We start from the raw sequence: 72,089 nt of genomic DNA on the forward strand, positions 1-72,089 counted from the left end.
AAAAATACCTGACGTTTTCGAGCGAGTAAAGCAAACCCTCAAACGCAAACAGAGCCTATGCTTTTCCACTGGGATGGGGGTAATCCCTGGACATCTGTTGGTGAGGCATCCTCAGAGATGGGCCCGTGGAGAAGAAAGTATGGCCGTTTATTTTGGGATTTTGAGATGATGACGGGCAACATCCTGCACAGATCACAAAGAGCTGGCTGGGCAAATGGAAGTGAAAGCAATTACAGAGAACAAGGAGACCCTGTAGGCATGGAAACTCTGATGATACGGCGACTTAAAACAGAAGTACTGTAAATATGTGAATCCAGGAAAGGGGACTTCTTCCTCCCTCACGTGTGCATGTTTGCAATAGCTAAACAGACACACAGGAGAAGACTGAAGAAAGGCAGATAGGTATGGGATCTGTGCTTTGTACGTGACACAATGTTCTTTCACATGTTGTGACACCGGGCTCTATTTACATGGCAGGTAATGTGACAAAAACCAAAACTTCAAGTCCAGACCGGACGGGAGGAAATCTTCTATTTACACTTGAGTCATTCTTACACTTGATGTTTTGCTCTGATTATATGTTACACTGTACAGTTTCATTCTGAGGCCCTGTACAGTTTCATTCTGAGCTTCAGAGTTAAGATGAGATGTAGGACTTCCTCAGTTGCACAGCCTTGCTTGAGGGTAATTTGATCAAATTATAAAATATGGTAATTGTAATACGGTGTAAAACAATCATGAAGTGACGATTGCTTTTAAAGAGGTAACTACTTGATGGAAAAGTGATAGCATATGAATTAACATTTCTGCATATATTGAAATAATCACATTTTGTCAGCTGAAGACTTTCTGTTTCCATTTCATTAGTAAGATGATTGCAAGGAACATAAGTTAACACCACTCAGTGGGTCAGTATGACCTTTCCATTGGATGACACCAGTAATTATGTTTTTGATCAGATATCCAGCAGTCTGTAGCAAATCATATTTTTGTAATGATCTTTACAACCTCGACATTAACCCTGTCTACATTCTCCAATTGCCAATTAACACGGATTTGCCATCTGCTTACACCTCCAGTCATATTGCTGTTTAATTGAAGTTGCGAGCCAAGTTATACATTTATCATGGAGCTGGGCCAGGTTTTTGAGGCTATGTTATATACAATGCACAATAGTTGTAAGAAAGACTATTATAACTAAATTAAGGTAAAAAAAACCCCAAAAAAACATAATACAGCATTTCCCCTTTAGAAAAAATGGATCTATTTAAAATAATGGTAATTTGAGTATAGCATACCAAAAATAGCGATTAAAGGATTAGAAAAAAGTGCAGAGACAACACCTTGATGAAAGAATGGGTAAATATGTTACGCCTTCTAACATAAATAGGAAGTACTATGTCTAATCAAACATTAAAGCAGTGAACTTTAATATCATATATTACTATTTTTCTGTACTAAAATGTTTTCCATGAGTTAAGCTGAGCCAGTTGCGACTGCTTCCAAAAAGCATCTTATAAAATATGGTAAAACTGCATTTTGTATTCAATTTGAAAAAACCATAGGTCAACAAGAAAAGTGAAATGAATTGAAAATCATACGTGTCTTGTTACAATGTAATATAAATGGAATATACTATGTATGTATAATGTATGTGTAAGGTTAGGAGATCATGCATCATTCAACTCATGTCTCAGTGAGGGGACTTGAGGTGAGAATGGAAGTTTGCACCAAGTCGTGAGGCAGCAGAGATTTCTAATACTGGCAGGATATCATGGGGCCTGTTGGATGAGCGAGCTTCGGCATAAATAAATGCAAATGTTGGCTAAGTGCCCACAGAAGGAGCAAGCATCACACCGCCGGGGCAGCTCTGACAACGTGCCCAGGTACAGAGAATATTCTCTCTTTTTCTGAATCATATGCCAGGAAATCATTAATATGAGTCATGCTGACTCATGCATTTGAGAAGGGTGCGTTTGTTTAGTTCTGACACAACACTGACCCCACCCCCCACCCTCAATATCTCTCTATTTTCTAACAATCCTTTCTTTTTTTAGTTGTTCTTACTATCTTTCTTTGGTGCAATTCAGTTCACATCCAGGCATTTCCTTTTCAATGAGGGCTTATAATTGAGCCAGTTACCTTATGGCACCAAACAAGCGAAAACTCAAGCAGGCTAACACACTCCAGATAGCAAATTGAATCATAATTGGAGTAGACACTCACGTTGGGCTGGTGGGCACACAGATCGCACACTGTTACGCTACATGCCTCGCTCTGATAGGATTCCTGCCCGTTTACATTTAGTGAGAGGCATCAGCAGGGATAAGTAGAGGATCAGTAGTTTCCCCTTACAGATAGTCACCACTTAGTTCGGCCAGAAGCTGGTTACAAACCACAATTCCACTGCTGCACCACCTATTTGCACTACTCGTTTAGTGCAAGTGAGTTCTCTTGCCTTTTAGCACCCACACAAGTGAGAAAATAACATCATTACTCACAGCTTAAATGTACTTGTGAACCACCACCATTATACATCATCCTTTATTAAATGGCACTATATAGGCCTTGCCATCTTCAATCAAATAGTCTGTAATTTTTTTAAGAATATAGTCACAAATACAAACATGGACAGCATGGTGCATGTGTCTCACATGAATAACTCTCGACTGAATACCTAACAGAAGTCTAAATAAAACCAATGTCATTTCCAAAAAGATGATCTGATGCAACCCCATGAAAGGTGACAGTAAAGAAGACGGGACTCACCTTATCTCAGTACTATGACCTTCCAGATTCTTTCTAACTGAATACTTCTCACAAAGCTCCCTGTTATTTACTGTTCGTCTGTCTCATGTGTATCAAAGTGCATGCACAAAGAGCTGCTAAGAGACCTTTGCAGGCATAGTCTTTCCTTCATTGTCTCACTGCCTCTCTCCATCCATACCACAGCCAGCCTCTGAGGGGTGACTGAAGAGGTGTTTCAGACAAGGTGTCCAGGATTTTCAGGATATTGTCAGGACTGGGGCACGGGGGGCGTTGAGACTACACTTGTCAACAGAGGTGTCAGCCATCATCAGGTTAGGGGAAATACAATATGATAGGCGCATTGCCTAATATTGGGTGGTTTTCCCATAGGGGGTGCTGTTTGGGGAGGATGTCCAGACGGTTACTAATGACCCTGGTCTGCCACCAGCTCTGCCTGGGGGAACTAAAGAATGGTTTGGCCGGATGTGCCATCAGGAAAGAATGGAGAAAAAGTAAAGAGTTGCCCTCCCCTGCAGCAATTAGTATCCTGCATCTTCACACTGTTAAGAAAAAAAATCTGGTAACTGACAACCTGTCTTTTTCTTATTGTCTGACCATGAATTATTAATGGGTACACTAGTTCCCTTGAGCCTTGGCACAGGCATATTCTGCTATTTTAAAAGGTCCATCTTTTTCTCTGAGCTTTACATGGTCAAGTAGTAGCAACGACAAAAAACTGTGGAATTTCACAATATTTTTAGCAAGGCCAATAACCTTGGATTGGATCCATTCTGACTTTGCTGTGCCTTCTCTCCCTCCCTCCCTCTGTCTCTCTCTCTCTCTCTCTCTCTCTCTCTCTCTCTCTCTCTCTCTCTCTCTCTCTGTGTGTGTGTGTGTGTGTGCGTGCACGCGTGTGTGTCTGTCTGGCCCATTAGCCAGGGACTTACAGGACCAGTGGTTTTCATTAGGCCTACTGATCAGCTCTCTCTGTTTTCACTGTTGATTTGCCGTGGCTGACTTGCATGCAGTTGTCACTCATTACACCAAAGCCCATCCACTAGAGCGTGTCTGGATGACTCCAGAACATCAGCCTGTCATTTCTCTCCTACTGACACTGATAAGGAAACGACAGAGAAGAGGGTGGGTGGGGGCTGGTAGAGGATGGGGGTATAGAGTATTCTGTTGTGAACTCAAATGCAGTTGTGACCAAATCTCTACAAACGAGATGACAATGTGCTTAATGCTTAGCTGCAGCTGTAAGAACAAAACTAGGATCTACATCTGGATCTCTGCAGTGAATTAAATGGCAAAGATGAGTGGATGTGACAGGGCTATCATGAGAAAGAAAGAACAACAGAGCATCAGGCATATATCTGATTTAATCAGAAGTGATATGAAAGTAATCCCTATGTTAGGTCTAAGAAATAGAAATTCAGATGCCAAGAACAGCACAACCAAGTCATCAGTTGTGGTCATCAACTGTAGACCCAGCCCTGAGGAGGGTGCTAAGGCAGTAACAACGTTGAAGCTCTGACTCAGCAATCCAAGCCTAATTCAAAGGGCAAATGCCATATTATAATAGTAAATTACTCCTTACTCCGTTAAACAGGCCATTAATTAATGATTCTACAAGGGGATTATTAGGAGACATTTTTATGCTGGACCATTTCTTATAGTGCAACTCTATCCTAAGGCACCATTCGTCATATAGGGCCGAAGGCTATCAAAAATAGTTTAGCTTTGATTAAGATCTTGTGTTGCTGCTCTTCATTTTTACTTTTTGTAAAAAAAAATTAAAAACTCCGACAATAACTTTTTGTCTGTGTAGGTAAAAATGCCATGCAGTCAGTCCAACAAGTATATTAAGGCATCTTTATGCAACGAGAAAGGAGATGATTGCTATATTATCCCCTCTACAGTTTACATACACTCCTCTTCAGAAGTTAAATTAGGCGCTTGGCCTATTGCACTATAGCAGCATCTTGATTTTCAATAATTTTATGTCCTTGTAAGTGATGTACCATATTTAATCAAAGACAGTAGCCAGGTCTCTGATAATGACCAGTGGTGTGGTCGGTATTAACAAATACAGGTCAGCCCCAAAAATGGGCCAAGGAAAAATCATGGGTGGATAAACTCTCGGTGCCTCTTATATACAGTATAGTGCATTCCATTTAAGCATATATTTTACTTACCTGGATGTAACAACAGTTCTTTAATACATGCATAGTGCTCTAGCTGACCATCACAAAGAAGGGAAGGAGGTGGAGGAGATGCAATATTGTTAAAATAAAGGGATAACAGCACATATTTAAATAATAATGACAGCAGCAACATTTTGTTAGTATGGGTAACCAGGGTTAGTGAGTATATATCAATTAGCATGCTATCGGCATGCTACAGCTAAGTGGCGCACTGCCAAAACATTTTGGGTGGAACTCAAGTGCTAGAATTATTGTTCCACACATCATAGTAAGTGGATTATCACCAATGCAGTAACAAACATTTAACAGAGCCAACAGAAGCAGATCAGCAGATAAGCTAATGTTGCCTCTTCTAGAAAGAAAAAGGTGAAACAAGAAGTGGCACCAAAACTACTGTGACAAACCACAAAAACATGCAAGCCATCATGCTATTGTTTAGAATAGGTAAACTAACATTGGATTAACATGGGCTGCGGATGTTGATATAACTTTCACCCAGCAATATTTTGGGTATGTGGGCTACTAGGGCTAATGATCGGAATGAGTGCATGAAGGCTGTCAATCATCTAGTCAACACGGATATGTACCATATGTGTTTCTTATATAGTTTCCAGTGTATATTTTGACAAAGTTAAGTCAAGTCTTTTAAGTAATGATCAAAATGATCAGTCTGCAAGTAGATCGATTTATGTGTGGAGGTGCACTCTGTCTGCAGCGTCTCCATTTCCCCCTCTTGCATCAATCATGCTTATGTCCCATAATGCAATCAAAAGCCTAATGGCAAACACAGCCCAGCGGCACAATGCTGATGCAGGACATTTTTCTTGCTGGCATAAGTGGACACGCAAATAAGTGAGTTAGGGTAATCAGGGAGTAGAGATAGTTGTGGCTTAGGGTATGCGTGTGGTGGTGGTGTGTGTGTATCTGTCTACAACGTCAGCCCAATATTGATCACATTCGCAGTTGCAAGCCCATGTTGGGCAACCTGCCTGCTAGTCTGACAGGTGTCCTTGTCGGCCTAATTCCTCTTGCACCACTTTGTTTCTCCTTCTCTTTTCTTTAACGGCGGAATACCCTAGAGGGCTGTTCATGTGACAGGTGTCCCAGCCGATATGGAAGGCACAGACAAAGACAAAAGCGAGACAGAAAGACACCTGCTTTTGTGGCTTCCTCTTTAATATGTCGCCAGTGACCTGTACACAATGTCACGTTCACGCTCCACAAATGCTAGTTTAGCACATAAGCAAACATACAGATGTGCAGGCAAACAAACATCAAGGTGTCCTCATATGACTGGATTGAGGTCAGGTGTGAACTGCCGCTGTATGTGAAGAGTCCTTGGAGTAGATGCTTGATGAGCAGCTGTGTAGCACACTGAAGGAGGAGAGGTAATCACTATTCAGAACGCAAAGGCTCTTTATTATAGGGATACACTGCAATGATGCAAGGCAGTCTTGCATGAAATTGAAGAACTGACATACTGTGTTTTCATCTCCTTTTTTATTTGTCAGCTTTACGTAGTTCAATAACAAGTTCAGTCACTCACTCACTCAAGTCGGGTGACAGTGTGTTATTGTTTCACCTCTTCTCTTATGTTCAACTTTTTTCCTCATCATTGCGCTGAAGGGGGCAGGTGGTTGAAGCAACATTCTTTCATGACACCTGAAAACTTGCATGTCTGCATCTGGAAGGTTGAATCCCTGTGACTGAAGGAGAGAGACCTTCGTTTGACATGCGACAAAAATATGTCCGGGAGAATGGGTGATAAAGGGGTTTTAGGAAAGGACTGTCAGCAAAACTGAATATCATCACAAGAGGACACAACACAGACAATGGTTCAGTGGTTCACCATGTCCTCGCAGTTATTCACAACGACAACCTTTCAAACACTGCTTTGCATGACTTTATCTCTCAAACAATGTGTTCGTCTAAAGCACCAGAATAGACCTGGATTATGAAGAGTGTATTCCAGCCCTCCGTCTGTTTTAAATAATGGATGGACCATCTGACCAAAACGTTTTGCACCACTAATGAGAGAGTGTATCATGTTTAATAACTTGATGGTTGAGGTTCAACTCCTTTGCTCACATGACTTGTAGCGAAGTTTCCCAAGCTGTCTGAAACTGGACATTAATGCAGTCATTGGAGCGTATTTGGCAGAGATGCACATGGTGGTGTTATCGATTTGACAGACTCCAACCCAAATGTGTCTGAAGTCTCTCCATCCTACGGTCCAGCAGTGCTGTCTCTCTGGTACTGTAATGGCAGATTTACTGCCAAAAAATTCCTTACTTGCAGTGTACCTGTCTAGTCTGCTTACAGTATAAACAATTTAATTGAGAACAGGTGACATCACTGTTATTAATTATTGATTACCATATTGACATTACGCTGTTAATTTTTATTGTTGTTGTTGTTGAGTATTTAGCAGTGAGTTGATTTTAGTTTTTACATGTTACATTTTAGCCATAAAATTCAAACTAATGATTTGTTTCCTGTTTATGAGGTTGAAATGTAATTGTTACTCAGATAAGGTTTGCATTGCTTTGTCCTGCCGTGGTTGTGCACGCAATGCAATATACCAAAAACAATTTCCGGAACACTGATCATTATTTTATCTTGTCATGCCATAGACCGTCTCTTCAAAAACAAAACCAAGTATATGGCTGCGTCATGTATAGTAAGTGTGTTTAATGTTGTCCACAGTAGTGTCTATAATGGAAGGTCAGTGGTAGTGTCTATAATGTGAATACCTGGATATTAAATGTTCATCTGCAATTATCTGTAGTGGTCCCAGTTATATTTGTTGTGAAAGTGTAATGAAGTAGCATATAACATGGTTACCTGGTAAGTTAAAAGAGCACACAAAAACAGTAAACACATCTGTCACCTGCCCAACACTGTGCTGTTGAACTGGAAACACTGCAGCTTCACCTCATTTTTATACACTCTATGGGCTACATACAGCATGGCACGGCTAGTCTAATGATGCTAGCAATGCTAACTAGCTGCTAGCTACTGTGCAGTCTGGTAAAATTGATCTGTCACATCTCCTTGTATCTGCGGGGTGGTGCTCCTGTCAGTTTTGAAACCTCTGTGGGAAATGCTTCAGTCAGTAAATGTGTGTTTTTAAAACTTCTTTCAGGACTGCGCTCACTCTCAGTCCTGCAGAGAGCGAGCTATGCTTGGGGCTCTGCTGTAAACGCTCTCCCTGAGGACGTAATTGAATTGAATGGATTCATTTTGAAAGAGCAACAGCCAATGGGGAAATTCCAACACTGGGCCAGCTGACCAATGGTGCACCTTCATCCCTCACTGACTCAGTGAGTCAGTCAGTGACAGACATTTAGGGTTATAGGGCTGGTTTGTGTCCAGTCCAGCTGGAAAAAATGAAGAGTAAAATTGAATTCTAAGTGATTATTTTTTCTGTCTTGTCTATGGTACTGTTCAGCAGTACACTTTAAACAAACATTTCTTGTTTTGCTTCATCTTCCACTTTGGCATATCCTTCTCCTCTTGTCCCGACACTGCACTCCCCAAAATGCATTTGACCAGCTTTCACAAAACATTTTCTTTCCCCTATCAAAGCTCATTCTCCTGTATCCTGCCCTAAATTCTACCTTCCATTAAAACACAGATCTTCATGGTTTATGATTAAGTTCTTTTGATGATGTTATTTCACTTTTTTTTTTTTTTTTTTAAATCTCGTTTGTGTGACCACATAGTACAAAATAGGACATTAATAGGACTTTTAAGAAACTGATGATACAAAAGAGAGAATTTGAATTAGTTAAATATTGTATAATGTCCTGATTTTGGAGGAATGGGCATTCTGGAAAATAAGTTGATGACATGGGGTACAAAGTTCTGTGTATTTGTGAGTACAATAGAACAATTTGCTTTCCAAAATGACCCCATTTGCCACCCCTGTTTCTACTTGGGCTGCTTCTTGACTTAAAAAATGGCAGTAGGTAAAATTCTCAGTCATACTCAGCAGGCATCGCTCAGATGTCACACGTGTTTGGCAAGAGTGACACAATCAGCGAGGCAGTATCAAATACCAACCATGTTTGATAATGATGGGGACAGTGTGGGGCCCAACTTCTTCCAGCATAGTGGTGATGAGACCCTGCCAACATGTGAACATTCTCTGGAACTCATTTGGCATTTAACGGGAACTCATCTCATGTGTAAGTGATCACTGGTGTTAAGCTGTCTTTATTTCTGGACCCAAACAAAGCTGCACATATTCAAAGGGTCTTATGAACTGTAAACAGGACTTCAAAAATGTGGTACGCTTTGTTTAGCGACTGGCCCTGTGCCTCACAGTGTTTTTATTTCTGCTGTCCAAACATAAAAGAACAGAGCAAAACTTCTAAACATAAAAATATGGTTTCACATGATGCACAAACTGAGTTTAAAATTCCACTGTACTTGAAAACTGTGTTACAGCAAATGTTTGGTGCACAGCAGCACAGCAGCAAAGTTGAATGTTGCACTTTCAAGTACACACCACTTATGAATGAATGAAATGCAGTAATTTGCCTCTTTAACATCCATATAAAGGGAGTCAATAGTCACTTTTAACACAGCAATGAAAACACTTTCACATATTATGTAGAAATGGAACTCTGACCTTGAAATATCAACCTCTGACATGTTTTCATTACAATTTCTTTGGATGTTTGTGTGTGTGTGTGTGTGTGTGTGTGCCTGCGCGTGTGTGGGTGTTTATAATATAGCAGCTAGCTCTGTGGCTTCCATGGTGTTTTAGCCCTCCTAGATTTGCTATTTTAAGATGATTCATTCAATATTCCTTGTAATTATTTTTTAAGAAGCTGTACTGAAAGCAGTGTAAATTAAAAAAAACTGTTTCTCATGGAGTTAAAGGCCATCACTGCTAAGATCCCAGTGAAAGAAACATCCAAGACATTTTAGAAAAAAATAACCTAAACTGAAAGAAACATCAGGGAAGAGCTGAAGTCTTTGCTGCCAAGCCACAGCAGTGTGTTGGTGGGTGAAGCGAGACTGGGGTAATAGTAGAGACTGTGGGTAACATTGCATATCGGTATAGTGGGAGGTGGAAAATGGGTGTATGGAATATGAAAAGCCCTAACACTGTTATCGTTGACTGTCTACGCGTGCGAGATGCGATGTGACAGCTGAGCAGGGCTGTGAGGGCAGAGATGAATTCACAAATGGTAGCCCCAGGGACCAGTGGGTTAGGGGGAAGGAGGTGGGAAGGGGTGAGTGGGGTGACGGTGCATGATGGGGAGGGAAGGAGGGCTGGGAGGTTATTAAGGTCTATTGAGGTTAAACTATCTACAGTGCAGCCAGAACTCACCCCTCTACCTCTCTGCCCTTTCTTGTGATGTGCAAATACAATTATTAATTATTAATCCTACATAGACACACTAAGAAAAATGCTGTATAGATATATTGATTGTTGTGTCAAGCCATCATGGCATTCAAGGTTAACAAACTTTGGTCCCTTCAGGCTACTAGAGCTTAACGCAGTAGTTCCACAGTTTGGGAAATGTGCTTATTCAAGTGTTAGATGAGGATGTTGATGCTACTACTACTACTACTAATGGCAAGCTATATCTTATTAATATCATAAAAACCTCCTTAGGACTTTAAGGGGACACATTCCAAGACTATTGAAGGAATACATATATATGTCATGTCATATGTATATGTAAGAATGTGTCTGTTATTGTCCTGCTCTGGTTTATAAATAAAGTTGTTTGAAAAAAGCACTCTATAGCAAAGCTAACCAACTGCTGGAATGGACCCAAGCGGGGAGTTCCGGTCCTCTGAAATGATGCCAACACAGAAGAAACTTAAAACTGCATTCTATCAAAAGGCCACCAGGGGGCGACCGTTTTGGTGTCAAAAGGACTTCCGTCTCTATACAAGTCAATGGAGAATTCACCAACTTCTCACTTGATTTATAACCTCAGTAAACGTTTTCAAAATGTGTTTATGGTCTCAATCGCTAGTTTAAAGCCTTCTTCAATGCAGTATGATGTTCATTTGTGAAATTTTGGCCGCCCTGATTTTATATTTGACAATAAAGCAGGGTATGCATTAGGGCGTGGCTACGTCGTGATTGACAGGTTGATTGGTTCACAGGTTCAGGAGGGCGCGTCTTGCTCCTCTTGATGTCCATATAAGTACAATCCGTGTTTTTTTTTTACCTGGCATGCACCGGAAATTTTCAAGATGGCGCTGCCCAGATCCGAAACTATTCGCGTCCAAGCAGCAGTCCACAAACCAATGGGTGAGGTCACGGATGTTACGTCCATTTCTTATATACAGTCTATAGCTGGACCCTCGTATTCAGTGGACACGGTATAAGAGTAAAATTGATCTTCTCATCTAAGTCTCAACAGGAAAATGAAATTTAGTTTTTCCCAAAATGCACCCTTTCAAAGACTAATATACACACACTGTATATAAGAAGAAAATATAAACATTTAGTCTATTTGAAGGCAGCAGCACAAACTGATTCCAACTGCTAGTACTTTAGTAAAACAGCCAAATTCATTTGCCACTCTGTAAAACAGAAATGTATGATGTCCTGATGCACTAATGGAGAATTATTACTTCTCCTTTGTCATCCTGATGATTCAAATAAGCTTTCAGTTTATCCAGAGGGAATCCCTCTGAACACGTATGCCAAATAGCTTCCTTTTTGTGCTATTCTAACAACTGGATATTTTAGGTTCAAGGATTCAGAAACATAATGACCCTTTAATAATGCAATGTTTCTGGTCTTTCATAGCTATGAACTGAAATTGTTTCTCATGTATTTTTTGCTACTACATTCATGTCACTAGCCCACTTTTCTAACGGCTTATCTGCTGCTGCCCTACATATGGGTCTGTCCTTTCCTTTTAATTAAATTCCTCTAGGACAAAATTCAGGAGATGCCAGGTTAGTGTGGATGCTACGTCCTGCTGTGCTCTGGCTTCCAATGCTCTTTGCACAACATAACGCTCTGTTTGCAGATGACATTAGGCATCAGTATATCAACCCATCACTGCTCTGTGCCTTCTTCCACCTCTACCCACGCACACACACACACTTCACACCTTCCTCGAGAAACCAAGCACTGCTCTGACCACAGGCAAAATTAATCACAGATGCCACCAAAAGTGAGGGTGACAGCACTGAGAGAGAGGTAATGTGTGTGTGTGTGTGTGTGTGTGTGTGTGTGTGTGTGTGTGTGTGTTGAGGGGAAGGAGGACTTAAGTCACTTTCAAGGAAGCGCCCAGATGTAAAACGCTGATTTTGTGTGAGCAGTTAAGATTATGGTTAAGATTCGGGTAAGAGTTAGAGTTAGGCATATAGTGGTTATGGTTAAGATAAGTCTCCAGGAAATGAAGGTAAGTCTATGTTAATACTGCAAAAGTGACTTAAATAAACCTATGTGTGTATGGGTGTCTGTGTCTGTTGAGCGAAAAAGTCTGAAAAACCATTTAGCATTTTAAATAGCTGGACCATCACCAACTCTGCCGAGTCCCATTAATTAAAAGGACATGCCCCGTTGAAGCTCAAATTAAATCTCACTCTTATTCACTGTAAGAGACGCCTGTAAGAAAGATCCTTTCCCTGCCCCACGGTAAAACCATGTAATCTGGGCTACAGACTTTATCATAATTGGATGAGGATGATTTATGCCAGGTAGAAAGAAATGATGAGGGGAAGAAACCTACTCCACCACTTCACCCCAGCCCCTCTCCTCCTTACACACACACACACACACGCTCCGACTCTTACTCTCTTTCACACACTGTCTTTTAGTTGAAGAGGATGTCATATAATATACACTTACAGCTCCTTGCAGCCAACACGCTGAGTAAGTTCTAAATTATCTTGACTGACGTTCTCATCTCATTGGGAGATTTGCCGTCACTGTTTTGACATGTTTGTGTAATGTAGGCGGGCTTAATTTGCACTTGATTTGTCAAGTTGGGACTGAACTCAGAAGCCAGTGTGAAGTGTAAATGTGATGACTGCACATCCAAAGACCATTTGCTATACCCAGTGACAGAATACGCTATTATTTTTTTATGTGGAGTATTTCTACCCTCAACATGTGTCGCCTAAGGTCTTAAAAGCCCCTGAATCCAAAGTTATGAATCCATGGAGGGCAAAATCTGTGTGTGCATTGATGTCTATTGCTGATGTCACATTCACAACTTGCTGAGCAGATGGGCTTTAATATGTCTTCGTGCAGGATAAATGTGGGGGGGATTTCTGCCTCTTATAACTAAAGATGCCAGTGCAAGATGTTGGTGGTGATGGAGATGATGGAGCTGTTCAGTTTGCCTTATGATCGGATCTTATTGCTCATAAATCATCACTAATAAACCTGGATCAAGTTTGACATTAAAAAAGACAAATTTCAAGTAGAGTCGGAATTCTCTTCTTTTTTTTTCGAATTGAGTGTGACTTAGGTTTGAGTAAATAACTCTTGTGCCTATGTTTTGCCATGTGTCTCTGTCCCAGCTGAATACTTTTATCAGTGCCCTTCCCAACTTAGATGCAACCAGAACTTTTGTGTGTTTGTCTACGTGTGTGGGTAAGAGTGTACATATGCAGGCACATCTGCATTTACATTTATGTTTTTATTCATGCATTAGTACTTTCCTCTGCTTTTGGATTTTGCTTGCGGCTATCCAGCCTGCTCAAATTTCAGGTAGCTGCACTTCTTACCCCAGAAGAGGGTCCTTGGGGAGGGCTTGCTGTTTGAACAAAAAATTCCACCATGCCTTACTGTAAAAAGTTCAAGTGGCTGTTTGCCACATAGCACACAGTATGTGTGGCATAGGTACCCATGTGATATCAACTCCCCCAATACAAAACACATTCAAACTTTTTTCAAAACCTTTGATAACTTTCCAATATTCTTCATCCTCAGCTTGTTAACTCTTATCAGAAATGGAATAGTGAATGAAAAGAAAGGAGGAGAGATGGTAATGATGCTCCCCCACCATATATTGGGAGCAGTAGCGTAGCTTAATAAATGGACGACACAGACGACATGTTGCTGATACAGTGATAATTACAAACTGCTGCCTCTGAAGTACCTATACTGCCTCAGTCACATGCTCATAGCCCTGAGCATGACTTCGGCAAATGCTCAGAGCGACTCTTCTCTCACTACTGTACTCCCAGTCCTGCCTGTCACTGCTCCGGTAAATCTATGCCTCTCTCTACCTGTACTTCACTTCTTTATCTTTCCCAACACGTTCAAGCTTCCATTGCACTGCCATTCATTTTTTTTGACTCTGCCAAGTAACAGAGCAGTTAATGGGTTACTTCTATAAATGTATAAATAGAACAAAAATGAAAAATAATAACATGATTTTTCTTAATAAAATATACTGTAGGTTGTCTTTTCTTCCAAAAGCATTAATTCATTGATCCTACTTACAAATATTGTCCGTGTAGCCAAAACCTGAAAGTAATTTACCTTAGTGCCAAGACTACATTTTTCACTTTAACTATACTACAGTAAAAAGGTCTAAGAAAGGAAAGAGATTCAATTCAGTCATCAACATCCATGCTATTTTCAGTTGCAGTTTCCATGAATGAAATGAAACTCTGTCCTTCTCCATTCACTTGTTTATGCAGCTGACAGCTGCAGTGGCTTTAAGCTTCTGACTGCCCTCTCTGAAGCGTCCATTAACCCAGTGATTTAGTATGTGAATATGAAAACTAGATGATGTATGTTTACTTTAGGTCCAATAGCTAATTGATTGCTGCCCCTAAAGCAACAACTGTTATCTTAATGAAACATGTAGTCAATCTGAGGCTCCTGTTGTCTCGGGTTTGGAATAATGAATAGTGAAAGAGTTAGCCTTCTATCTAAAGCACTCTCACAGTAGGGTGGAAAAAATAGTTTCACGATGACATGTTGTGGTTTTACAGTGGGTTATGTGTCTGACTTTTATTCGGCTCTAAGCGGTTGCCAGGCAACCAGTGGAGACTCCAGGAAGTTACACTTCTGGTTTTGTGTGTATCAAAAAAAATGAGATACAACATGTTAATTAGTGAACTTTAGAACTGGACAGAGCCTGGATAGCTGTGTGCTCCCTCCCTTCATGTACAGATGCAAGACTGGTCTTAAATCTTCTCCTCTAAGTCTCAACAAGGCAGCAAAATGTATTTCCCAAAATATGAAACTTTTGTTTAAAGTGAGACATTCCTCCAAAGAATCGTTTGTTTTAACAAATGCTCAAATATTAAATGTTTTATGTGCCTGTGACAAAGCGCTCTAGCAGCCATAGTAATTATCATTCTTGTCTGTCGGGAGCAAAGGGAGCAGTAGTGTGCCAATGTTGTAGAGCCACAAAATCCACAGGGGGAAGAGGCTGTGGTGGCTGAATAGATCAATTAATTGCTTTTCTTTAAATTACTACAAAAAATTAGTTTAACAGTGTTTCCTATGTTAGGACACTTTGAATAACATTGTAGACATTGTCCATCATGTTTTTAGTCAGAAAGGTTAAAAGGCTCCCCAGGGTGTGTGTGTGTGTGTGTGTGTGTGTGTGTGTGTATGTATGTGTGTGTGTGTGTGTGTGTGTGTGTGTGTGTGTGTGTGTGTGTGTGTGTGTCTGTGTGTGTGTGTGTGTGTGTGTGTGTGTGTGTGTGTTTTTTTTTTACCACCTCATTTCAAACCCAGATTGATCTGTTCTTGTCCTCTAAAAAATAAACATACACCATGCAAAGATTACTCTAGCATCTTTTTCCTCCACCAACCAGCCAGTCCTTACATTGAAGATGTTCGTTAGTATCATTTTTGTCTAAATCTAACCATATCTAAACCATAGCAGTGTCAGATTTAAAAAAAAAAACAAATACAACAACCTCAAAATGTGTTTTACTAACAGTGATTTGGAACAGTTTTGAAAATCACTGATTAGTGATGTTTCTGAGTCAGATCAGAAAATGTCCTTGGCCAAAGTCTCTTTGTAATTCTGTATATTGCTTTTCTGCCATGTGGGCTTTTAAGCTACAATGCTGTTATGATATGTATAACAACTGCAGACCCCTGTCAAATACTGTTTCTATTCTAAATGTATCTACTCCATTACATGTGTGGCACCCACATTTCACTCATTCTGGTATGATTAGCATTATTCTGATAAGACTGTAGTTGGAATACTTTGGAGTAATTACTGTACAGTGCCATGAGACAGAAGTGTTTTCAAAGAGCAATCCATTGATTATGTTAAAAAGCAACCATCTAATGGGAGGGGATGAATGCATATAGGCAACAGAATGCAGTTGTAAAATCACATACAGAGATCCTGTATTGCAATGATTACATTGTGAGATGAAAATTGCAAGTGGAACAGCAACACCTGCAGAGACCCTTAAAGCTAATTTAGAGTAAGACATTAACTCAGCAAAAATGATATGAAAAAACTCAATTAACATTTAACCAAGTGATGAAATACAACAATATAAACAAGTGTGCCTCTGGGCACGGTGAAAATAAGCCCTCATTAGCCAGATGGAAATTATTAAAATGGGATAATAAGAGGACCTACTCCGGTGCAAGGCTCTGCAGGGTGGAAAAAGTTAAAGATGTTGCATTTATTTACCAAAGATGAATATTAACATAAATAATGAACTAATTAATAAAGATTTTTCATAAGGAGAAAAATGCTGTTTATCTCATGAATAAATTAAAGCCAATTTGAAAAGGTACACAAACCAGACACAGGTTGCAATATTTTACTGACTTGCTCAACAAAAATAGATTGACTGTTTCTTATGGTCATTTTGATTTAGAAACATTGTCACTGAGCTGCTGCATGATAAACAGCAATATCGATTTCAGTGTCGGAGGTCTATGACTTACCAAACAGCCTGCTTATCTTTGTCCTGCATCATAATGGGATTAAAACATTGGGAGCAGAGGTTTGGATCGCAGGGGGAAAATGTTGCTGCCAGAGAAGTGATGCTCCTAACCTTTTCCCCTTTCACATGTCGCCTATTAATTAAGTCATATATCACTGCAAGGACTGCTTATTCTAGTGCTGTCATTCTTGTACTGCACAAACTCTCAACCTGACACTTTCTTGACCCCGCTGATGAATAAAGAATTGGTTTGGAATTACCCTCTATCATTAAAATCTCTCCACTCCACCTGTTATATCTTTGCATCTGTTGAATTTGAATTTCTATCTGTTCCAGTCATTTATATATTTTTCTTGTCAACAGCCTGACAGTCTGTTGATATACACTCATGCTGCAGTTTATGACTTTGTCCGGTCTATTTGTAAAACAGAATCAAGAAAACAATAAATCTACTGTTTGTGTTCTCTGTCACTGTGATGTGCTCGCAATATCCTGGTTGGAAGATAGGAATGAAGTGCCATAAAGTGGAGGCATGTGTTGCCATTAGAGCCACATGGTATGCTCTACAACCTACAGATATGATTTATGGAGCGCCACCATCGCCCCTCCGATTCCATCTATATCTGCTGCTATAATTACACTCAACAGCATTTTTCTTGTACTTGCTGCATGGATTGATGTACATAATTTATTTACCTTCCGACAGATTTTAAATAGGAAGCATCAAACCACGGAGTAACCTTGGTGCCTCACCCAAGTGCAGCTACATCCCTGTCACTTTGAAGAAAACAAAGTGTGAATATGCAAATATATTTCCTCCTTTTTTTTTTACGCACCCTTACTTGGGCCACAGTTAGAAGGCAATGACTCACTCTGTTCCCTTCAATATGAAAGCGCAATGAGTGGCTATGAAGTATTTTTTGATGCCACCCTGATTATAAAACGTATGTCCACTGAGATGTCCTCAACCAAGCTGAACTGTCACTCAAATTCCCCCGAGGTGGTGACAACAGGTTCCAAGTGTCACTTACATCTGCGTCCAGCCTTTTGACGACTTTTAGCTAAAGCACTTATCCAGGGCAACAGCTTGTGTGAGTTGGTAGGGATTCAGCGTCTTGCTCATGAACTCTTCAACAGGGTGAACGCACATTTGTTGTTGTGGGGATGAAATGTACGAGTGTATGATTCACTCTCTCTAATAACTAGGTCACCCTTGTTGCCCATATTACAATGTGACTTTTTTGTCATTTGTCATCACTCCACACTGTGCGTATGTGGAACATGAGGCCATGCCATCAATACATTCCCTATACTGTTTAGTATTCCATCAACATTATCTGCTAAGTTAATGCATGCGCCTCAACTGTTTGTTACCAGAGGGACAGGACTTGCCCCTGCACCTAAGAACACCAGACAGGGAATATAAAATTAATATTTCATAGTGCTCCAACGCCCGTCAGACAAATTTATGTGGACATCCCGTCAATAAGTGGTTGAAAGATTGATGGAATATGATGTCCCCGGGTGCAGCATGAAGCAGCTGGTAGGAGTGTTGATACAAGAGCTATTTTTGGAAGGTTCTTTCCTTTAATCTAGTGGGCCAGACAACTGATGCATTGTAGCATGCATCAGTGTGGTCTGGGACAATGGAAAGTAGAAGGGCATGTGTTGACACAGCTGACATTGTTTCATCAGGGAACACAATAAGTATTTATCTGAACTGGATTTGGGAAACAGAAACATTTATGACTGACTGAAAATCAGTTTGCAATTGTAGTTAATGGATCAGAATAGAATTTCTTTGAACTACCACCATGACGATGTTCTGTAACATTTGATTCTTTAACAAACAGGCTATTGGTCCATGCAGTCACGACAGATAAGAGCAATTTCTAATCTGATATCCTTATCGGTAGTTATCGACATAGCAACATCACATTTTTTAAGTGTCAAAACTGTTATATCAATGTTCCAAACTAAACATGTTTTAGCTTTGGTAACCTTTAGTCACAAAAAACTTCCATTGAAATACAACGCAATAGGCCCATTAATGACATATAGCTACATTTGTGTGACATCTAGCAGCCATATGAATTATGACTCAGAGCAGTTTAGATGAAGTATAAAGTTGACAACTTTATTCATTTGGAGGAGGTGAACAGGAGACCGCTGTTCATTTCTTATTTCGAATTGTGAGTCAGGACATTTAGTAGAAAAACTGTAAGTACAATCGTCCCCTAACCTTAACCCTGTGGTTATTATTGGAGTTATGACAGTTAACCTAATTGGCAGGACACATTATGTTGTCCTGACAGATACAATGTTGATTCATGGTTGGTCACAGAAAACCAACAGTGATCTCCAGTGTTACAATCCAATATTTGGTTGACCCATCCATCATCACTAACATCCTCCCTATGTGGACGTTGTGGCTCTATAATAACATCACCTGATTTCCTTCTTTGCTGCAGTCATAATTACTATGGCGAGAGACAGGATGACCGTCGCTTGAATATAATGCACTCTGTCATTTTGTGGTACTTGCTGAAACAACGCATTGTGTTGTTTCTCTTAGGAGGACCATTGTGGTCACACTTGATCAAAATGCTTCAATGATGTGCAGCAAACTGGGAAGATACTAAATAACATTTCACAAAAATAACAATATACCTCAAATTACAAAATGCAATGCTAATAACATAACTCTTTTTTTCCCTCCCCCACCTGAAACTATATTTCTCCATGTGAGAGGACAAAGTAAAACCTAAACAAACAAATAATTGGCAGTTAAAGCGATGGTTCGGCGTAATTTCGACCTAGCGTCATATGCACCATGAGGTCTATCTAATCACCGCCTCAGCCCTTTTTTTTCATTTGGTCGCAAAATAGTGGAGTTAGAGCCATCAGCCGAATGGCTTAGAACAGGCGCTAACGGATCCACCAGAGTATCTCGTAAATTACTCCACTTATAATGCCTGGATTGTTATAAAACTTCTACAGTAGTACAATTAGGGTCTTTACTCATAAATCGATGCATTGGAAAGTTTGTAAGTACACCAGGAGTTTATTAAATGAAACACTAACCTGATGGCTTTTACTCTGCTGCTACTGCTAAAGCTGTAAACATCGTCCCGTGAAATCCTGTGTGATCGCGCAAGATCCCCGCACAGATCTCTAGATGTGCTGTGCAGGGATCTCGCGCGACCACACGGGATGTCAGTGATCGTGATTTCACGGGACGATGTTTTCAGCTTTAGCAGTAGCAGCACAGTAAAAGCCATCAGGTAAGTGTTTATTTTAATAATTTCCTGGTGTACTTACAAACTTTCCAATGCATCGATTTATGAGTAAAGAACCTATTTGTACTACTGTAGAAGTTTTATAACAATCCAGGCATTATAAGTGGAGTAATTTACGAGATACACTGGTAAGTCCTTTAGCGCCTGTTCTAAGCCATTCGGCTGATGGCTCTAACTCCACTATTTTGCGACCAAATGAAAAAAAAGGGCTGAGGCGGTGATTAGATAGACCTCATGGTGCATATGACGCTAGGTCGAAATTACGCCGAACCATCGCTTTAAGTTTAACACAGCTTGGCTCCCTAAAACTGCTATTGTTATGTTATAGCTTGTGACGTTAGAGTGACTTCCTTTTGGCCTAGTTGATTGCTTTTGATTGGACATAACTACAGATGATTTTTAGCAATTGATGGCTTGAGTAGTTAAGACAGGTTTTAATGGTGTGATCCAATTTAATATGCAAGAACTTAAGAAGGACTTTAAACACAAACTTACTAATAGACTCGTGAATACCTGGTAAAACCAAATCCTGAAATTGAGATGTTCATAGACTATGTTTTAAAATATTAAAAAAGGAATGATTAAAATATGCACTCTCGACTTCTGTGACATTTGAGGTTCAATTGCAGGTCTCAGAGCACGTGCCCAGAGCTTGCCTGAGGGGCCACGGTCACATTTCAAATCTGAATGGTTTCTCAAAATGGCCGTTACAAAACAAAGCAAAGATCTAAAATCTGAAACAAAGTGACTCATAACACAGTCTAAGCTTCATATTAATGAGACAGAAATTAAACTTCACCAGTCAGAGGAGTCAAAGAAAAAGAAAACATATAAATGTATTCATCTATATATAGTACTTTTATGTGTGCATCTGTTTTGAAATGAATATGCACTAAAAAATATCAGTTACAATACACAAATGGTTAATTTTTTTTGTCCTAAGAACCCATATGAGACTGATAAATACTTATGTGGACATAATAATGGTGGCAGTTTACCTAAAACAATGTGATTGTATTCCTGTGTTTTCATTGAGCCCAGAAATGTCTCTCTTGTAGCAGTTTTATATCTGCAGTTCTTTGACATCATAAATAAATTAACTATACGTCAAGGCAAATATGTAACATTTGTACAGAGAAACCCACAAGCCAAGGATAAAGGGACCACACAATATTAGTTGTGACAATGACAGATCCAAACCTTTGGAACAGCCATCAATGGATTTGACATGGTCCCATCTTGCCGGATCTGTCAAACTCCTCTTGAACTTTTCATTCTATTGTTTTATGGTTAAGAGCACAGTACAGCCTAAAGCAGCTCCTGCATGGGTTTGAAGTAACGTGCTTCACCCTGACAGTGAAGATAAAGGGCTTGGGCTTGGGGTGAGGAGGAAAAACAACTCAGAATTTAAAAGGTTAGTTCTGCTGTTTTATGCCAATATAAGACCGGTAGTCACTTCAAGCAGTCCACAAAACCATATTGCTAGCAAAGCACACTAAGCATTAACTGCAAACTGAGTATTTTTTTGACCTTTTTATGCTCTCCATAAACACATATGCAGCTTCTCCATGAAATGACAAGGCTAAATGCAATTTTATTTCATTTGCATCATTGACTTCTAGGAGGATGGCAATTTTAGCCTGAGCCTTAGGCAGTTTAACAGCCTATTAACTATGTGCCAGTCATGCCTGGTTTTACAGTATATGAGTGTCTGTTTCTTTTTTTTTTTTTTACGTACTGTAAACCTACATGGAAGATGACACCACCGCTTCAGTGGAATTATGAAATTTCTGCTTCTCAAGTGCTGTTTGATTGAGGGGAACTCCTATTTGAGAACAGCTGTTTTATCTATTTCCAGTTTCTGTGTAATTTCTTCAATACACTGACTATACAGATGGTGGCCTAACTGACTGCAGTGTTCTTTATCCAACGAGTATCAATTCCTCTGTGTAGTTACATCACTGACAGCGGTCAGATTGCTACCCAGAACTCAAATTAGAGTTCTAATCTAGAGACTTTGCATGTAAAGCAAATATTTGCATTACAAGGAGTTGGCATTACACCCTCCGATCGGCTGATTAGCATAGTGATGAGAATCTTCAAAGGGGAAACTTTCTTCTTCTGGGGTTGAGCTCAGAGTTATAGGTTATGAGCTGCAATATTGACTGTCTCTGAGGGCATGTTCTGCTCAGCAGCAGGAATATGGGACACTCCACCGTTGATTATAATGAAGCGGGAAAAGGCAAAAGCTTACTTTTGGTAGAGGAAAAAAAAAAGGAGAGGCAGACTTTTTTTGACAGAGCTCATTATCTTCTCGGAGGGTGTTTGAGGCTTTAAAAAGCAGCAAAGTGAGTGTCGTAGATTAGAAGAGGAGAAGAGTTGGAGATGATACATCCAGAGTGGCTGGAGATGTGTGATGTGATGAGCTTTATGCTGTGAAGATCCATTTCTTAATTATTCCTCTAGGACAGTCATTTCCCCTCCATTCCCATAAAACACCCTCCATATGGCACCTTTGGCAAAGGACATTATTCTGTTCCTCAACAGGCAGGCATCGGGGGTGAGCATGGCCATCTGAAATGTGCTGACACTTCACTTCTTGGAGCAGTGAAAGGGGTAGGGGGTAATGGGGGGGAATGGGGTAGTGGTATGCAAAAGAAATGCCCCTTATTCTTTTTATTGCAACAGATGCTCCTTTCCATGCTCGTAATCATACACTGTAAGCTAAAATTAGTCATCGGACACCCTCCCTGGGGAAGTGGGGAATAAGGGGGTGCTGTTAGAGGTAAGTGATGGAATGGAAAAGGAGTTTCGGATGCCCTGCCGCAGTCTGTTTTGTGGTGTGGGGCCGATGCCAGACATCCCTCCTCTCCCTCTTTCTGATACTGCTACTCAGCACTGCAGCACTGTAGCAACAGGGTGGATTTTCCCTTTAGTGTGTACTGTATGTGTGAGAGTATGTGTGTGTCTTTGTTTGAGAGAGGGAGCAAGAATGCGAGAGGGGAGTCAGAAATGAATATGAAGTCACAGCATGTCAGCGCAGCAGCAACATGCATCACTGATATTGAGATAACAAGCAACGGGAGAGAAAACTGTACAGAAATGAAGCGGCTCGGACACCCCTCAGAAGATCTTTGCATCCATTTGTTTTAGGACGGTGCTGAAATGGGGTGGCATGCTGCCAGTGATGAGCTCTTGTCTGAGTGTGTGTGTGTGTGTGTGTGTGTGTGTGTGTGTGTGTGTGTGTGAGAGAGGGAGTCACTTCATCAGATGTGTCTTACAAAGTGAGGACAGAACATTTCCCTGAAGTGGTACACTTAATATTTGAAGCAAACCTGTAGAAATTGATTGATTGGAAACGATTACCATTCTACTGCGGAAAAGATGAGTGTAGCTCTACTGCAATATACTAAGAATATCAGGATTATGCAAACATAACAGATCATATGCATGTTGTAAATGAATTCAGCATACATAAAAATACACTACACTACTATTGTTGGAGCATGCAGTATGCATAGGCCACTTACCCAATAACCTAAAAGCGAGCCTGTATGTATAGTCCGCAGTCCTGAATAATAAATGGCATTGCTCACAAAAGTGGTTCTCCTGTTCTTCTGAATTAAGTATGATTGATCCACATATTGCACTGGAACCTAGGAGCCACTCAGACACCATCCCTATCAATTGTGTTTATCCAATAGCAGCGCAGGAGGTGTAAAATAAGAGGGGATAGTGGGGGTTGTTGCTGGATAACTGAGTAGCACTTATAAAGGTACAGGCCATTAAGCCGTGCACTGGATACATTGAACGGGAAGCCGCTCTGTGACATCACGCCTTCAAAGAAAGATGGCTTAATTAAAGTTTCATCCGACAAATATTCATGTGCGTTTAATGATCCCGAATCACTTCATTCCACATGAATTATGAATATTAATGAACAGGAGGGAATGGCAGCGGAAGGGTCTGTCTTGTACAGGTTGGAGTCTAAAGCAAGGGTGCTGGTGAAGACAGATGTGTCTAGCCACCAGTCAATCACTTCACTGTCCCACCAGACCCTCCTGCCCAGAGGTCATAATTGACAAGACATTGTGTGTGTATGGATAGCCTCATTACTGTGACCTTGTGTGAAGACACTAAAAACGCTATAAGATTTCACCCAGATCTGACCAGAGCAGAGGTGGCTGGTGTGGGCCTATTTCTGGGGTCCTGCCATGTCACTTCTCCACTCGCTGAATGGTCACTGGCTACCATCTTGCCCCTTGAGCATTGCTCCCATTTTGTCATTTTTTTCCCCCTTCCTCTATTAATTAAAACAATGCAGCCAAATTTCATGTGCAGGCATCCGTGAACTAAGTCATAAAAACAGAAATGGATGCACTCATGTTAATGATTTGATGTCTTTTCAAGCTTAAGTGCATTCCACTGTTTCATACTGGATTTAGCTGTGAAAGTGTTGTGTTATTGCCATAAATTAGCACAATGTTTTTCTGCATGAGCACTACTTGTATAGAGACAGATTAAAAGCCATAACAGCGCTCCGCTTGTCAATGCCTCGGATCATGAAGACAAAGGCAGGCAATTCTGTGAGTTTCTTCAGTTCAGTAAACTCGAACAGCTGAGTGCACATGTGTTATGTGAAATAATGAATATTCAAGGCAGCAAAAATATTTTAATGACATATGATGTGAACTGATTATCAATTGAAATTAACCTGGGATGTCTCGGGGGGATGTTTTAGCAATCCGTACACATGTACATGTAATTTGACTCCCTGTAAAACAAGATATTGGCTGGTCTTATAAAGAACAAAGGCCTTATGATGTCCAAATGTCTGGACATCATAAGGACATCATACTGGTCATGAGTGTATGCTGCAATTGTAAAATTCAAATAGGTTCTGTGCACTTGCTGTCACTCAGACATTTTCTGCCTAAATAGAAAAAAAGCACTCTATTAGAAAAAGAGATCTATAGACAAAATGACCATGGTCCACAGTGAGTAACAACTGTCTCACATCCCCACAGAGATGAAGTCCCCACTTCTACTCTGGCGTAACCAGTATCATTGGATCAATGCTGCCATCTACTGCTATTTTTCAGACTCTTCAGTGTAGCTCTGTATATTGGTAGTATAATAACTGAAGTGGTTATTGCTAACAATTTGAATTAATTGAGTCAGAACTAGTTTGGTATAGAAATCAAAAGCACATGTTCTTTATTTATTGGTAAAACAAAAAAAAACCTTGGCATTATATTCAGTCAGTTTTATGTTGGCAGTGATGTTTGTTCTACAGATTCAGCAGGTCGGCCAGTTTTGTCTTCCAGTTCACTTACCTCTCTCCCTCATTTCCACACTGTATACTTTGTCCTGTGGAACAGCACTTTCATAGTGCTCTTCTGAATTCCATCCAATGGTTATAAAAAGGGATGAGGAAATACATCAGGGAGAGGTATGGGCTAATGGCGATGTAGAGACCCAAAATAGATTCAAGGGCTTTAGTCATCAAATAGTATACTGCACAGGTGTAGTTTTATGGTTAAGGCTTTTTTACAGCTTCCATTGCAACCTTGCAGCATTCTAAATCATATGCATTTTGTGGGAGAGCGCCAATACGTCAAATGTTAACAACTATGCACAACAGCGCAGTTCCCACCAGACATAATGACAGCCAAGATTTTGGTGTTAAATTGCAGTGTTTATTGCCACTGGACCAATAGGAGGATGGAAGTTGGAAATGGCACCCTGTGTGGAATAAATATGTCATAGAGATTGCAAAGTGTAGATTCTTCTATGATGGCTATAGCATGTGGCCCACTTGGATCCTCCATAAATTAAGCCAGAAAGGGATAGTCTTCAAATTGGCGCTGATATGCATATGATTTTTTTTTCTAACTGGAGCTTTACCAAGGTATAATCTGTGAAGATGTTCCCCAGGCATGAAGGAGAAAAATCATTACAGTTTAAATTGATCTAATTAATATGGGGGGCAGATACCGTGGCCCATCTGATTAGGGTGAAAGTTAAGCCTCTCACGCCGCTCACTCGACCTCCACACTCTATGATGTTGCCAACCCCAGAAGTGCTTGGTTTCAGGCGATTGAGCCAGTGACCCAATCACAGTGAGCTACAGGGTAAGAAAAGAAGAAAACCTTATCGGTGTGCAACAGCCAGGCAAATCAGAGGAACTGAAAATGACAGAGAACAGAAGAGAAGAATGACTTTATATTAGCAGGGGGTATAAGGCAGAACATTGCATCCTGCTATGCAGAGGTCAAAGCAGGACTCTTGATTGAGAGAATCATTGTTAATGTTATTGGTAAAATTAGAGAGAGAGAGAGAGAGAGGGAGAGAGGGAGAGAAGAGAGAGAGAGAGAGAGAGAGAGAGAGAGAGAGAGAGAGAGAGAGAGAGAGAGAGAGAGAGCATAGAATCAATTACTTGTTTGAGTGATTTATCTATTTTATTTATTTATTTTTGACTTGTCAGAGCCAACAGTTAAAAACATGTTTGATTACATCAGCTTGGTTCTCAGAGAAATTGTAACAGGCATTTCAATTACCTGATCAAATAAAGTGGTGAAAATTGCAGCCCTACTCTGATTATAAAACTAGTTACCATTAAAAATCAAATCTTCATTGTAGTTTTAAGCAGCTTTGTGTGATCTGTCTAGTTTTCATCTATGGTTTTTTCAGTTGTAGACTGCTGTTGTAGCTCAAGGGAAGAAAACAAAAACTTATTCTTAGTCACCATACAAGAAAACAGTTTATAAAAATATAAATAAGTAAAAAACATTTTTCATATTTCTCCTTATTTAAGCAGTGTGAGTGTGACCATTGCTGTATTGTGGGCGGCTATAACAAAAGGTACAATTCAGCTGAGGGACAATTTTCCAGTTACGTATTTTTTGTGTCGTAAAGTGTCTTCTGATCATTACAAATGAAGCTCAATTATTATGCTTTTTTTTCCTAGGACGGTGAAGTCATAGCCCGCCCTACTCTGCCTCTGATTGGCTAGTATTCGGTGCCTTCGTTGGTTGGGTTGGTTAGGTTTAGGCATGAGCAGTAAGATTGGTTAGAGTTGGGGTAAGAATATCAGGATAAACCAATCAGAGGCCGAGTAGGGCGGGTCATGTCTTCGCCATCCTAGAAGAAAAATCTCGCCAACTGTAACGGCAATTCACTTTACGGCATAACAGGGCCTTCCGTTTATATTTAACTGGGCGCTTTTTTTTTTACGGTAACCATTTACCTCGCTTGGAGAAAGCAAGTACTTGCTTAAATAAGATGGGAATAGAGGATGAAACGGACCGGACGCTCTTTATAAGGAATTTAGATTCAAGAGTGACGGAGGAGCTTTTGTTTGAGCTGTTTATACAGGTGATGTTGTCACTAACGCTACCGCTACACATAGTTAGCATCACACACGATTTAATGCTTAACACATCGAAAGCGTTGAGTTGAAATCCCCCAAAAGTAATATGTTATGTGAAAGGCTCTTGTAGTAAGCCCCTTGACATAATGGCATGCAAGTATTTATTATACATACGCTGTGGACATTTTTAAGATATGATTCATTTGGGTTAGCTGGCTAGCTGTGGCTAGCTAGGCTCACTGCCAGCGCACAATATTAATCAGATTGTTTTTGCAGGCAGGACCTCTCATCAAAACTAAAATCCCAAAAGACACTGATGGGAAACAGAAAACATTTGGTTTTGCTGTGTACAAGCATGAAGTGTCCGCCCCATACGCTATGCACCTACTGAACGGGATGTCGCTATTCGGCAGAACTCTCCATGTGCAGTTCAGATCAGGTAAGTTCACTTTGTTATTCTCAACCCGGTGTACAGTTTTGACATTTGCGCATATAACGTTACGTTATTATATGCAACGTGTTTTAAAATCTTAATCATGATAGTGCACTGAAACAAAGTAGCAGTCTAAACGTATACATGCACTTTCGCTTGTTGTGTGGCAGCAGGTGTTTCGGTTTAATTTGTGACCGTGTTAACTGGTGACGGCAGCTGTTGAACACTAAGGTGTCCCAAAAATCGTTATCAATTTCACTTTAATCAATATGTATTCCTCTGTGTTTATTATCTAAATGTTTCCGCACATTAAATTGTGCTCGACAAGAAACTTTAACTTCTTATAATTTGTTATAATTTGGGAAACAAAACGTTGCATATACAAGTGCAGTTCAGCTATAGTCTATCTTGGAATTTCATACAATTGTCCTCAGTCAGAAATTGGCCAAAATCTGGCCAATTGTGAACTTATTATCACGATTGTAGTGACCTAAATGATCATCAGTTATTAATATTATTTAGGTATTGTTAAAATGTGCATGTAGTGATACACAGAAATAATTTTCACACAGCTTTATATTGGAAAACACAAATAAACAGCTCTATGTAGTGTTTGCTTGCATAAACATTACAATGATATGTCCTATATGACAACTATATCAAAATGTGCATTAACATTAAAGATGGCACCATGTGACCATGAGAGGTAACTGCTTGTCTTATTTACTGTATTTATGTATGCACTCACACTGTAATACTGTTCACATTAGGGCTGTTTCTTTTCTTTCCTTTTTTTTGTCCTCGTTATTCAGCAACATGTAGGAACTCCTCAGCTGCATTCACACTGAAAACAGCCCTGTGTAAACAATACAAGAGGCTGTGTTGGTGTGGGTGTGTTTAAAGTGCTGGAGAGAAAATGAAATACAATCCAACATGTCTGGTTGGAGTAACAGATTATTGCGGTTAAAGGGTTGATCAGAAAAACATGGCACAGCGGTTTGTAATAATCACATACTGGATTTTATGACTTTGGAAAGTTATCACACTGCAAACCTGTTTACTAGCGGGTATATGTGGAACGTGTCTTTGGACGTCTGAAAAAAGTATGAATGGAATTGCGTGTGCATCCGCAAGATCACAGCTGTGTCTGGATGCAGAATGTGGGAAGCATGAGTTGGCTTTGAATTAGTGAATAAGAGAATGAAAAATCTGTTGAGCGCTGTCACTGCCTTGCTCCGTATTTATATTTTTATGACACCATGGTTTCATGTGAAAGCCATAACTGTTTCATCCATAATATTGTGTAAACTATGTTGTTACATGGGCAGTATTCACCCAGCCTGCCTGTCTGTTTAACTTGTGACCTATCAGTGTGATATACTGAAATGACATTCAGTGTTTCCTCTATTCTGGCCAAGCTAACGTTAAAAAAGATTAATCTCAGAAAAATGAGTGAAACTGTCTGAAATGAATCTAATTAAGGACCAGATTAAAACATACTGTGTTGAACAATTCAATTTAAGATAACCACACCAGTTAACACAGTCGCTTGTTAATGTGTTTATAATAAGCAGGTTTTTAATTTGGGGTAACTTTACTTGTATTGTTAATGTTGTACTGTGATCAAAAATACTTTTTTAACTTATTGTTATTGTTTCATTTGATCGTGTTTTTTCAAAAATTCTATACAAATACAGTTATTGTTATTATTATTATTATTAGTCTTATCATTATTATCATTATAACTTGTTCTCCAGACTTTACTTGCACTACTTACAGCTACTATTTACTTCCAAAGTCTGCCAATTTTGAGCATATCTCTGTTATTATGTTGTATATTTATTTAAATATGTATCACACAATGGGACACGTAATAAAAATACGTGATTGCCATACTCGCACAGTATGTACTTAAATTGTTTTCCCCATTTCTAATAAACTGTTTTATTGCTCCCTTTGTCCCATCACAGGTAGCAGCCATAGCAGCAGTCCAGGGAACTCGCAGAATTCAAGTCCTGCAAATACCCCTAATCCCCATGGCCAGAGGTAAGAATGTCTCATGAATAGTTTGTCCAGCAGCGCCAGAAACAAAATCTGGGTACCATCAGTAGCATTACAGCAGCCGCTGGCTTTATTTCTGCTGCTTTTGATAGAGCATTGATAGATGTTTGTTTCCTTCCACTGCTACACAGTGATTGTGGCAAGATGCCTTACATGGAAAAGACAAACAGCTGTAGCAGCCTAAGACTGATATATAGTTAAAGTCATATTAATCATGGAAAAATGGTCACTTCTTTTACCTGTTTCGACATAAACCAGAAAGATAATTAATAACACTAAATACCAACCTAGTTTTGCCGGCTGTTGATGACGTACATTTCATAGCATTACTGTGTGTTCATAATTGGTACCAGACTTCCTGTGTGTGGTGATTTTTACTAAAGATGCTTCCTCCTTACCAAAAATTACTCAGACATGCAAGTATTTTATGCTCTTGGCAAAGCTCTGTGCACTAAAATTGGAGTTCTGGCACATGATGTGGCATGAAATGGGATTGGACTGGTCTGAAGTTAAACATATAGAAAAGTTAATGTGCAATCCTTTCCATTTTTTCATGCCAGATGTCTTGCAGGCTCTAACTGTTCACAGCATTTTCTGAAAAACCCTGAAGGTATCTGGACTCAAGTTAAATTAGACAGTATCAGACCAATGAAATGTGTGTTTGTCAGGTATTGCTTGTTGCTTCATTTAAGTTAATTTGTTCCAATTAAACTTTAAACACATTTTTGACAAAAAATCAAATGAGACTTGCAAAGTTTAAAATATCTTTTTTACTTTCTGCATCATTGTCTACATGTGGTAAAACAAATGGGACTTTGTTTTGTAATTGATAAAAGTGATCCGTGTTAAGAAAGGGAACGCTGGTTATGTAAGTGAGACAGAGAAACTAAAGTAAAGCTGAAACTTAACATGCATTTCATTTTGGTTGTTAACTCGTATGTATAAGTAGCGTGGAAGCATACAGTGTCAATGAATAGCTGTGAAAGATGGACAACAGACACGCTTGCAAAAGGCTGCATGATCTGAGCCGAAGGTGCACTGTTTGTGTGTGTGAGTGAGTGAAGGTTCACACTTTATGCCTCAGAAAACAAACCTCAAAGTTGAGTTCTGAACAGTCCATTGATTGCAGCATTAGTTGCAGGTGAATGGGTTACTTTGAATTGTATCTGTCAGATTTAGCCTCTGAGTGTTGATGGGTTAGTTCATCAAGTATTCCTTTGCAGATCTTGGCAGTGCATACTTATAACTGACTTGGCTTTTCAACAACAGCAGAACATATTGAACATGACAATTATCTTGAGTATTTTCTCAGTTGATGTAAGTCTGGTAATATAATATCTGGCTGCTGTGGCTGCAGGGAAGAATTGTAAAAGAGGTAAAATCAGATTGAAGCTGTCATTGTATTTAGTTTCCTTGTCTGGCTGACTTTACTTAATCCACAAAACACCCTGTAGATAAAAGGTCATGTGGATTAAAAGTAAATTTAATAATCGTCATAATAAGGGTTGAATATTGATAACAGTCAGTATCCTAATAAAATGTTTTTGGTTTTTTTTTTTTGTGATGGAAAAAATATTTAACGGTGGTCTGTTTTGTTCTTGCAGGACCCCGATCCAGTTCAGTTCTCCACCTTATACTCCTCCTCCCCAAATGCAGAGATCCGTTTCATCTCCTGATAATCTGCAGAAGCATGTCATGGTAACTTTTTATCCTCCTGTAATGACACACCCTGCTCAGTTACGACACAATTTATAGCTGCTATTATTGGTGTATTAAAACCTGCACTTACATGATAACAGTTAAAAATGTGCCTCTGCTCCTCCAGTAATAAATACATGTGTAGACTTTATGTTTTGACAGGAATAGAAACACGAGCCCTACATAATTTCCTGTCTTTTTTCTTTCACCTGTAGATGAACAACATGATGTTGCAGCTCCACATGCAGCAGCTTGAGCAGTTGACTGACTTCTCCAAGCAGAGGCAGCTGTCCACAGGGGGAAATTCTGGCGGAGGTGGCTCAAGGCAACACGACAACACCCCCTATCGGCATCAGCCGTCCCAGATGAGCAGCAGCGGCAGAAGTCAGCGCTACGCCGACGAGCCCAGTTCCGGCCACCATCAGCAACACGGCCAAAGCCGGAACAACTACCAGAACGACAGAAGCAGCAACCGTCACCATGACAGCAGAGGCGGCAACAGACATTACGACGACAGGGGTGGTAGCAGTAACCGTGGCTACCAAGATAGACGATGGAGACGGTACTGAGGCACGTAAAGGATTTCTGTAAAGACTTGTGTTTTTTGGGGGTTTTTTTAGTTGTTTTTTTTACAAATTTATGGACAGATTACAAATGAAGATCATGAGTTATGTCAACAAAGTTCACATGTGTACTCAGGTTGTTTGTACATGATCCTACCAGTGTGATGATTGAATAATTTATGCCTTAGAGCCATCTTTGTTTACTTTTTAAGGCGTTTTTAAATTTGTACACTACTCTCATGTGAGCTTTTTCTCACAACTATTATAAATATTTTGGTGGGGGGGTAAATGTACTGTCAGAAGAGCAAAGATAACCATCAAATGTAACTTGTAACTTTTGAGGACAAAAAAAACAACATGTATTTAAAAAAAGAGAGAAAGAAAAGTTTAAGGATATTGGCCAGGTTTTTATGTTATGCAAATGATCTTTAAATGGTGCTGCCAGAATTTTAAACTCTTGAGGTATTTTGCAAAAAAAAAAAACCCAAAACAAAAAATGTTCAGCAAACAATTTCACCAGCACCACTTTTTCTGCAATATGGCACCATCCTTTTCTTATTCTTAGATCAGCTGACCTTGTTCTTACTAAAAGTGGACTTTATTTTATTTTATTTTTTAAATTCTTAATTTGTAAGACAAACTGGTAATGTTTTAAAAATGAACATTTTCATGATTATAAAAAGTCTTTTGATTTTGATTGTTGCATTGTCTTTCATCTGGTCACAACACGAATGCCTGAGCCTTGGCTGTACATCATGAATGCTATTTGCAGCTCTTTATGCCACCGGGTTAAGTAAGTGAGCTATTGTATGTTGATGCTACATGCTGTAATGCATGCACACATGGCCTTATCTGCACCTATAAATGGCCCATGTGTAACTAATATGCTTGTGCAGCGGGTTATGAAGTAATCTACAGGTGGCGCCACGAGCATCCTTTCATTGAATCAATTAAGATGTTAAATATAACTGAGCCACATGATCAGCTCCTACATTTGACCTTTCTATTCAGGATGCTTTCAAGTCTTGACATGGATTTGTCACCCACTCTGTTCACTTTACAAGATGCAATTATGTGTCGGTTTGTTTCTTTGTTCCCAAAAAAATTGAGAAATGGTGAAATATTGTTCTGTTGTATTCACTTTAACCAACCACCTTGAAAATGACACATATTTTATTCCATTATTCCATTCATGTGGAAGAAGTATTGTCCCTGAATTAGTAGCACTTTGATCCTTAATATCTCATGTTGCCATCAGCCTCTCAGCATTGATACCTTACTGTCTCTGTTAGGTTTTGCATACAACAAAGTGATGATCAAATCCCTTAATGTCCGCGTTGAGGTCATAATCTATCCTTCCGAAAGTGCTTATACCACTAACAGCGGGACCTTTCGCGCTGTATCGACAACTACATCCTTTAATAAATCTCCCGCTGTCCAAAAGTGGAGGTGCATTTGCACCCTCTCCACTAAGCTCTGTGTCTTGCCTGTAATCTGCCTCGTGTCAGATTGCATCCCGATGCTCCCAAATCGCTCTAATAGAGAGTATCCTCTGTTCGGTGTCAGTACTAAGAAGGCCCTTATTACACTTCTGGCCGTGGCATAACTCCTTTAATTGGTTGATCTGGCTGGCGTCTCCAGCCCTGGAGCGGGCGGATTAGAGAGCCCGCTCAGTAGCCGCTGCTGTGTGGACTTATATAGAAGCGTGTCTCTTGAAATGATCCCCTTCCAAACACCCGGGGACCCTCCCTCCGTTGTAGCAGCCCCCGCGACACAAAACACAAGTGACAAGATGCCTGCAGCCGTGATTCTCGGAGTTTGACACCACCTCAGGTTGTTGGGTTCATTGGTGATACGGCAGCCAAAGAAATAGGCCTAAAGTTGCTTAAGGTGGTATTTTTCATGGGATCTTAATTAGCTGATAGAATAAATGGAAAGTTATCAAGTTTGCTGAAAGTAAAGGAACCAGAGAATGATTCTATATTTAATGGGTAAAGTAAAACAATCAGAAATCGACACCTGATTCAAAATAACAGTTAATTTACAGAGCAAATTATCTCACTATAATTTAGAAAAAAATTCGTTTCGATGTTTCTATTTGAACTTTTTGGTTTGAATTTCATAACGAATATATTGTATCAGTGTGCTATAATACAGGCCTGCTGTAGCAGAGGCTTTCCTCCCCACCCGCCACTAGAAAAGAGTCCAATGTGCTCCGCAGACTGCAGCAGTTGTTCTCATCTCCCCTCTTTGATAAGCCATCAAACCTCTGAAAAGCAGCCGAGCTTTCCCATACAGAGCTCCCATATTTCCCCCCTCAGTGATCCTTTGAACACGGCGGCTTTCGAAATAATCCGTCAGCGAGTTAAATTTATTTTCCAATTCTTCAGATGATAATCGTTCCTTCCTTTTAGGACACCCGACATTGCTACGTTTAAACTTAAAGATGTAAGATATCAAAGTATTTTATTTCCCCTCCTCTTTTTCTCAATATTTCAAACTGCTCGAATCTGCAATAACAGAAAGTCAAATAAAAAAGGGGAAAACGTCATTTTTATGCTATCAGCGATCATTTGTAGAATAATAAAACAATGGAAAATCATGTGGAAAGATTCAGCCTGTCAAATGGAACGTGTCGGAATGTGAGGTATTCCCTCACATTAATGTCAGACGTATCAGCACGTACAGCCAGCGCTGATAATATACTTTTCTCATGAACTATTTGATCTGACAAATTATATACTTACAACTGATATCATTCTGGGATTAAAGTCAATGTGTGCCAACTCTGAACTTGGAAGAAAAGATTCAGTGGCTCGTTTTATTTGAACTTGTCACGCTCATTTCATTAGATACAGATAAGAGCAGCCACGTCATTCAAGCGCGTGCATTTTTTTTTTATTACTAATACATTGGAAATGGGTCAGTTTGTTGGAAAGACACACAGGACATCAATTAACCGCAGGTCTGTCGATATGGCTCATGATTTATAAGTAGCTCATGATTTAGACTGTTGAGTATAAAAATGATAATATTCCAGCAAGAAAAAAAAAATCATGTAGCGACAATTAAATGGGCTAAATGCAGTATTCTTATTCTTATTCTTATTATTCTTATTCTTATTCTTATTACGATATTGATAAATAATAATCAACAACGACCTCAACAATAATAATATTAGTGAGTTTAATATTAGAGTTTTACCAGTCTTAAAATCTCACTCAGAACTGATGGCTGCTTCTCAACATAAGTTACTGCTTTAAGGATAAAAATGTACAAGAAATAAATAGATATTCACCCCCCATGTCCCCTCATTTATTCGTTCAAGCTGACTTGGTACGTGGTACTTCAAGGTTTTTAGTTTGAGTCCAAACTTAATTGAAGTGAAATTTAATTCAATCAAATCGAATTCATTGTTTTTTTGTATATCTAACGAAAACCTTGACATTTTAACAGAAGTTCGACCAATAGTTAGCATTGATAAATAAAGTGAGACAGGTCATTTAAATATAGTTGTTGTAAGATCTTGGTGAACCACAGATGAATAAAGGTCTTGTGTGGTTCAGATGTGAACCTTCGGAAAACTCTAATAGGTCACCATAGATTTAAAACAGAGTGTATGTGTAGCAGGTTACAATATTGATTATGTTTCATTATGTACACATGACCTTAGTTGTACAGTGAATCAGTGAGCTAAATCACAGAAAGGACCTTTTTTTTTTTTTTTTTTTTGGTAGTGGGGGTGGTGGTGGTGGGGGTCGGGGAGGGCATGTGTGGTATAGTAGGCTTCATGTGTATATCTGTAAGAAAGAGAGAGAGAGAGGGAGGGAGAGAGAGAGAGAGCAGTAAAGATGTGTTCAGGGATGGTTTATATAGCAGTGGGTGTGAGCACACATCCTACTCAGTTCATTACCACGGTCGCGCTTTGCGCAGCTCAAGTTGAAAGCTACTGCTCTTCACCAGCACGACACTTCAGGGACGCTAAACTGCATTTTTTAAAGACAAAACAATGAGTTATTCAAGCGCATGAACTCCAGTAGTCGCCTTTTCACACTGCTGAACCTGCATGAGTTTAGATATTAACTGAACAAACACGTTGTGCAGAGAAGACAGCGCACAGCGCACAGGGAGAGATCATGCACTGCCAAGCCGAGCTGAGGCTCTCCTCCCCCGGGCAGCTGAAGGCTGCCAGGCGGCGCTACAAGACTTTCATGATTGACGAGATTCTCTCCAAGGAGACTTGTGATTATTTTGAGAAGCTTTCTCTCTACTCCGTGTGCCCATCTCTCATTGTTCGACCAAAGCCTCTCCATTCTTGTTCTGGTAAGAATTATCTGTTTATTTATTTATTTATTTTTTACTGATTCAGGACAAACAAGTTAAAAAACAAAACCCAAAAAACAACTAGAGTCGAATTTTAGCAGTTGCAGATTTGTGGGAAAATTACAATAATGATAGTAGTATTAATAATAGTATTTTTTTACATAAGGGAATTGTTGACATTTTCACACATGAGCTCAATGTTATTATTGATGTGTTTTTTTATTTGATTTTGAAAAAGACAACACATTTGAATGGTGCGTAAATCATTAAATGTGTATTTTACAGTGCAAGAACTTTATATAGAAGATGGGCGAAATGCATTGCACGTCTGCACTGGAGTGTGTGGCTAGTTATCCTGATGTTATGTTAAAATCTGCAAAGTTAAAACAAATAAAATTAATTATTTCTGATCTACATCACCTGTGCGTAAAACTGTGCATATGGGAAATATTGATTTTTCGACGTTTACAATGCACCACTTGCTTGATTTGTCGCTTAAATTTGACACAATTACACTGACTTATCAGTGTAATTGTGTCAGTCGTCAGACATTTTTTTCAAGGGTAATTTAAAGTTGATTACTATCAGTTCGCTTCCTCCTTAAGTTCCTCCAGGTTGCCTTCTTCAACCCGCACTGTGCGTTATAAATCACTGAGAATGAATCGAAAATAAGAGACATGAAGTGAAGTTAGTGAACGTCAGTAGGTCTCGCGCCTGAGGGCTTGCGTTATACGCAATATGATAAACGACTGAACTGATAAGTCGGCGTAATTACACATAAAAGTCAATGAAGATGCAGCAGGACAGATAAGAAAGATAAAGTCAAATCTCACTCTAAACCCGATGGTTGCGAAACTGTAATCTTTAGTCTATTTGATCTAATTTGCTTTGATTAACATCAAAGGCCTTCCTTATCCGTTCTGCTTCTGCTGGACACTTGCGGATGGAAGGATTATGTCTTGTTAATGCGCTAATATGACATAGAAATAAATGTAGCCTATGTAAACAAATTAAAGCGGCGAGCAGGAGACGTGGTAGTGTGGACAGTTGTGCCACTCTCTAAAAAAAACACTGACAAAAAAAAGGAGCACAGGGATGTAGCTTGATCAATGCACGTGGAACACAACCCTTAAAAACTGGATTCAATTAAGAAGTTTTGAAGCTGATTCATTTGAGCGTTGACCACTTTTTTCCCAACTTTCAGTGAGAGTCTTCACTGTGTTAGAATGATCTTCACCTCTGTGTGATAGATAGATAGATAGATAGATAGATAGATAGATAGATAGATAGATAGATAGATAGATAGATAGATAGATAGATAGATAGATAGATAGATAGATAGATAGATAGATAGATAGATAGATAGATAGATAGATCTCACTGTCAGTTGTGAAAGCAGCCCTTTACCCCTGTCTTGTACTGGGTAACAATTAAAAGATAGTACCACAAAGCTCAGTTAACACAGCACATGTTTGACTTGTCAAAACAAAGCCTCTTGACTGATTCTTAATTGCAATTCCAGATGAATCCAAACAACTCGAAGGCTACTGCACACTCTAGTAACCATTAGGATAATTGCTCTAAAGTCTGAAATAATAGCCACTGCAATTTGATGATGACAGCGGCGGGTGGATAAAAATAGGGGGAAGCGATTCCCTCATCCCTCTGATATGGATTGGAGAGGGCTAGAGGGCACTATGGCTGGGCTTTGGCACCCCTCTGTTCGGATGGATAGAGTAACCCGCCCTGCATATTAGAACACTGTGCCCACCACTTATTTGTAGCCGCGGGGGTGTGAGACACAGTATATTCCCCAACATCAATGGCTTTTGGTGCTTGATATAGAAGCTGGCAGGCTTTCAGGTGGTGGGCCAAAGAGAAGCTGGCCCCTGCAGGGTCCCCTTAACAGCGACAGTTCTTCATTCTGCAAACAAGGGGGCTGCTATAACCTCCTGCTACCAGTGGAGGGTGCTGAAAGACAGTGATGCCAATAATGTTGCATGTAGGAGTTGATAACAAATTACTTGTTGGTTCTGTATTATTTATTATGGATATGTCACTCAAACATACCAAAGATTTTCTCTGCATCTTGTTCTCTCCCAGTCTCCCCTAGTCTATTTTTACTCCCTCTGTAATGAAATACAGACGTCCATTTTGCACTGTTAAATCGTCTCATACTCCCGGAGTTAATTCCCTGTCAGTTACAGCGGGATCAGAGACAATAAGTCCTGACCTGGTGTTGAACAGCCAGCGACGTAATGGCAGGTTACAATATTTCATTTGGAGTCCCATCTCTCAGCAGGACCCAGGGCAGGGCTTTTAGTGGTTCTTTCTGCAAGAGGTGAGAGAGATTAAGATCAACTGTGGGGTAATCTCACCTGACAGCATGATGAAAAATAAAAACAAAACAAAAAAAATGTAGGAGTGTGTGCAAGCCCGGGGGCCTCTGGGTACTGGTTTAGTACTGGCTGAAGGCTTACAGAAGAAAATCCAAGTGAGCAAGAGAGTTTTCATTTCATCTTAAAACCCTAATCTGCTGCACACAATAAAGTCTCCCACTAAGCATTAAGCTGGTTTGAAAAGGCTGATTACACCCATGTCAACACACAGGCAAGTATGCACACACAAAGACAAAATGCACACACGTCTTCCAGCTGCAGTTAAAGACGCTGTTTGACAAGCACCGTCTCTGCACAACCACTGAGATCAGATTTTTCTATCTTGAAAAAACTTCATAAGTAGTTTATACTACAGGCTAATTCACGTGTCACAGGAAGACCCGTGTGGATCAAGCCTCAGATTAAACAGTTAACACTTATGTTTAGTAAGACACCTTCTGCTAGGTGTAGATCTTCCGTTGGATGGGGGTTTGTTGGTGTGCCTGAGAAAATACTCTAACAATTAAATAAGATGTTCTTCACACGTTTTCTTTCACTATTTCTAAATTGCTCCAATCTGTCATGTCCTGAAGGTGAATGATTCCAACTACAGCAGTGAATTAGGACAGATGAAGAAGCTGCATGGCCTGTTGCCCTTCCCACCCTCCTCCACTGTTTGATATGCATTCAAAGGGCAAGGCCAAAAGAACAAAAGACCTGTTTAGTTTAGCGGCTTCTCTAGTTGTCATTAGACAGTTACACAAAGCATGGCAAAGGTTCGCATACACTTGTCATAGTTACGTTGTGAATCATCACTTCTCAGCATCTCATTGAAAAAAAGAGAGAGAAGAGATTGCAGATATTATGAGAAAGATCAGGTTGGTAGGTTAATACTGTAAATCCTTTAAAAGTCGGTGTGTTGATGCCATTTGTCATCCGGTTGTGAATCCCAACATTTAAAATATTTCAAATAAAATGATGATTAATTTCATAGGATATGTCATAACTACATGTTGAATAGAGCAAATTATTGGTATTAAAAAGAATGCTCAACAAACGGCTCTTCTTGATCTATTCTTAGCAGGTATGTCTTCTGCAATGGTTACCATAAGCACTTGTGCCAGTCCCCACATTCCGACTGTGATTATCAAGAGTATCAGTGTGCTTTTGCAAGGGGCTGAGTTGCGCTCTTGCAGCTCCTCAAACGGTTTATTTGTAGACTATTGACAGGACACTGGCACTTGTCAACAACATGTCAGATCTGAGCTCTGAGAGACAGCTTTGCTGTCAGTGGAAAGTCATCACAAGGGCTGACATTTCCCTTTCTCTCTTTCTTTCTCTCTCTCTCTCTCTCTCTCTCTCTCTCTCTCTCTCTCTCTCTCTCTCTCTCTCTCTCTCTCTCTCTCTCTCCCTCTGAGGGACTGTCCGGAGACAACTTCAAGCTCTTTGTTGACAAGAGATTTCCTGACAATCCAGAAAACAAACATTCAGAATAACACGAGGGACACTTTCACAACACGTTCGTATCATTCCGTGACAAATGTACATGTGGAATTCTTCTCGTAAAGGAGTACAAACCATAAATCAGATGATTCACTAAAATAAAAAAAAAGCTACCATTAATAAAGAGCTGATTTATAGAGGGAAAGACAGAGCGATATAAATGTAACAAGAAGGAGAGCGTACAACCAGAGAAAAGAGGTCTTCTTGTCTAGACCTGTTGCAGCAGCAGCAGCAATCTAACGTTGGAGGATTAGTGATGACCTCAGCTCTTTACCATGATGTCATGATGAGCCCAAGGCAGTGTCTGGTGTGCGTGTTTATGTGTGTATCTCTATCTGTGTGTGTGTGTGTGTGTGGGTCTGTGTATAGAGCAGGTGTGCCTACTTGTATCTGTGCTTACACGCATTATTTACACTCCCCATGCTTGACTTGATTTAAAGGTTATATTTGACCGTTTATATGTGTAAACATCTGTATTCATACTGTGAATGTTCTTCCTCTTCTTCTTTTACAATTACCACAAGCAACAAACGGTTAGAACTCCTGAAAGTAATAGAAAACTATCAAGAGACTATGTTGTTTTTGGGCGACATGTGTCTCGTGCGTGCATGTGTGTCAGTGCATTGAGTGTTTTTCCCGGTCGATGAAGAGATTAAGGAAATAGATCCACCGCAGACAACCAGGAACACACATCCGTGTGTGTTGGTGTGCTACAACCTCTTATATTCTGTAGTCCACGGCAGCATTTTATTTTTCCTCTCTCTTCCTCCTCTACTCCAATAATCCTCCCTGTGTCCTCTGTGCTTCTCCTTACAGCCAGTGCATTACAGTTTGTCTTGTGCTCAGTTTGCTTGTAAATTTTGGTTACGGGATTGAATGTTATATTTGAGGCCATAAGGATTTTTCTGGCAGCTATTATATTCACTTTGGTTGACCCGCCACATCCTCTCAGCCAACCTCCTGGTCTCCTTCCCTCCCGCCTCGGCTCCAGACAAGTGTTACTTTTTATTGATTCTGGCGTCTTGCTGCTCCTGTCTGCTCTGATAAAGAGCAAGACTGAGTATGTGTGTATGTATATGACCGCCTACATGTGCACGAGGGTGAGAGATTGCAAGAGAAAGGGAAAAAAAAGTTTATTAGTTGAATAGTGTTTGATTTAGTTTTTGGATTTTATTACTGCTCATTGTGTGTCTGAATGAGAGCGTGCATGTACATCATGCTGTCAGGCTCAGTGTGTGCATGTGGTTTTTGTGTTGGGAAGCCAGTTAGTATTTAACAACCTCTGAAAAATAATCAGTCATTTGAAGGGTTCAGAGTAGCGGTGTAAAACACAGCCTGCGTCATCGGGATCACGGCCCTCTACATGGAGAAGGTCAAAAGCAAAACACTTTTCACAGCAAACACTAGGCAATTAAAAATGAACCTGTCTAAGCAATTACAGGCGGTCGATAATAGTGCAACCAAGGAAACTGAACAGCTCATAAGAGCTCACTAAAAACTTACAGTGATTCAGAAGAATATCTGCTCTTTCTGTCCGCTGCTTTTTATTGCATTTCTATGTGTTTCTGTCATCTGACGCACTGTCCTTGCTTTTCCAGGCTCCTCGTCACTACGTGCCTACCCGCTCCTCTCAGTGATCACGCGGCAGCCTCCCAACCTACCCCCCCACCTCCCCCAGCCATCATCTCCGGGCGGGGTCCCCTCACACCTGCCCCTGCTGTCCCCGCAGCATCCCAGAGGCTCCGAGCCCTCGCCCAGTCAGACACCCCTCAGCATCAGCAGTGAGTCGGACACAGAGCGGAGCACCCCCCGCCTGAAGAAGCCACGCCGCAGCCGCACCATCTTCACTGAGCTGCAGCTGATGGGCCTGGAGAAGAAGTTTCAGAAGCAGAAGTACTTGTCCACACCTGATAGGTCAGTATAGAAGCAGTGCGTTACAAGTCTGTTGCACACGTGGGCAAAAACACAAATCACACATAGTTACCTCCCTAAAATTAGCATAGAATTATAGGTTAAAACCTAAATGAGTATGTTAAATAAAATGAAGCAAACCACTTTTGTTAAAAGTAATTAATACCATGGTAATTACATTTTAAGAAGATGTAAGGGTGCTACCAGTCATAAAAGTGTCACTCACTGGTGACATTCAGATAACCTGCATACCTGGCATAGAGTTCATTTTGAGAGTACAGTACACACCCACACATACACACATTCACAAAGCCACAAATGCAATTATCAAGCAGTGGTTAACATAACATCATAACATTTGATTTACCCTGTGAGGGACAGCTCATGTAAAGTGAATTGGTTGAAGCCAGAGCATTACCTCAGCATTTTAGTTCAGACAAGAGTAATTTTTAACCCTGAGCTCTCACACAGCAAGAAAGAAAAAAAAAAAACCCTTAACAAAAACACTGCCTTATTCAAGAAAACAGGGACAGCAGCCAACACAAGCAAACAGAAATGTATTACATTGATTTACTGCCAATCATTTTACACATGTGCAGGTGTATATAAAATACATTTAGCCTCCTACAATAAGATGAAGTAATCTACATATTAGTATCTGTGTCTTAAGTTCCATTCAGCGGGTCATTCTTGGGACCTGACATGAAGTTAGACCATATTTTCCAGTTTTACTGTAGGCCTCACTTTTTATATTTGGCCTGCAGGCTTCTTTTTTTCCATTATTACCCAGAATAGTATTGAACCATACATGTTGTAAAATGCTTTACTTCACATGCGCACTTGGAATTTCAAACTGCTTGTGAACCATTGCATCAAGCAGAGATTGGATATGTGTACACTCCACCCGCTGTTCCTCATCAGGGTTTTTTTTTTACATGTAGATACAGGGAGTAAATCAGTAGGGTTGCAGATTGCAAACAAATAGTATGCTTCATGTACAGTATGCTGATGCATTTACATTGTACCCTCTCTGCAATGTATCTGCTAAGCACATCTAACCTGTTAAAGCGTTTTAGAATGAATTTGATTTATTTGTCATTACATTTACATCCCATCTGTGGGGAAAACTCCCACGATACAATTATTAAATATATCGCATCTTGACTTGCCTGGAGCTTTTGGAAATGTGCCATGCCTCATTTTAAAGCTGAAGGCCCGAGGCAATCAGTGATCAAAACCAACCACCTGTATGGGTGGCTGAGCCAAAATACCACATTCTGTCAAAATATCTGATTCTGACATTGTGTTGAAAATTAATTAAATATCCGGCTGCAAATATCAACAGAGAAAATCCCCTTTTAAAGCCTCACATTAAAGGTGTGGCGTGCTCCCCACTTTAATTTGTTATGATCCAAAGATAACTTCGCGTCTCTCTCCTTTTTCTTGGCTTGGATCCTCTGTGGTCTTGAACGAAGACTATGACTACTTGAGTTGGGAGGAAGCAAAAACTAATTAACCTTGAGGAAGACTTTTTATTATTTATATCATGGAGCAATAATGATTTTGTGTAGCGTTCAATTACCATAATTACTGCCATAATAATTATTTTTGTTATCATCATCATCTCACTATCATCATCATCATCATTATTAATAATAATAACAATAATAATATTAATAATAATAATTATTATTATTATTATTAATATTACAGGGAGTAACTTAGATACCGTCTCTATTGCTGTAAGTGTGTGGTTTCTCTCCATTGAGAACTAATGACCATAAATAATTGGGGTATTTTCCTTTTTTGCAATTACTTTTCCTTGCCTCCAGTCGTTTCACTGCCATAGACTAGACTCGATGATGGTGAAGTTTGACAGACAGATTGATTGCCTGTATGTCTGGTGCATTTTTGAAGCATGGGCGCATACACCAAAAACCACACACAGCCCTTAAAGGTATAAGGTTATATGGACTCTCCCATGGATCTCTGGGATTTGTGGTTGCTCTGCTTTTTAGATTTTTGTTCACACTCTTTCATTTTGTTCTTTCGGCATCCACTTTTCACCATCAAATGAAACGCTTGTTCCCTTCACTTGGGGGGGCGACAGGGTTTGAAATCCCTTCATCTTACTGTTAAAGACTTTGAGAAGAGCAGAGAGAAGGAAATCCCATTTAAAAAAACCTGATAACCACTCCTTCCCTTTACGAATGGAAGTCTTGTTCACTTTATCTGTCCCTTCCTGAAGTATTGCATTACACACCAACCAATAGCCCTATTAGTCATGGATCACCACATGTGGTGGATGCATTCACAATTTTCTCCAACCAGTCCCAATCATTCAGCTACAAGTGCTGTGATTGGATTACTGACCTCAGTACAGATGTTTCAAACAGTGCTGCAGGTGTACAGTCAAACCAGAGCTACTAGCAAGTCAGCTTTGATGTGTTCAAAGACGGAGCTAAGAGAGAGTTTTCTTACACTGGTGTTTGCAATGGTAGAAGTGTTTAAAGCATGGCTTGCATCCTGTAATCCAATAAATCTGTCTGACTGTAGTCTGTTTTGTTTTTGTGTTTGTGTCTGATATTTCAGGTTAGACCTGGCCCAGTCACTTGGTCTCACACAGCTACAGGTGAAGACATGGTACCAAAACAGGCGCATGAAATGGAAGAAAATGGTAAGAGACGGAACCACAGCAAAGACTCATAAATCTGGAAACTTCAGCAGAGCTTTTTTTTAAATGTATCTTTTTATGTCATATTTAAATGTGTATTGTTTAACCCGGTGCTAAACAATTGTTTTATGTAATGCTGATAGTGGGAGAAGGAAATGGTAGGTAGCATTATGTCAGGGTGAGAGGGTGCGGAGAAGAAAAGTGTTTTGTGAGGTGTGACCGATGATGACGGCAATGAGTGTTTGTAGAAGGGTCAACAACTCAGAGAACACAAAAGACGTCAAATCGTTAACTCCAAAGATAAATGAGTGCAAAGGGGGAAGCGTGCAGCAATATGTCTTCTCTTAATTACTATAATAGCAAGCACTGCCTTTGACTGCTGCTGCCATTTATTACCAGAACAGTGCACTAAGACTGTGCATATGTTATTTTAGGTGCTCAAAGGAGGTCATGAGGCACCCACTAAGCCCAAGGGGAGACCCAAGAAGAACTCCATTCCCACCACAGAAGAAATAGAGGCTGAGGAGCAAAGAATGAAAATGGAGGAGGAAGAAAGGATGAGGAGGGCAGCCCAGGAAGCGGCGCTGACTCACGGAGGAGAAGCATCTCAGATGGAACCTCAAGATCTCAGTTCAGTCCCGACCGTAGCTTCAGAAACACACAATCCAGCCAGAGCGGTGGAGGCTTCTGAGCAAGAGCTGCCGCTCGTAGTGCAGTCAGAGACTCACTCAGCCAGCTAAACGAGAGCAAAAACAACCAAAGACTAATGCCAACCTGAAAACAAATAGCGCCTCAGGATAACTGTAAAAAGCCTGTGCGATATTTAGAGCCATTTGTTTTAGCGATTTGACTGGAAACATATTAACGGCATCCGATCTTTACCTAACATAGCCATGATTGTTTTTGTGTACCATACAAAGAGCTAACATGCAAAGACACTGATTGCACTGGTAAAAACAAACTGTATTTGACTAGGTCCCTAGAATAAGGAGTGTAAATCTGTCAAATCTCAGCAGGTCAGTTGAGCCTTAATCACAACACAGTGATATATGTATTACAGCATCAAATGATTGTGCGTTACAACCACGAGAGATCACGCACCTCTTGATCCTCCAAAGCTGCCTCACATAGTGCATGTGCCAAAATATCAAAAATTTGCCTTACTGTGGTGTATCTATATATCTATGTACTCTGAATCACTTCACTGCCAAAAATATAGTAAATGGCTTCAGTGCCTTGTTGGTCTCAGAGGAACGCTTTTAACGTGTTGATACAAATGCAAGTATATTTTTTTACAGTGATTTTTGATTTCAAGTGCCATTTTTTGGAGAATAAAGTTCAGAAAATATGTTTAGATTTGAGTTCTTCTGAACAGCTTTAAGGGGCAGATTTGTTTTTGTTTTGTTTTTTTTGTTTTTTCCAATCTGAAAACAATATTTCTTCTAAGCCATACACTGTATCATACTGTAGAAATATGTATAAAGTATAAAATATATGGTCTTTCGGATATATATGTAAAACAGTATTTTGAACTGCTGTTTTGAATTGGATTAAAATAGTTTGTATGTATAGCATTACAGTCATCCATGTTTTTTTCCCTTCTTTTTTCATGTTAGTGAAGATGACTCCGCTTTCTGCCACGAGGCTAATAAGATTCTCAAGCTGATACTCAGAGGAAATCAAACATAGCCTGTGCCAAAGTGCTGAAACATTTAAAATCTCAGAGACATTTTCAGCCTGCAGGCTTTTACACGAGTTCCCAAATCAGCATGTTAGACTTGCATTAACATAACTGTCACTGACTTCTCCGTACACTTCAAACTCAACTTTCTTTCCCTTGCAAAAGATTTGTAAGTTTAAAGAGTTTCACTTTTTGAATTATACAGATTTATTTTAATTTGTTATTGTTTCATATGGAAAATGCAGTATTTTTCTGATGTAAATAATGCTTGTTTGGTAGGCTTGTTTGCCTTTTTTTTTTTTTTTTAGGTTTGTGTAAAATCATTTTTACTATATACAAGTGTGTGTTTATGTATTTAAATACACTTAATAAAACAGCATTCTAAAACTGGTTCTGTGGACTTGATATTATTACGGTGTGATTGTTTTCAGTTTTGACAGATAAAATCCTGTTTTTCATTCATGGGTAAATGACGTATAAGGATCTAGAACAACTCAATTTTAGAATAATAAAAACAAGCATATCTAATACAGTAGTTCAAACATTCAGAATGTTGTGTACCTGAAAGTTCATATTATAAATGTGAAATTAAGTGATTTTAGTGGGTTTTTCAAGATTAATTGGCACTGGCCTTAAAAAAAGTCATGTGGTGCGACCATGATTCATCTTGAAATAAATTAATTTACTTAACACGCTTCACATCTTTCTTTTTTTTTTATTTTTTTTTTACAAATTTTCAGTAATATAAAGTGTTTGGAAACAAAGTATTTGCATTTTTTAAAATTTTTTTGTAAATGATGATCTTTTATTTATGGGTCAATGACGTATAAGGATTTGCAACAACTCAATTGTAGAATAATAAAAACAAGCATATCTAATGCAGTAGTTCAAACATTCAGAATGTTTTGTACCTGAAGATCCATATTATAAATGTGAAATTAAGTGATTTTAGTGGGTTTTTCAAGATTAATTGGCACTGGCCTTAAATAAAGTCATGTGGTGCGACCATGATTCATCTTGAAATAAATTAATTTACTTAACACGCTTCACATCTTTTTCTTTTTTTTTTTTTTTTTTTTACAAGTTTTCAGTAATATAAAGTGTTTGGAAACAAAGTATTTGCATTTTTTTTTTAAATTTTGTAAATGATGATCTTTTATTTATATAAGATATTTCAAGATGAATCATGGTCGCACCACATGACTTTTTTTTCAGGCCAGTGCCAATTAATGAAAAACCCACTAAAATCACTTTCAAATTGTAATATGAATTTTCAGGTACACAACACTCTGAATGTTTGAACTACTGTATTAGATATGCTTGTTTTTATTATTCTAAAATTGAGTTGTTGAAAATCCTTATACGTCATTGACCCTTATACCACTGCATTAAACTTGATATATAAAAGACTTCACGTGTCAAATGCTCTGCACAGTTGCAGTTTGCACGCATGTTCTACTTGGTATAATAGCCACAGTGTCAGTGAACTGTTTCTGCGTGTTTGTTTTGGTGTGACTGTAATGAAAACAGTTGAAGAACAAATTAATGTCGCCTACGATATCTTTTTATTTGACTCTCCAAATAATTGTTAGGTATACTGTCACGTCATGTTCAGTGAATGTAAATCAAATAGTTACAGTAGCTCTGGCAGGTTGAAGTTCAGGCAGATCCATTACAGAGGAAGCTCTTGAAGATGTATTAGCTTTAGTTAAAGTTCATCATAAATCACATTTAAGAGAACAAAGCATTTAAGCACTCTGTGTTGTAACGTTTATCATCTTTATCTGTACAGCAAACAACGTAGCCTGTAGTGCACCCGAGGGCTCCTCTGTGACCCTGAGCCAGCGAGAAATGGCCTAAAGTGTATTTTTAGTGCCTGATACTGGACATGGATGATTTCTAAAGCAAACACTGCAGGTTAGCAGTGAGTGATGGGCACTGTGCCTTAACGCCTTGTGTAAACATGCTTAGTATGCTTCATATGTGTGCCCATTCAACAGCAGAGGCCCTGCACTTCTTGGAAGTATGACAGGTCACAGTTGTCAAAACCTGCAGATTAGAAATGTTTTCTACATTGTTATTGTTTTTCTGCACTATATTTAGCAAGTACAGGAAATAGCAAAGAAAACGTTCTTGTCTTTTCCTTTCTCATTAAACATGTATACTGTATGTATTATTTTCTGTGCTGCACATAGAAGCTGATCCAGCATCTTTGTAAAAGTTAAAAAAAGCTATTTCAGATCAGTATTTCTTACATTTTCTCCCATAACCTCTTGCACTTCTAAACATCCAAAACAAATTGTGAAAGCTCAACATATTGTTTTTCTTCACTGTATAATGAAATATTTTTAATAATAACTTTATTTGTATAGCACCTTTCAAAACAATTGTTACAAAGTGCTTCACAGATGATAAGAAGACAAGAAAATGAAAGGCAAAACACCAAGCAATAAGACATAAAATCACTCTCTAAGTCTAAGTACAAAGTGATAAAATAAATAAATGGTAGTTCGGTCTGTACAGAAAACACAAATATAACTATAAACATGTGTGATGGGATGTATACATATTATGTTTGGGTGTTAAATTAGAGCAAATGTCAGAAATAATAAAACAAATATTTTAAAAATTAATAGTAATAGTAATAAGCAGTGTGTGTGTGTGTGTGTGTGTGTGTGTGTGTGTGTGTGTGTGTGTGTGTGTGTGTGTGTGAATTTATACTAACAACTGTGGGCATAGTTATTTGTTTTGAATACATTAAGCTTTGATTGGAATATATTAAGTTTTGATTAGTCAGAAATGGTCTTTCCACTTGCCAGGCGTATGTAGGTGTGACTCAGTCTCGCCACCTGGTTAAATTAAGACTATAATAACAAAAGCTTTTGGCCCAGGTACAGCGTATCATGCGTTAATTTCTGGGAATGAGTGCAAACATTTTCCTATTAAACATCCTTGTGAAGACAGGGGCTCTGGCTGGCAGGCAGAGAGGCAGGTTTTCAAGGAACCGCACTTTTTTGCAAGTCTCCACAGGCCGAGGAGCTCCCCAAGGCTAATTGTTGTGTGGCGAGGTAAGTAAGACTTCGAGATTAAGCCCTGCGGTGAGACACTGGCGTCCTAATTGAAGAATTTGTTATTTTCTCACAAGTCCAAGTTCAGTGGCAGGTCACAATAGTGGAGTGGTGTCAACCCCTATAGCCAGCCCACCTGCCACCACCTCTTACTCCCACCCACCACCCACTGAGACATCCGTCGCACACCTTTACCTTTCAGCTTAGCGTATGCTCAGGTAATTAGCAGGGGCTGATGTGAGGGGGGAGCGTGGGCGTTACTCACCGTGTTTCAACCTCGTTTGTGTTATGACAGAGGAAGTTGTCTCTAAATGTTGAGTGGCTTACCTAAGTCAACATAGGTGGATGCTTTCTACAACATACACAATGCTCACCATTGTCTTGCATGCGAGTGGAAGAGTGGCAGTCATCAGCAATGACATGAGGATCACCTCCTCTCAAATGTGCAAGGCATGTCGATGACTGTAGCTGTTGTGTGTTGAGCAAGATATGTCACAATGTCATTGCTAGCAGGGTTTAAACTAATTCTTATAAAACCAATGCATGGGTAATCTAAAGTGGAAATATTCAGGCAAAATGGACAACAACTGCGTGCTACAACTTTGTGCATCTTTTTTGTTATTTCAGTCAAGAAACAATTTATGCCACTAAGGTTTTTAAAAAAAAAAGATTGTGCTTTAAGAACTAATCCCTGCCCTTATATATAAAGAATATAAACCCAGTAGAGCTCTGAGATCTACTGACTCAGGTCAGATAGTGGAGCCCAGAGTTCAGACTAAACATGGTGAAGCAGCTTTTAGCTGTTATGCTGCACACAACTGGAACAAACTACCAGCAGAACTGAAATCAGCCCCAACTGTGAATATTTTTAAATCCAGGTTAAAAACACTTCTCTTCTCCTGTGCTTATGATTGAGCTCTTTCAAAGCACTTTAAATTTTAATCTTTCATTTGCACTTTTAATGATTTTAAAGCAAATCATTATTTTATGCTGCAATCTTATTTTTAATGATCTATTATAGTATTTTATTTCTCTCTCTTTCTATGTTTCTGTACTTTGTTTTTATTATTAGTGTGTGTGTGTGTGTGTGTGTGTGTGTGTGTGTGTGTGTGTGTGTGTGTGTGGGGGGGGGGGGGGTATGTATGTGTTTACTATGATTGGGTTTTATCTTTATTTCTCAAATTCCATGTTTTTTTTTCAATTTTTTCTGTTGAATGTTTGTTTTATGTAAAGCACATTGAGTTGCCACTGTGTATGAAATGCGCTATATAAATAAAACTGCCTTGCCTTATATAAATAATTCAGGTTATAATGGAAACACTGTAAACCTGCATGGCATGTATATATGATTGAATGTAACTATCTACACAGCTGTGAATTAAACAGTTGATGCTGATTAGCTGATGCAAGAATGGGTTCAGTGGTCTGCGTGACCTGCTCTGCTTCATTCAGCGTGAATCTCAATGTAACACAACAGATCTTCTTAGCTGAGTTTTCGGCTAAGATATTTTTATTTATTCTTTTTTTTTTCTCCACACCCTAGTAACACGCTAAAAACAGTTTATAGTAACTACAAACTGTATGACTCATTTATTTTGACTCATGAGACAAAAACTTGACTGACTTGACATGACGCTTTGGTGAACGTTATGCTCGTTGCATTTGCATCGCATGGCATAAACTGTCACTTCCTTTAATTGGAATTTGAGAAACAATTGTGTTTTTTATGTGTTGTTATTTATCTTTGCAGTAGTTACCACTTAACTCTCACTGTATAGTTCACTTTAAATTAGTTTGCACACAAAAAAACCCAAAACTGCATAAAGATAAATTCAGTTTGAAACCAAAAACACGAACACATTTCCATTTGTATTGGAGCAGGTTTTTAGCCCAGAACTGCTGTTTGTGGTCAGCGTCATCTTTTCGGTTCGGAGCCCAGACCTTCCAAATAAGGAGTGAGGGGTGTTGTCTATTACACTCTGAGCTAGTCCCAAATGGAGACACAAAGCGGTTCACCCTTGGGCTAACATTAGCAGCTTGAACTACTTTGGTTATGGTGAATTCTTACAGAGCAGTTATTGTCATCAAATAAAATTCAATTTACTAAAAATTGCCACATTAATTTGACTAAGTGCAAGTCAGGGAGAGCAGCGGGTGTGCTAACTGTCAATCACAGCCAACATCAAAGCGACTACAAGCCTCAAGCCTCAAGCTGTGGTAGTTGCCTGTTGATTTGAACCAATAACCAGTTTGCTAACAGTAGCAGAGCACGTTTCCATCAAGCACCATTTATAGCCCGCTAGAGGTCGCTACCACAGGTATAACTTAATAAAAGTGAATGTATCCAGTATTTATGTAACTCAACAGACATTTTTCTCCAAAGATGTCCTCACAGATAAACCAAAATATATTGTTGGATCTCAGTCAAGCTTGTTGTTCAGAACAAGGACCTCATCAGATCAGTTTAAACAGTTACTGGAAATGGTTTGATTTTATTTCTTCCTCCTTTTTTTTTTTCTTGCTAAAAAGCATTTGAAATTTAAATTCAGAGCTGGGAAAAAGCATTCATGTGTTGCCAGGACCTGATGATGTACCCATTTTCCTTGAATCACTTCCGTCATTTACGCAATCATCCTTAACAAAGATGCTTTACGACTAAGAGCCCAAATCATTTCTCAGTGCATCCCCTGTTGATGTACTGTGGGATCTCTCAGCCTAATGCATTTAGTGCGCTAATTACAGGGCTGCCCGCCTCCCTGTCTTCTTTCGATAGCTCATCCTCTGGTCAACATGTCTGGGAGACAATGACACTGCCTCCGACCTCCAGGCTCTCAAGATCATACATCAACCAGTAGGCATGAGTGTGTGTGTGTGTGTGTGTGTGTGTGTGTGTGTGTGCGTGTGCGTGCATGCTTGTTTTTGCTGCAGGGATATTGAAGTGCTTGTTATGGAAGTCATGATCACTGGCACAGGAGTGTATCTACCGCTGAGGATATGGGTGGTAATAAACCTGTCAGTTGACTTTTACCTTAGAGCTACCGTGCGCTGCTATGTCCAAATCACCGCAGATTTAACCAGACCCCAAAGACCTCCATGAAGAAGCTTGTCAGTAATGACTTAACCCCCACATGGGTAACAGCCTGCAAGTTTTAATTCCTTAATTGCACATCATGAACACTGAATATTTAGCTTGACTATTTTCATATGCTACAGTTTTGTGATGAAGATATAGCTTGAAAGTCCTTACTAATCATTGTGTGCTTTCAACTATATCTTACGGCCTTCATTTAGCACATGTAACTGGCTTGTGTGATATCATGTCACCTGAATGTGAACGTTTGGTCCCCAAATGTCAAGAATATATATCCATAAATATAGTTTTTAAATTTTTGGATTTTGGAGTTTTTGACTAATGCTCCATATCCATGATGACTCTAATAATAATAAATCATCATAATAATCTCAGCCATCAAGACAAGAGATCATTTTTAAACATTATCTTGTTGTGTGGCAATACAGTCCATTTTAATAATCAAACCTCATAACTATAACTTTGCAACATAGTTTCAAGTGTCTACTTAGATTTTTACAATCTGCAGAAATGAATGTAAAGAAATGGCTACATGTAAAGGTAGGGACTTTTTTTTTTTTTTTTAATTTCAAATTTTTTTGTGAAATAGACAAACATACACGGTCGCCCATAAAGCTTGAATAATTTTGTTTTCAGACACATTCCTCTTTTTATTTTCTATTTATACACATCAGTAATCACCTTTGACCAGGTGCAATGAGATTGATCAATACAATGTTGAGAATATATAAACTTTATCTATCAAGAATAAATCACATTGTCACAATCATTTCATGAGAAGGAGTAAAAAATATTTTATTCCAACTTTATGGGCGACCGTGTATATGTGATGCACAGCATACCAGGTTTGTAATTAATTGGTTTAAAAAAAAAATGCAACCCCCCCCGAAAAAAACAACAACAACAAAACAAACAACAACAAATTTTTTGAAAATACAATTTTCTTTTTTTCTTATCTTTTTAAATTTAGGCCTTATTTTCAGATTCCTGATTTCCTTTCCTGCTGGTTTAGATAAATAAATGTTTTCTAATCCACAGACATATGTGAGATGTGGGGATCTGAAACATGGCGACTCTGCTCTATATCAGAGGTTTATCAGAAGCTGAAGTTATTACCCAAATTGTTAATTGAATATAACCATAACATTTTAACAGAGAGACTTCCTGTTTCACACTCATTGTGCAACTGATGATTTCAGGGAGCATTTACTCTCAGTTTACTGTACTGTGCATTTTTTTGAAAATCTTTGACATCATTCGACCACTTGCTTTCCTTGATTGTCGGACAACATGTCGGTGTTAAGTGTTAATGTTTCCAATATGAACTGATGATTAAAATCTTATATTGCCAAAAGTACAAAACTAAAAAGAGAGAGTAAAACAAAAAAACTACATTGCAGAAACAAAGAATTTAACCAGACACTTTGTGCATAATTTAGGTTTTTTTTGCACTGTGTGTCTCCAGACAATATTTCATTTATCACAACATGCAAACAAACAGCAAAAAAAAAAAAGCAAAATCCACAGTGAGACGAGGGCCATGTGGGTGGTGGGTACTGTCAGAGTTTCTCACTGTGATCATAACTCATTCTCAGGCACAGCTGAGTACATGGGAGTCATCCATACAAAATCCAGCAAAGCCCGCTGTTCTGTTTTTTCTTTTTTCTGCTGTGACCTGGTCTGGCCTTTGAGAGATGTGCTCTCTCATTTGACAGGGAATTTCATGGTGCTCTTCTGTGCTTCTCTTTACAGTTACAAATCAAACGTTTCAGTTAGAAAATTTGGCTTACAAGGGGAGAGGGGTGAATGTTTACAGCTGGCAGAAAATCAATTGCTGACAACGTCTTTTGTCTCCCAAACTTCCCCAACCCGGCTAAAAGTTGCAAATTGTAACAACCACTACTTAATATTAACTTCTACATATTTAGTATTTTGCACTTTTAAAGTTCAAACGGATTTTTAACTTGACTAAAATATTTAACAGACTTTTTCATCACAAGTTTAATTTTATAACTTTTTCTTTCCTTCCATACTGGCCCTCCTGCTCCCTGCTAGACTTTCACTTAAGGTTTTCCCTAATGGTAAAGGGCAGCTCCTAATGCACTTAATTTAGTCTACATGAAAAACTGAGCTCAATAGGCTTGTAATTCACATTTTACACCGAGACTTGAGTTTATAAAGGAAGCCGATCTAAAAGCCAAGGAAATGTCAAAGGGAGTCGGGGAAAAAGTGCAATAGCGCCGGCTGTGTAATGTGGGATCAACTGAGTGGCAGAATGACTGAGCAATTACGTATTTGTTGAAAGCCCATTTCATAGGTCTGTGCCCAACTGAAATAAAAAAGAACTGGACCAAGGAAATGTGTGTGTGTGTGTGTGTTTTGTTTTCTTCTTGCCTTCTCTCAGGACTTTCTTGATTTTTGTATTCACATCCAGACACGTTTTATCTACTGATGTTTTCTCTCCTCTGTGAAAGTAAAGAAAACTTCCTCTTTGTCAAAAATATTTTAAATAAGACTTCTTTTTGACACAAATCCTGCTTTGGGATGCTTTCCTGTGTTGACAGACTTGACTTTCCTTTCTGCTATGGGTGGACACTTACAACATCTTTTTGATGAGGAACGTGTGTGTGTGTGTGTGTGTGTGTAGAAGGACTTAATGTCACTTTAATTGTGTTGTGTTGGGCCAGCGGGCAGGTAATGAGCTCAGGTGAGCGATCTGTCCTCTCTTCAAATATTTTCACTGAGGGGGAGAAAAATGAAAAAGAGAGGGAAAAAGAAAAAAAAAAGAAAAAGAAAAGAGGATGGGTACCGATGATTGGCAAGCTGTGAGGAGCTTCTATTTTCTCAACATGTTTAGCTTCTCCTCTGTCAACTGCTCTGACAGCCAAGCATGTCAGTGATTCTGTGAAGGGGCTCTGTGCCTTTCTGCCTTGGCTGATGTCAGGGAGCAGCCAGGGGTCAGCCGTCAGCTTCGAGGGGTGGAGTTAACAGAGTGAGGGGTGGAGCGGGGCAGACTGTCATGCTTCGCTAAGCTGTTACTGAATCCCATATGTGGTTTTATGAATGAAATAAACAGAATGTCCTTTTTTAATCATAACATAACAAATACATTTTAATTGTTAGTGGTATTTCCAATCAAGGTATTTGTACTGCTGTCATTTAATTGAAGGTCTTTTCTAAGATGTGCTGAAACAGCTGTGCTTATGGCCAAGGCATCCTACAAGCTGCTACACGTGAGGCAGATGCATGCGTGACTCATCTGTGGGTTATTCAAGGGGAAAAGTTACCACATATTACTCATGATTGTCATAAATAACAAGTGTGAATTAAAAATTATAGACAGAGCTTGACATGATTAGTTTTCGTGGGCAACTTCAGTGACAATTACTCACACCTAGATGTTTTAATAAGTTCCTTAATAAGAGTAATTCAACAGGTCATATGGAGCTATGCCTGACAAGGAAGAAGGGAGAAAAAAATTGCAGAAATAATAATAAAGTTATAATGATACTGTTAACATACAAATTGTTTTACAGGGTGCAGTTTCAACATAAATCCAAAACCTGCTGGCACCAAAGACACACCAAACTAAATATAATGGCAGTTGTACTTCAGTAACATGAGAGCATGCTTATAGCACTTTTATGTTGACCTTTCAGTCCTTTCTTGGCTGCAGACAAAACCTCCTTTATACCCGAACACACAGGGTCACACCGAAGTGAGTCAGTTCCTCTTGACTTGCTGTCGATAAGGCATCAGAAACCACAGCTCCATGAAGAGCAAGACCTGCCAGCCTGCCAAAGGCTCATCCCTCTCCACCTGTTGTGGCGCTGGTTGCTATAAACATTTGAGTAATTTGAATTGAGTATGCAATACTGTAATGTTTCCTTCAAGATGTTATCTGCCTGTATCTGGCAGCGTGCCATGCACTCAGGGTGTATGCACAGGCTGAAACACATGCACTTAGTCACACAATCGCACACAAACACATGTTCACGAGTTGGAAAAACATAAGAGAAAGTTGGGTAGAAGAGGAGAAAAAAATGGAGTAAAATGGGGAGGGGGGGGTGCAGTGAGGATGAGGAGGTGGTATCTCTGTCCACGGCCCTGACAAGGTGAGCTCTTCTTTGCCCCGAGGACTAACTGCACAAACAACATTGCTGGCTGGTGAAGCAAAAGGAAAAGGCTCTGAGCCATCAGTGAATCTAGATAATTTCATAAGCACTTAAAGGTGATGAAATACAAGGGTACGGCAGATACGTTGGTGTGTGTGTGTGTGTGAGTTAATTGACAAAAAGATCATCAGAATGTCAGCGGTTGCCAAAAGTAAAGGAACACATTCTTTGACAATGCACAACACATCCTGACACAATCCTGCTATGGCTATTTTAGACAATCATAGTGGAATCGCTCTGCATCTCTTACCCTCTTTTTTATAGTCAGCGTTCATCCTTTTTTTTGGTGCTTTTTTTCAGTCCAATTAATTCTAAGCATTTACTGGAGTTATACAAGCATGCACCAGGCAGAGGGCAAAGAAACAGCCTGACCATGTACACTGCACGCCACAGGTCTGATACTTACTAAGCGTTCGGAGCAGATGACAGGAGCACTTAGTTATTGGTGTTACTTTTAACGGGAGGAAGATTTTTTTAAGGTCACTTCACAGATTTTCAACCTGTAACATGATTTTTTTTAATATGAGGAGAACATGTGGTGCAATAATGTTCACAACATGACAGAAATACGCCTAATGTGTTTGTGACCAGATGTTTAAGGGTGAAAATTACAAATCACTTCACACATTTAATTGTTTCATCAGTTCAAGTTCAAACATTCATCGCCACTGACGGCGAAGTTAGATCACTTGTTTTTCTAAGCTACGCGATCACATCACCATTCAAATTCGGTTTAGTACATGCGTAAGTGAACTCATCACTGTTTATACCTCTGGCATGTCTTGTTTCAGTACAACAGTCATATGGTTTTGTTGAGGCCGCTACAACACTTGTTTAAAAGTCAATACTCTATCTCTGAGTTAGCACTTCATGATTACCTCTGTGAGTTTTGCTTTTCACCAGGAACAGTGCTTTTGGTGACCAGTGAGGGGAGCCCCGCTGCTAGAAGCTCTTTGTTCACATGGTGACGGTGATTCATGGTGTAATACATTCAGACTGTGAAGATGTGTTTGCATGTGTACTGAACACCTCTACAGAGTTCATCAACTTTGCCGTCTTATGGACAGATGAGGTGTGAATTAACTGCAACCAGAAAATACAACAAAATCCACATTGGACTTTAATTTCCTGCACTGTAACAAGAATGACGTTTAAATGTTCCTATGCATAATAAGAAGGAGAAGTGTGTCGTTGTTTGTGTATATTTTGTGTGTAATTGTCCAGTGTGGATGGTTAAAGTTACTGAATTGAACTCTAAGCACTGTTATAGAGTAATTAATCATTTGACTGAGTTTTTCTCAACATTCAACTGTTCTCTCTTTATTAAAATGCTGTTGTCAATTTTAATAGTACATATATATATATATATCTGTGGTGTGTTTGCACAAGGCTGTAAACATTTTATTTTATTCGAGTCAGCGTGTTTTTTTTCTTCTTTTAAATATAATGAACATTCACATAGTGGATAGTAATTAGTGCAATCTTTCTTTAAGCTTAATACATTGCATAAATTAAACACATATTTCATATTCATACATACATACATATATACAGCATTTTGAAGTACCTTCTTATTTCTGAATCTAAAGATAAATTAAGCTAATTTTAAATTGTAGTTTGTGCCAAATAAGCTAAAAGTGATCAGCTGATGACAAGGAAAAAGATCAAAACTATTCTTTAAAATGTTAAATTAAATTATATTCTAATAGTATCACTATTGACGGGAGGAAATAATCAGTTATAGAGAGATCTGTTGGAACATTTCCCTGTAGGGCAATTGTAATGAAGCTAAAACATGAAAATGTTCAAAGGTCACATCTAAAGCCAACTCGTTTAAAGAAGATCAAAGCATTATCATTAACCCCTCACATCTGTTAAAATGCATAATGGCAATCACTATAAATGCAGTCACAAAATGCATTAGGCGATGATGATGTTTTTCTTTCCTGTGGTGTGGGTGGTAATGATTCAATTTCCATGATAAATAGAGACTAGGTGCTTCCTGATTAGCAACCAAACTGGAGAGGGAAAAAAAGAGAAGAAGAATGGGAGAAAAAAAAAGAAAAAAAGATGAAAATGGCCTCACGATTAAGTTTGGGAGTGATGAAGCAAAAGAACAGCCAGGCTTGTTGATCACTGAATGAAAGAACAAGGGAGAGAGAGAGAAAAAATGTCCCTGCGCTATTTTTCTTCCACCAAAGGAACACAGTAACAGAGCCTCGGGGGGGATTTTCCTTGCAGTTGAGGGGCTTATTTGAATTGGATCTGCTGTTGATTGAAATGAATCGGCCCAATATCACAACTCCTTATAACTCGATCCTGGGGACAGATGGACGAGTCATCTGAGAGGACACTTTCTCTAATCCTCAGTCCTCTCATGTGCTGTGGCATTCTGGGACGTCTGAGAGGGAAGAAAAGAGGATGGCAGAGACTGATGACCCTGCGGACCCTCAAACGTATACACAAATACATGCACACACACACACACACACATATATGCACACACACACACACACACACACACACACACACAGACTCATCCGAGAGGCATCTGTGGCTCTCGGCTTTGGGCTGAACTGATTTCACGGTGGACAGAGGAATGAGATCAAAAACAACAGAAAGGTGTAGAGGAGAGTGTTTTCTTAGTTTTACTCCTCATCCAGCATTTGGAGTGGCAGGGTGCTGGTGTCAAAGGTCAACTTGTCAGATGTAGTTATCCAAACCTGGCTTTGACCCTTCTTCGCCTTTTGTCCAGGTCGAGTTTCGCTGAGCTTAAAACAATGTTTTTCCAACTTTTGGAGAATTCAATCATTCACTCATTTCAAATATATTATCCTGTTGTTTTGTCAGATGCAATCTAAACTGCCACATATTCACACTTTTTCTACTAAGGGTTAGTTACAACATGTCTCAGTTGTAAAACACTGATTCATCAAAAATACAGCAGTAACCCAAGAGGAATCTAACTGTTTTTTTTTTTAGCCACACAGCTAAACCACTCGCTGACCGACTCTCTCCTCAATGACTACCGCCTGGTTTTTAAATCCCCTCTCTTTCCACTTCCTGCTGTTAAATCACTCCGCCGCTGTCAGATTTCACATCCACTCATCCTCGTCAGCGGAGTGGACGCTCAGTGGTCAAATGAATGGAGAGGAAGCCACAATATGAGACTGCCACAAATGTCTGTTGTGACTGCAGAGAGACATCCACTGATGCTTAGTCAACCATAATTAACCAGTTTTATTATTATTATTATGAGCTAATTGTGTTGATGTGATTAGTTTGTTAATCAGTATCTTAGAATTTATAATAGATTTGATGTATATTTGCAGATATAAATTGGATTCCATTCTGCGCAACTAGTTAGAAGTTTCCATTTTTAAATAAGTGGCTTGTGTGCATCTTAAAATATGTCTGTAAATAGATTTGTTCCATTGCGCAATAATGGAGGCGTGCATTTCATAAAAGTTTATCAAACACGCGGTTATGCTGTCTTGCAGCAGGTATGTCAGTCTGAAAATTCTTCAAAAAAAACAGTGTCGTAATGTAATATTACAGCTGTGATGTTGTAATGTGTTCAAAGTAATTTAGCATAAAATGCTGTCAATAGTGAGCATGATTTTAGCTGGTATTCAGGGTGAGTCAGGAGAAGAAAAACAGGCACAATGAGAGCTATTGTTCAGGGACGGCCTTGGATACAAACTTAATGGTTGCTATATCTTTATCAACACTGGCTGAAAAAAACACATCTGGTAAATTTCTTTTAGCTTGAGTGGCCATACACAAAGACAGGCAGTGTTCCGCCTTGACTGACAGAATCTGTGAGACATAAATGATTTACACAGTCTTTAATACCAGGGTAGGGCATAGAGCATGTGCTACATCACGTCGGATGACACACCAGAGAAAGAATATACCTGTACAGTCACAAACTTGTAGATGTTTACTTCCAGTTTACCTGCTTGCATTCAATATGTATGCAGACTTTGGTACGTGCACACACACACACACACACATGCATATGCACATACTCATGCATCACTCATACAGGGTATTTCGTTTTTTGTGGAGTTTGTACACCCGTCATTGTAGCTTGTTGTTGGTGTGCAGGGTTACCCAAACAGAGCAGCTGCCAACAAATACAATGAATAACACCTGATACTTCTGTGTTTTCCAATAACTGTCATCTTTGACACTTAAGTCTTTTCACACATCGAATACAATTTCTTCACAATAAGTTTCGTGTCCAAATCTAAATAGGTATAAAAGGCACATGTCATCCTTTTAGATTGTCTTAAAATAAAAAAATAAAAAAGTCCTGCACACTCTGAGTTTTATTTAAATGACTGTCCTGATAGTTCAAGGATTAAATAAAAGTACTATGTTGGGTTTCTTAAGTGTTTTTCCAGCAGTTGAAGCCGTAAAGATCTCAAGGCTATTACACTACCCATTTATAAAAGTAGCATTAGGCCTGAGTTATTGAGAACAAAGGTCTAGCAGACTCTTCTGGCACAGAGCACACATAAATTATTGTTTTCTTAATTGGATTAAAACCTCAAAGTGAGTTTTGAGACCTCCCACATCCAGACAATGGAAAAAACAAGCTGGATCATTGTAGATTTCCATCTTATAAGATCTTCAGTTTCTCAATAGCTATTAGACAAGGATCCTTGTTACAAATTCTTTATTTTATTGCAACAATAAATCTATCATCTCTACAAAACAGAAGGGAATACAACTTTTTTTTTTTCTCTCCCTCAGTCTCTTCCCCTCAGAAAAAAAAGATGTTCCATATAAATAAACAATTGGTATCTTACCCATCATCTTCCACTATTTTTTCTTCTCTCTCCTCCTCCTCCTCCTCCTCCTCCTCCTCCTCCTCCTCCTCCTCCTCCTCCTCCTCCTCCTCCTCTCTCCTTTGTCCCCAGGTGAAAGGAAATTGTTGGCACATGTACCTGGATTGCTCAGTCAGTCATGATGTACTAACTTCTCTGACAGTAATCCTGGTTGATCTCTGTGTGTGTACGTGTGTATATGTGTGTGTGTGTGTGTGTGTGTGTGTGTGTGTGTGTGTGCTTGTTTGTGTGAGTTTTGGTTTGGGCGCTTATGCGTTGACAGCAACCTGCTGGGTGAGCTTAGTGCTCGGAGTACGTTGAACTGATGACACTGTGACACATGTCAGCAGAAAGCATCCTGTTCAGTCAGCAGTCATTTGTAACTGTTTACTGACACACACTCAGGAAGTCAAACACTACAGTTACAGAATATTTATGCATTTCTCTTCAGTGAGGTGGAAGAAAATATATGAACCAGCAACATGCTTAAAGTATGTGTGTAAAGTATTAAAGCATAATGCAGTAAATGCAAGATTCAGTGATTTATTTCCTACATACAGTTTGGTCTCCTGTTGCACAGTGTGTCATTAGTTTTATTTCCAGGGGCAACAGCAGTGGCTGGTTTGGAATAAATATAAAGAAATGTTAAAATTGAAAAGCTTTTTTTTTTATATTTATATCAATTTATAATCTTAAAGCATTTAATAAAAAAACATCACATGACGCATTCAGTGGAAACTGTCATATTGAATACATGCACAAGTACTGCGCTGGAGGATCATGACTTTGACTCAGACTCTATGACTCAAACCTCTAATTTTGGCAATGTTCTTTTTTCTATGATGTATTACAGTATATGTTATTGGATAGTTAAAGTCACTCTAGAGAGCAATGAAAGGAACAGTACACGCATTGCTACTGTGACAGTTCTGCATGAACACATTCGTGCAATAATGCATTTCTCACATGGTATGAAATCCAACTCTGATTCACAGAGAAAATTAGAACGTCCACGTAGACCGAAGAAAGACTTTTATGTGGCATGTTTTTGATGGAGTTTGATACAATTTATTTACTCATTGAATACTCTGTTGGAGATAAAAGATCATTAATGGCCAGAAGTAAATAATACATAAATATTATTTCTTATTTCTACGATTTATGTTACTCACTGAACATTTTGTGGTAGTGTTTTTCTTTTCTTTTTTTTCTTGTTTTTACAATGCAGCAACAATACTAAACCAAACTAACCAATCCCCCAATACTAGTGTTTTATATTGCATTGATTACTTAGACCATGACTTCAACATTGCACAATGAGTTTGTCCTGGAAAATTATTTTAATGTGGCAATAATACAGATTTACACTTTTTTAAAAACCATGTCACAGGGTCTTAAATGGCTCTGGTATGGATAATAAAATCACTGTGCAGGAGATACCTTTGTTTTGACTGTGAATAGAACGTGTTTAATTAGTATTAATGTACAATGTAATATTTACTATGATTAAAAAGAGTGAGAAAAAAACACACTCAAACAGTAGCAACACTACAATAGCTTTTTTTCTTTTCTTCTTACAACCAAAGCTTTGAATATGGATTTTGGATGTAGACTAAAGCACATTTAAAAAAAAAAAAAAAAAAAAAAAAAGACGGACACAAATGAAAAAAAACAAACCAGTGCCTGGTTTTCATGTGGGGCCAATTTAGACGTATTCAGCTCTCACACATTCACAAAGGTTTCCACTTGCTCATCTGAAGAACCCAATCCTCCCTGAATTACAGGGAGATTAGGCCTGGATTATGCTGCCTCTGAGAATCGCAGCCAGAGAGCAGCTATTATATCCATCAGAAGAGACAGTGGGCCACACCTGTTGCTTCACAGCCGCGTGGAAAGGGACAGTTCAAACCCAATTTAGGATATATTCTGGACATTTTCAAAAAGAAAAGAAAGACGTAAAAATCAAGAACTTATAAAATGAAACTCTGTGTTGTTTTAACCTTTCTTATTTCTTCTCCGAAGGAGCAATTTCACTTTAGAGCACCACATGTGAAACGTGTTTTGAATTTTATAACATTACTTCATACCCTGGCATAAGATGTCTCCAAGACTCCATGAATGTGTACATGGCCCAAGAGGTTCTTTATTGTGCCTGCGAGCACTTTACAACCAGCCGTATGTGCAGTAATTCACTAAAATGCAATTATCTTGAAAAAGTGGACCATAAAAAAAGGTAATTTCAAGAAAATGGTGTCAAGAAAAGTTAATAAAAATAGGAGTTATTTACATGGATAACTGTGCAAATGACTGCTAATGCTGTAGTAATGGAAGAGAGGAGGGAGTGGACGCTCACAATTAACTACCCCTCTTAAAAGTGCTGCTGACTTGCAGGTGCAACACGTAAAGTCCTATTAATGTGTGCATCTTGTAGAAATAAAATATGAGAAGGCACTGTTTGCTTGAGTTACTTGATCTTATAACATGTTATGAGACAATTGGAGCATTTTTATGCGTTCGACATAACACTGTAAAACAGAATATAGCCCAGTGGACTCACATCATCGTCCGACTTTGTGAGAACCTGCTGAGACCGAAAAAATACGGGGGTGATAGATTAAGATTTGTGATAAATTTGTAAGATTTTAGCAGCGTTAAAAGATCAAACGGGACAATCGCTGCTCACATCCCACTTCTCAGGTCCACAATGCAGATTACTCAACCTTGGAATGACCGCACCTAACTCTTGCAAAAACTCCAAAGATATATTTACACGGACAATGACAGCCCTTTTAGTCTTGCCAAGATGGATTGAGCAAGCATGTAATGGTTTAACATTAATGCATTGCGGTTGAATCAGCAAGCACCACAGCTTGTCAGTCAGAGCAGTGGTGTGCTTTTTACTGTGTTTTGATAAGGAGAAATAAAAGGATATGAGACACATACTCCAGTGTTAAAGCTCTTATAAAAATACCAAATTACAAGGCATACAGTATGTTAGCTGAAATACTGCAATTACCCAAAGCCAAAACCGCTGCTGTAATAGAAGTCCTTTTGTTATATGTGCACTGTACTCACGATGTGTATTTTAAACTGTCTACAAGTGATGGTCGGACTGAAGTCGGACAAAAGCTTCTTTACCAGGAACACCGATGTAACCAGTTGTACTGTCCCTAAATAAAACAATGGTATTGAGCAATAAATAAGATGAGATAATATACTATGCTTGTCAGGAGACAAACAGGACAGGTAACAGTACATTAGGAAAAACAACCTGCAGTTGCTAAGCGACAGCCAAACAAACAGAGCAGGGGAAAGACGTAGTTGGGTGTAAATCAGCCTGAAGGGACAAGGGCCCAGTCACTAAAGCACAGAGAGCCAGTTTCACAAGGGAGGCCCAGCCAAGTATCATCCAGCGTGAAATACCAGCAACTAATCGTTTACCATTTTCCTTCTCTTTCTCTCCACCCCTCTTTCTCTCTTTCTCTCAATCCATCCATCTGTGTCTGTATCACCTCTTTTCTTATGAGATAGAGCAGCAACAGCAGAATTTTTTTGTTTAAATTTTTTGTTGAAGATTTGTTAATAAATGTGCTTTTTTAAAATATATTGACCTAACTTTTTTTGTAAATGTTTTTATTTCTGCATTTCATTTAAAAAAAAAAAAAAAAAAAAAAACTTTTTAGACTGTAAACTCGTAAAATTTAATCACTTGCAAAAATCAGTGCACCACATTAAATAACCCACGCTCTAATGAATGAGTGAATACTGGTTCCCCTGCTAAATAGAGCCACCCGTAATCAGTTTCTATTGCAGTTCTCTAATAATAATTATCTTTTTTTCAAGTAATGTGGCAGCTTCCAATTATCCTGTCATATTTAACCATAAAATTTAATTACAGCTTTCTTTCTCTATTCCAAGCTGCTTAAAATTAAACCATTTTATTTTGGCATGTGGAAGGTTGATCGTTTCATTTGACCTCTTGAAGCTAAAGACGTGACTCTCAGATTCAACAACAGCCATGCAGCAGAACGTATGAGCAACTTTCAACTCACAGCATGTAATTTTCTTTCCGCTTAAGTTGCTCTGGCAGATGACAGATGAGTTAAAAGGGTAAAGCAGAGTGAATGTGAGATGTAGGTATCTGCTCTTAAACGTGGCCTCTCAGTATCACCGCTCAGCTGAGGTGATACTAGCTCTCCGGTTTCGGTGCAGTTCCGCACGACCGAGTAGACTGGGGACATTCCTCAAATGAACAGGGCACACTTAAACACACTTGCACACACGCCCCTGTCACATGCTTAATTCATATCCACGGGGACGGCAGCATCTCGTAATGTGTTTCTCTTCTTGACATGTTAAGCTGAAGACTGTGCATGAAAAGATGGTGGAGGCCTCGGTGAGACTTAGTGGACTGGTTTTCAGCACCTCTGGATCATCTCAGTGTGAAAGGCATACATTAAGGACCATGCACACCTATTGCGACATCCGCGGCAAACTGCAGATGATTGAAGATTATTCGTTTTCCTCAGGCAGCATACTGTAACAATAGTTAAATAACAATTCCCCCGAAAAGACCCATTCAGTCATTTAAATTGATCCATGTCACGAACTGCATTTGAAGAGGGGGAAAGAATTAAAATCATTTCACAAGGTCCCTGCTGACCTGATATCTTTTCAGTGCATTCACAAAGTTGAGCACCAGATAAAAGTTCAAGGAAGTTCAGTGTCACATTTCAAAGGAAAGCATGATTCCCATCACCATAAAAATATCCTCACAAATAGCATGTACACTATTTATAGGCCGGGTAAAAATACATTTGATCAAGGCTGGTATGCTGGAAGCTTTTAAGAGAAGAGCAAACCTTAATGTCATTATACCTCTAAACAATTATTTATTCTGATCCTATTTATTCATTCCTCTTAAAGGACAGATGTTGAAGTTTAGTGTTAAAACTCAAACAGAGAAAAGGAGCTCCGGCGATTGCTTTTCTTTGTCACCTTATAGCTCCTAACCTCATGCGAGCTGGATGTTGTCAACCCAGCTGCTGGCAATATCACTCGGCACCAGCGGCATGGTGCCGTGTTGTGGAGTGAGCTAATGGGCCCCACGTTACTTCATTGCACTTCTAAGTGTCGCTCTATTTAAGAGAAGCCGGAATGACTGCAGAGGCACTAATAAAGCCATTGAGAAGAGAGAGTGTCCCTCGAGATTTCATGGCTCTACTTGTGAATCGTTGACAAGTCTTTCCAGAAGGCCCAGGTGTATCCTTCACATGGAACTTTCACTCCTCCGTTGCTAATTTAGATGCTCAGCAAAGCCTTTAAAGTGACTTTTGCAGATGTAAAAGCTCAGCTGAGTGTAGAATATTCAAGTGTAGATTTGTGTTCCCAGTTTATTTAAAAAGACAGATTTTTAAAATCTCAGAATATTTACACTGAACACATGAAAGCACAAATCATGCTCTTAGACCCATGGCTTTATTCATCAACATGCAAAAAAAAAAGCAGACATAAATATATATTTGTCAGAGAATTACAGCCTCTCGTGGTAAATGCTGATCTAAAAGCTGAAAGCTCAGCAAAAAATATGAGTAATACAGTGAAATTATTTCGCGGTGCTCCTATTTTGCCTCCAGGTGTGCCCCCCACAATTCTTCACACAGACACATATGTCTGAGGACCTGGGACAAATTCTTTAAGCACCATAAACCACAGAGAAATGGTACAATTAATGTAAGGATTTGTAGGGATGGAGACACCTGTCTGGGTGTAATGTGATATTTATTTTTTCTACAAGAACAGAAGCATCAATCATCCGCTATACGAGATATGCGCTATACGTGAAATGTCATATGGCTCATGCATAAAATCCTTCGTCACTCTGCCCTGAAAACTCCTCGCAGCCAGCTTTTGCAGCTTGACTTTTGCCTCTCAGGCATTCTGTGTCTATAAATTAAATAGCAATTACACAACTGGTTGACAAAGAACAGAGTTTGTGCATCTGTGTGAGGCTTGACGTTTTGTCATGGCTGTCAACACATAAGGCACGGCCATGATTGGGTGTGAACACGCAGTGGTTTGTAAATCATCCTCGCTGGAGAACCAGAGAGTTTATGATAGAGCTTTGTTTCATAAAACATGATTATTTTATTTCTTCTTCACATGTCAAAATCTAATAGTAGTCAATCAGTCCTATTAATTCATCAAGTCTGTATTAAGATGATCAGAGTTTCAAGGAAACCATGCTGTCTTGATTTTGGTTGCAGCACCTTGAGGCAATCTATCATGAAGTATAAACTGTTTTCCAAGTCCTCGACCAAACAGGTGAGATCACTGGATTGGCATTGATCCTCAGGACTGGACATGCTCAACTCCTTTCTCGCCAGGTGAATTAGAGGTTGTCTTTTATTTTACAAGAGAGAGTTGCGTTGTTTTTTTCCACTGCTCAATTTTTTTTTTCCCCCTGTCACTGTGATGCCAGTTTCCCAAGTGAATCTACAGGACCTATCAGTACATGTCACTCATTTTTATATCCAGTGAAAACTGACAAATAAGTCAAGCATAAAAAGTGGAAGTTGCTAAGGAATAATGCATCAAAATCATAACAGAGAATACCCTGGAGTTAAAATTAACCCGTTTTATCCAGAGGCATCAACCGCGGTGTTGCTTGACAAGTTAAAGAGCACAAATATGAACTGAAAAAAAAAAAAAAATCAGAGTCCTGTCCTAGCACCACTGCATATTATTTGCCTTGCGCAATTGTACATAGTTGAGATTTACTAAGCTTCTGACAGCAGTGTACACAGTATTAAAGGATAATGCTTAGTACAGTAAATTTGATAAACCCTTTGTGGACAGATTGATGCTCGGACATCTCTCAGTGCAAACACAGTACAGTAAAGACTTTGTCTCAATCAACAGGCGCATTAATCATCACGAGGCTTTATCATATGATGGTGGTCATGGCAGATGTTGTTTAATACTAAGGAATTTACATTGTCAGCCATGATATCACTGTAATGTGTATATATATACAATTGTTTGACATTATCTCTGTCATAATATCATAATAAGAATAAAGAAGTCAAAACCTGTGTCCGTGCAGGTGGTTATGCATTAGTGAGCAAAAAAAGGTTTATTATGTTTTGGAGAAATAAAATCAGGATGACAGCAAACCTCACATGTTCCAGTGGTTTATCTCACATGTGCAGGAGCCTGTCAGGCATAGTGGAGGTGAATCTGTACAGCTATGCACAGACCAATAGACCCAAATGCAACCCTGTCTAGAAATTATGTTTATATACTAAATGTTTTGTCCCATTTATGTTCCGTTGGCAAAGTTTTTTGTTTTTTTAAAATTAATAAAGCGATATTACAGTGAAATCCTGTAACTATACGTTACATTTTACTGATACACTAAGTATCACCATTTTTGCAACTTGCCCAATGTAAATCATCCAGCATGATGTTTTTAGCAAAATATATTTGCAGCTGAAATTTAGTAGTATATGACAATAATTTATAGTAGAGAGGGTTGAATTATTAACTTGGATTATTTTGGTCATGTTTTCAAGGACATATTTTTTGCAGCAAGTAATGAGCAGGGTACATAGGAGTGAGGTCTGTGCACTGTTAAAATCCCAATAAATAATTTTATTCTGTTTTTTGAGGCAATGTTTCCTAAGGTAAGCAAGCAACAAAGGGATTAGAAAGCACCAATAACTCTGGTATTTTAGACATGCAAAGTCAACATCATTGTCAGTCTTGATAATTAAAAATGACTCAACTAAGAATAATGAGGCTTGACAAATGATTATATGTTTATTTTGAATACATAGTACAAAAGTTCAGGGAAACCCAAAAGCTTAGGACCTCTCAGTAAGTGCCCTACATTTATTTCCCTCAGTCTTGCACTCTAAAGAGTTCTGTTAAGTTCAAGCAAAGACTGCCTCGGGGCAAAAGGTTGGAGGAAAAGGAAGCAAGAAAAGCACCTATTCATAACAGTTAAAAACAGAGCTCTTCCTCCAGGCTTAAGCTGCTGATAGACTTACACCCATTGACTGATAAGGAGGAGGGCATCTTTCAGCGTGCATTCTCCTGCGGGGCTTACTTAAAGAGACATACAATTCACCATTCAGTAGAGAATCTGGTGTTACACACGTCTGTCTCTCAATTGGCATACACAAGGTGAGCAGTGGTATAAATAAAAAGTAACCTGTCAACCTTGCAAGGGGGACTGACACTCTGTCAGCAGCAAGTGGGGAAAAAGTAGCGGCCATCAGGCAATGAATAGCAAAAAATTTGTAAGGAAAACTGTAACAAACATTTGCATCTGTGTGCAGTGCTCGGTAGAATGACAGAAAGACAGACAGAAATGCAGAAAGACAGAAAGTAAGTTGGCAGGCAGCCAGCAGCTGTCTGGCTCACGTCCAGGTGGAATGATGTAATAGTGGGTTAAGTAGTTCAGCAAGCTACAGGAGTTGGAGAGAAGCTTTGTATTTTTTGGGGTGACTGTACAGCAGGTGAAACATAACAATAGCTGGATTCATTCATTCCCATATATCCCTGTAAAGGAGCGAAAGAGCCCCAAAACAACTCTGAGTAGGTGGTGGGCCATTTAAAAAAAACAAAAAAACAATTCTCCATTTTTCTCTCAGTCTCTCCCCCATCTCTGCACTTTTGGCAGTTATTCAGTTCCTTGTCATTTATCCACAGTTAAGTCTGATAATCAACAGGCTGTAAACCCATTTTACAACGTCAAAACAAACAATCAAAAAACAACAAAAGCAAACAAACAAAAATAACACATTCTTTTTTCTTTTTTTTTTTTTCCATAAATTACACAAAAACAAGAACATACATACATACACACACACACACACACACACACACACACACACACACACACACACACACACACAACACACACACTCAAACACACACACACACACACACACACAAACACACATCACAACGGAAGCGGCCCAATTCCATGTGATGGACTCCGAGCCCCCACATGGCTGTGCAACCAGGTCTGGGGCTCGAAACCCAGCCCACTGGAGCCCGGCACAAGAGAGAGAGAGAGTGCAGAACAGGCTACTGTATGTCGTAGTCAAAACATGTTTACACAAGATATTATATATGTATATATATACATAGATACATACATACACATATACACACACAGTATGTACACACACCTACATGTGCATACCTATACATACACACCTACATACACATGGACATGTTTACACACACACACACACACAAAAAAGATTGAACAACATAAACAATGAATATCAGTCTGTTAATATCTTGTTCAAGTGTGAATCAATCTGGTCACTACCCAGATCTTTCAGAACCGATGCTGCCTGTTCCATAGAGACCAATCCCAGGTAGTCGTTTAACCAGTCTGTTGTCTATACTGAAACAATTGGGTTTCTTCACCTTTTTTTTATTATTCGTTCACATTCTGAAATGTCTGAAGTTATATTGCCAGAACCTTGAATTAACCCCCACTTTTCAAATATGCTGTAGTGACATTGCCATACCATGAACTGCCACAAAGGGGCATTACATTGTGTTCATTAGTGAAACTCTTGTAAGACAAAGCAAAACAAAAACATTTCAAAAACATCACTACTCATTTAATCACTAAATCAATCACCTGGTCGATCCCTGATACATTCAATCAATCAATCCACAAGTTACAAATAATGTGCATGCTCGACACATGCAGACATTCATTAACTATGACTTTTAAAATGATAGAATTTGTTGCAGGTGCACAGGTAACCTATGCTGAGGAAATGAAAAGGTAAGAGCGAATTACAAGAGGAAAACCTCCACTCTGTGTGTCTCTGTCCTTGTAATTTAATTTGTGAGTTATGATGCTTAGATAGTGCATCCGTCTCTGTAATGAAAGCTGGCCGGTGTCGGTTAAACAGGGTATATTTACACCAAACCTGAATTACACAGTGCACAATAGATGAGTCACACTGCTGAAATGAAACTGTTTACACAGCAACCAATTGGGGGATTGTCTGCAATCAGAAGGAAACTCTGAATGAGCCAACTGTTGTGTATCATTGCAAGTTGCATGATGTTATTGCAAATATAAATAACCAGAAATATGAGTGGTTAAATTGTTTGGCTGTGTAATAAATGTACCTCATATTTTCATTCATCTGTT

The 72,089-nt window shown here is 39.2% G+C and overlaps 2 protein-coding genes across 2 annotated transcripts; both read left to right on the top strand.

Moving 5' to 3' along the window:
- Positions 1-27,342: 27,342 nt before the first annotated feature.
- Positions 27,343-32,955, top strand: rbm7 (RNA binding motif protein 7). Its single transcript, XM_062419101.1, has 5 exons — positions 27,343-27,508; positions 27,780-27,942; positions 29,907-29,982; positions 31,602-31,695; positions 31,911-32,955. Exons 1-5 carry the CDS (start codon positions 27,416-27,418, stop codon positions 32,262-32,264), a joined length of 780 nt encoding a protein of 259 aa, XP_062275085.1. The 5' UTR covers positions 27,343-27,415; the 3' UTR covers positions 32,265-32,955.
- A 3,439-nt stretch (positions 32,956-36,394) lies between these two features.
- Positions 36,395-45,787, top strand: barx2 (BARX homeobox 2). The gene is made up of 4 exons (XM_062419566.1): positions 36,395-36,581; positions 42,061-42,376; positions 44,966-45,050; positions 45,482-45,787. The coding sequence occupies exons 1-4, from the start codon at positions 36,395-36,397 to the stop codon at positions 45,785-45,787; spliced, it is 894 nt and encodes a 297-aa protein (XP_062275550.1).
- Positions 45,788-72,089: the final 26,302 nt, after the last annotated feature.

The sequence above is a fragment of the Scomber scombrus genome, chromosome 5 (genome assembly GCF_963691925.1).
Source record: "Scomber scombrus chromosome 5, fScoSco1.1, whole genome shotgun sequence".
Lineage (NCBI taxonomy): Eukaryota > Metazoa > Chordata > Actinopteri > Scombriformes > Scombridae > Scomber > Scomber scombrus.

Coding starts and splice junctions, on each gene's coding strand:
- rbm7 (XM_062419101.1), top strand. CDS start 27,416: ATGGGAATAGAGGATGAAACGGACCGGACGCTCTTTATAAGGAATTTA. Junction 27,943..29,906: donor CCATGTGCAGTTCAGATCAG/GTAAGTTCACTT, acceptor GTCCCATCACAG/GTAGCAGCCATAGCAGCAGT. Junction 31,696..31,910: donor ATCTGCAGAAGCATGTCATG/GTAACTTTTTAT, acceptor TTTCACCTGTAG/ATGAACAACATGATGTTGCA.
- barx2 (XM_062419566.1), top strand. CDS start 36,395: ATGCACTGCCAAGCCGAGCTGAGGCTCTCCTCCCCCGGGCAGCTGAAG. Junction 36,582..42,060: donor GCCTCTCCATTCTTGTTCTG/GTAAGAATTATC, acceptor TTGCTTTTCCAG/GCTCCTCGTCACTACGTGCC. Junction 42,377..44,965: donor TACTTGTCCACACCTGATAG/GTCAGTATAGAA, acceptor CTGATATTTCAG/GTTAGACCTGGCCCAGTCAC.